Here is a 72,089-nt window from a genome sequence, read left to right as displayed (position 1 = left end):
ACAAAAACATTTCGCACATTGTAGCAGACAAAAGAAGAAAGTGATTTGGAGGGGCTTTAAACTCGCCCCAAAACATCAATGATGTTTTTATATTTTGGAATAACATCATTGATGTTTTGCTTGATGTTTTCCAATTGTAAATTACACCCCATGATCTCCCCGATCAGGATCTGGGCACTTTCTGATGTGAAAGGATCTTCATCCACAACCTCACGATCACCTAAAAAGAGAGGAAACCCAAAATAAATTAGGTCTAAAAAAAATGCCGCCATCCATCTCTTATCTGAGCCTGTGGTCGCAGACACTCACCTGTTGTGGTGACTAGTTCCACCACGTCTTCTTCCTCCTGCTCATCTTGTGTTGGGTGGATTTCCCCTTCTTCCAGAGGGGGGGGGTCTCTGGTCTCCTCAGATGAGGGGTGTCCTCCGAGTCTTTTCTCCCCTATGTAAAACAAAAATGGTATAATTAGCACACAGATATTTGATGGCAGAACTCTAAAGATGAAACATTGCTTGGAAGTGGGGTACAATTGTCTATTTTAGCAGAGTTCCAACATGTAGCTTTTTTAGTGCCCTTTGTCAAGCTGCAATACTTTACCTGTTTGGTACAAGCTTCACAGATGGAGACCCCCCTATAGTATACACTGGAGCACCTGTGTGGCCCCCTAATAAAAATGGTGTTCTTGTGTCCCACACTAGTGCTCCAGTGTTCAGATGTGAAAACAGCTGCTCAGTGTCCTCTCCTTACACACAATCTAGTTTGCATTTCATTCTAGTAACAAAGCCATCTACACAACCCAATTCTTTGAAGACAAGTATAGGGTCTCAAAATGGTGACCAAATGCATATGGGCTAAACAATGGTATTTTATAGTCCGAAAAAAAAATGTGTGATCCGAACGAATAATGTGCCCATGAACATGAAAGTTGCCATTTTAAACTGTACAACAGTTCCTAAAAGCACATGGAGCAGCACGAACGTAATAAACACAAGAACAATAGGAACACAGCACAACTACTTACTTTTTTGCAGCACTCTCCGGATCTTTCTGTACTGCTCATGTTCTCGTAATTTCAGGTCCGACCACCGCTTCCTGAGCTGATCTTTCGATCGTCGTACCCCGAATTTCCGGTGCAGACTCCTGACCACTTTCGCCATGATCTTGGCCTTTCGGACATTGGGGTTGGGGTAAGGCCCATACTTTCCATCATAGTCGGCCTTCTTCAGGATGTCCACCATCTCCAACATCTCCCCAAAGGACATATTTGAGTCCTTTAATCTCCTTCTGGATCGGGACGTTTCAGGCTCCGGGCCTTTCCTCCCCCTCCTCCTCGTTGCTGTACTTAGCACGATCCTGCTGTCTATCCGCCATGTGCTCTTCCTCCACTGCGCCGAACGAAAAGGGGCGGGGAATAGAATAGAAAGAACGTCAGGGGCGGGCGGAGTTATACGCATGCGCAGTGTGTATAAATCGTAACGCGCGCGTCTTACGTACGATCTGTGAGCGGAGGAAGGAGCATCGGAGACGCCGATCATGCTAACGAAGGTAGGATCTAAACTTGGGCCTATACTGCTTCGAAATTGAAGCCTATATTGTAACAAGATTAGGGGAGTTTGGCCTGACATTAGGGTTTGTCTTGTGTTGTGTCTTGCAGAGAAAATGGATGGTTTCAACGACCACAATTTCCTGCCCCTGTTTATTGACAAGTACAGAGAGCTGCCCTGTCTGTGGCAGGTCAGACACCCCCACTATAACCACAAACAGAAGAGGCAGACAGCGCTGGAGAAACTGCTGGAGTTGGTGAAGCCGGTGGTCCCCACAGCAACCATCCCCTATTTGAAAGCTAAAATTGGTGGCCTGAGGAGCACTTATCTTAGGGAGCGCAAGAAGGTCACAGATTCCCAGAGATCCGGAGCTGCAGCAGATGACGTTTATGTCCCCAGGCTGTGGTACTACGAGAGACTGTGATTTCTGTCAGACCACACTGAAGTCAGGGAATCCCTCTCTACTCTTCCTTCCACTCTTCCTTCCATACCAGCTGAGGCTTCCGATGTCCAACCTGGGCCTTCCAGCCAGGAAGAAGTGGAGGAGCCCAGCTTGAGTCAGGTATAGCATTCTTCTACAGATTTCTGGTCAATAAATAAATGATGTTTACTAGATGTTATTATTGATCACTAATTGCTAATTGAAAAAAGTGTTTTACATATCAATAGACAGTAGTGGGCACCCAAAATTGGGACAAGAATGCAAAATGCTGGGCTCAGAAGGATAGTCTGTTATATTTGTTAACATTGAATTTGCAGCAGTCAGGAGGTGAAAATTGTGTGTGATTGATGAAAACAATACTAAAACTATGTCCCTTTTTCATACACAGGAAGACCTCAGCCAGGAGGAGGCTGTGGAATGTGGCAGTCAGGAGGAGGCGGGGATTATTAGTGTCAGCCAGGAGGAGGCGGGGATTAGTGGCAGCCAGGAGGAGGCGGGGCTAAGTGTCAGCCAAGAGAAGCCAGGGACCAGTCGCAGCCTGACTGAGTCTCAGGTCCCTCCCCTCCGCCTGCCATATAAAAGGGCCAGGAAGGCCACTCCCAGTCCTGTGCAGGATTCAGCGTACAGGCTGATCCAGGAGGCTTCGGCGTCCCTCAGAGCCTTCCCCAGTCCTGAAGAGGCCTTTGCCTGCATGGCTGCCACCAAATTGCAGGGCATGCAGGAGGGCCAACGCATGATTTCTGAGGACCTGATTTATAAAGTCCTACGTAAGGGGGAGAGTGGGGAACTGACACACAAGACGGATGTCATGGAGAGGGACGATCCTCCTCCTCCTCCTCCTGCTGCCACTACTCCACCACCACAGCCAAAGGCTGGAAGGAAGCGTGGAAGGAAGACCAAAGAGTGATGACCCTGGGTTCAGTCTGGTCTGACAGAAGATGCAGTCTCTTGTATGACCACAGCCTGGGGACACAGATGTCATCTGCTGCTTTCCAGATCTCTGGAACTTCTGGACCAGACTGCACTCCCTTAGATATGGACTCCTCAGGCCACCAATTTTGCTTTTAAATAATTGATGTCTGCCCTTGGAGTCCAAGGCTTCGCCCACTTCTGCAGTTTCTCCAGCGTTGCCTCCCTCTTTGTTTATAGTTGTGACCCCTTAATAAAATATTTTTCGGTAAATTCTACTCTCCTGTGTGTGTTTTCATCCAAAAAGGACAGTTTGTTGGTGACGATTCAGGTACATTTCTAAAGTACAATGTGAAATTAACAAGGGACAACAACACCAAACAATCTCCTACAGATTAAATAGAACAACATATCAATGGTGTTGTGGGAACTTGTCACAAAAAACACACAAACATTTTCGGGAGTACAAATCAAAATCACCAAAAAAATAAAAATAAAAAGAGAAACACAAAAAAAGATTCTACATTAAAGTAAAAAAACAAAAAAAAAAAAATATGTTGTCAGATATGAGAAATCAAAATATATTGAGGGAATCCCGATAAATAGTAACGAAAAAACTTTGTGAGAAGTGTGTGTGAATATGAGCATCAAAACGACTTAATTCTTGTCACATTATAAAGAAGAAGAGAGTGCGCTGTATTAAACCATTTTGAACATTGCAGCGTGACGAAAGTGCTTTATCCATTACGAACGCTAAGTTTACCAGAACGAGCTGTCCCGTGTCGGAATTTCTTCTGAGCATACGTGGTACGTTGTGCGTCGGAACAGGCCACACACGGTTGGAATTGACGCGATCGGATTTTGTTGTCGGAAAATTTTATCTCCTGCTGTCCAACTTTGTGTGTCGGAAAATCCGATGGAAAATGTCCGATGGCGCCCACACACGGTCGGAATTTCCGACATTGTCCATCTGAAAATCCGACCGTGTGTACGGGGCATTAGAGAGTGGGCGGGGCAGACCCATTGAGAGCCGCAGCTCTCTTGTGACTGATTTTCCTTTCTCCTTTGGAGAGTACAAAACCAAGGTATTCAACAGTCTCCTGACACCATTGTAGCTTTTTCGTAGAAACTTTGTGACCATTATCTGTTAACCAATGTAACAGATATAAACCATTCTCCTTGCATGCAACCTGGCTTGGACTACACAACAACAAATCATAGTAGGACGGAACCATGACGGGGTGTCCAGGACTGCAGGGTTGCCTGGAGGACCACTGAGTAGACTACAAGGGAATCTACATAACCCTGGGGCATATTTAAAAACAAAAAGCAAGGATTGGCTGTGTCTCCTTATCCACGAGGACACTAAAAAAAATGCATTCATTAAATCAATCACAGAAAAATACTCTGCATCGGATGGTATGGAGATAAGGGGTAAACGGCACATCAGGCACTATAGGCGCAATGGGCACCACCAGGTTATTTACAGCTCAAAGGTCTTGAACAAACCTATAACTGCCATCTGGCTTTTTTTTTTTTCCAGTTGATGGGTGTGTTGTAGGGGGTTACAACTTCTTTTAGAATGCCTATCTTTAAGAACTGTTCTACCATAGGGGCAATGCCTTCCTCTTTTTCTTTTGACAATGGATACTGTTGTGATAAATGGGTTGTGCTCATTATTTGAGTGTGGCCTTGTTTGGGGTACAGAAGATGAGCCCTACATCTAGAGCGCTCTCTGACTATACTTTGTCAGAATCACTGGGGTGTCCTGTGTCTGTCTCTTGCACTTCAGTTTTCAGCATTATGGGCCATATGGGGATCTTTTTAGAATGAGCAATCACACCTCCCTGATTTGTTATCTCTATTCTAATCCCCAACTTACCCAGTAAGTCTCTCCCCAAGAGAATGACAGAGCAGTTTGGTATTATCCTGAAACTGTGGTACAACAACACTGATCCACGTTCTACATTTACTACTGAGAGGGGTTTTGAAAGTTTTGGTGAGTATCCCATTAATTCCCATTGAAGGCTCAGTCTCTCCTCTGTAGTAGTCCTCACTGAGGGTACTACGAGTAGTTCCTGAATCCAAGAGGAAAGGGGTTAACTTTCCCTGGACATGCAGAGTCACTATTGGTTGTTCGTCAAAGGAGCGAGAGATAAGGGGAAATGCTGGGATACTACCCCCTGGGCAGCTTCACTGTTGTGGCTTAGGCTGAATCCACTGAATGGGGTATTTCACTCCCTGATTTTGCTGAGGGTTCTGTATCTGGGCAGGGGCTTGACTATTTTGTTGTTTATTGAAAGGTTCATATGGGCATTGATTTTTCCAGCGGCCCTCCTGTCCGCAGTTGAAACAACTGGTTCTGGACTGCTGAGGACCCCTAGAAAATCCTCTTCCTTTTCCTCTTCCCCACTGCCCACCATTACCATGGGGAGGCATTTGCTGTGCCCTTCCATGGTAATGGGCACTTACCGGTTTTCCTTTGCTATATGGAAACATCCTGCAGCATCCTTTTCTGTTAATGTTTTCTGAAAAACATCCAAAGTACTTGTTGGCCACTCAGAAATCATTTGCCTGACCATTAAGGCCATCTTTGGTTTCAGGTTAGAGATGTAAGTCTGAATCATCAGACTAGTCATATCTGCCTGCAAGGATAACCCAGCCTTTTGAGTCCAGGTATCCATGAATCTCTTCCGAAAATCCAATACTGATACACTTAACTTTTGTTTGCACGCTATAGCAGTGGGGATGGAAGACTTATTTTTAAAAGCATTTGTCATTTCTTTCCCAATTTCTTCCCACATTTTCTTCCTACCATTTTCAGTCTTAAGCCCATAATCTGTTGCTTTGGTGTCACCGTATTGTGTTTCAGCTATGGTCGGGACATGAACCCAGTTCCATGCAGTTGTGTGTCCGATTATTCCACCAATAATCAGGTGCATGTCTTCTTGTGTGTAAGATCTATATCTTCTTTTGTGAGACTGGGATAGATTTTGTTTGTGTATGGTGGAGGGTTAAATGGAAGGAGGGGGGCAGTTGGGTCTGGTCTCTGCTTATCTGCCTCTTCCCTGTGCTTTCTCTCATAATCCTCCTTACGTAAACATTTGTTGGGTTTCTTTTGTTTCTTATTATCCCCTGGAACCAATACGGGGCATATTTCTAACCAGTTCTCCCCTCCCTGTCTCATATAAGCCATTGTGGGTCCCCGGAGTACCAGGGAAATGCCTTTTTTTATCTCCTAGACATAATCTTTTCACCATATCCATATGGAACCTATCATTATCACCATCCCGGGTGAAAGGATCGGAGCTATGCATAGTTTCAGTCCACCCTGAACTCACAATCCGTACCACAAACCCTAGCTACATAATCTTTACATGTTTCCCCAGGGTTGGGAGGAGGGGGAGGAACTTCTTTACCATATTTTTGACCTATATTGACAGTGGGAAACGATTGTCTTACCTTACAATCGTCTGATCCACACAACAAATGATCTTATACGTCTAAGTGACAGAAAGAATAAGCAGAAAAGTTTTTGTGTTGTGGTGGATTTACCTAATAGACTATTCTCCTTCCCACCAGGAGTAAACAGTACTGTTTAAATATTCGTGTCCTTCCCAAAAGGACTTAATTAGGTCTGCCAAAGACCTTTTTCTATATTAGTGTCCTTCCCAAAGGACTTAATTAGGTCTGCCAAAGACCTTTTTCTATATTAGTGTCCTTCCCAAAAGGACTTAATTAGGTCTGCCAAAGACCCTTTTCTATAGTAGTCTATGTAGGCATGGTCTGTCTCCTTTCTATACAATTTAAACGGTTTTAAAGCTTTATCAGAGCCACAGCAAGGAAACAATTCGTCAGATAAGACAAACAATTAACTTACCGTGGAATAACTGCTTTAACCGGGACGAGCCCCCATCTGATAGTATAGATTACTGGACAGCCGACCACCCTTGGTAATCCACAGCGACACCGTCAGAATTCTGGAGACCCCAATGACACACACAACAGGCAGCTTTCATGTGCAAAGTGAGTCTGAACTCTTTATTAAGAATGATATCTTTATATGTGAGTTACAACACAGAGGGGAGGGAGTAAACTAGCTCCTAAGTTTCTAAGGGTTAACCAGGCTTCTACAGAGAGATTTTTTCATCATTAATTTTAAGCAGCTGAAAGGAATTTACAAAGATAGCTTATCTGCAAGACTAACTACCTAGAGTCGGCCTAAACACATACAGTGCAAGTTCTTAATTAAAACTTGGCTCAAACAAAAAAGGTCTAAAACTCTAACGAGAAAGAAGTGTAAGATAAAGCACGTACCTTCTTTAAAAACAAGCTTTTAAAATGGAGGGTAGATTACAAAATGGAGTGACAGTTGATCATATGCTCTATTACACTTCTCGTTCAACTTGATTGTGTGGCTACATGTCTTGTTTAGAGACCTTAGATTAAAGCGGCGTTTTACTGATTTCAATGGGGAGCAGCGGTGGAGGAGCAGTAAACACAACGCTCCTTCACCGCTCCAAAGAAGCTGCTGGCAGGACTTTTCCTGCTGCAGCTGTTTGAGGGCGGATTGCAGGTGCTATTTTTAACGCTATAGCGCCTGCAAAACGCCCTCAGTGTGAAAGGGGTCTTAAAGATTTGTCTATTGCAATCATATCCCCTCTTCAGTCAGTTTTGAAAAAATGTAGCTGCTGACTTTTAATAAACAGGCACTCACCTGTCCAAGGGTCCAGCCTTTTCCTCACCTGGGTTGGTTCTTCACTGGTCTTCGGGTCCCCGGCGCCAGCATCTCAATGTGGGCAGAACTGATGGCTTCCTGCTGCTTGTGCGCAAGCTGCTTGGCGCTTTGTGAATGGTCCCGCAGCCTTCTGTGACCTGTGGCATGTCCCAGAAGGCTGCAGCCTAGGCGATCAGCATGGAAGTGGGAGCGGGTACCTGTCAAAACTAGGTACCCACTCCCTTCCACCCCCCCCCCCTCAAAAAAAAAACATGTACCAAATATGGCAGAGAAGAGGGGAAAAGGATGAAGAGCAGAATTCCCCCTTTTGGGTGAAGTTCTGCTTTAAGCGTTGCTTCTCCAGTAAGAATAAGTTGTAACTGAGGTCTTCCAGCTTAGCTTTGTTACCATATCTGGACTTCCTCTAGTTTAAGCACAAGCATGTTAATATTGACGCTGAACTCTAGGCATATATAAAAGACACAAATTAATGTTAACAAGTGAGTGATTGGTTGCTAGAACCACCTCACATCCTAGCAATCTATCACACGTTTGTTAATGTGAAAAGTTGGAAACAAATAAGGGATAAGTACAGCGCTGCTAAGAAATACTAAAAAATATATAATACAGTAAGCAGCTAACACACCTCTAAGACAAAGAAGTAAAAAATTCAACAGATATATATAAAGTGTAGCGCTATGTGTATGGATAGATCAGGATGAGATGTTAAGATCGAGCCATCTAGCAATGGCCAGAAAACAAACAGATATTACTTTAAAAAGGTGAATTAAAAAAGTTATAGTTGCACAAATACAAAATCATATATAGAGCATAATAGAATACACCTGTGAAAGAGTGAAAACACAAACACAATATAAATCAACCGTAAATAAAGTCCATGTAAATAAAATGTGTCCTTGATGAAAAGCCACCACCCACGGTCTCTGAGGGTAAGTTGATGAAGGCAGCAACAAGGTGTTACTGGTGGGTGAGACGGAGGAACACCAAATCCAATGTGACGTCTATATATGTGTCAGAACCACCACCATAACATCTAAGGAGGCTTACCGGACATAGAAGACTTGTAAAGACATACGTCTTGCAAGTCACAAAAAGCTTGTTTAGCCGCCGGGGCTAGCAGGGTGAAAACATCAGAAATCCAAAACTTCAAGTATCCAAAACTTCAATAGATGAAAAGGGAAGATCTGTAGGCAGCTTCAACCGTCCAGAGGTATCAGCAAACCATCCGGATGTATAATTGGAACCATGAGAGAAAGAAGACTCACATGGCGTGATATCGTTTTAAAAGGCATGCATTTATTAAAACATTAAAAGAAAAGCACTCACATGGTATACGATCATAAACAGCTTAAATGATATCGGACGCGGTGATCATAGGAGGTCCACCCAACATGTTTCGGTTACTCAACCTTCATCTGGGGTGTGGACCCCCCTATTTCACCGCTATTTAAAGTAAAGATGACCCCCACTGGGAGTGTTGCAACCCAGGAAGTGACCTAATGATGTCACTTCCGGTACTCGAATTTGTGTATGCAGACTGTGTGTGACGTGTTTTTAAACCAAAAATCATAATCTATATAACAATGATCTCAGCATCAGGGTCACAAGTGAGTGTAGACTTAAAGTTTGAAATTTAAAAAATCTAAAAATCAGCTGAGATTGTGGCCGGGCGACCCGGAAGCGTTTAACATGGAGATCCAAGCCTCCTTTTCAACGCAGCCAGATCCGATAGGACGGAGCGTCATCTCGCTCTGCCCCCAATGTTCGGCTGGATATTGGGGATATGCGCAGTAGCGGAAGAGGAAGTCCACCACCACACTAGAGTCCGCCCACCGCCGCCGCACCCAAGCCTCCTTTTCAACACAGCCAGATTCAATAGGACGGAGCGTCATCCCGCTCCTCCCCCACTGATCGGCTGGATATTGGGGATATGCGCAGTAGCGGAAGAGGAAGTCCGCCACCACACTAAAGTCCGCCCACCGTCACCGCACCCACGGTCCGCCCACATCTATGCTCATATTACTGAAACCAAGCCTCTCATTCACAACATATGAACTTCCTGTATAGGGAGCCATATTGGACGGAGAGAAACCGGAAATAAATCCCAGCGATCTGACGGTAAAAGGCAGTGTCAGCAAAGGTGGTAAAAAAGAAACCTATGCCATAAATCAAAAAATATGTTTGACGGAAGTCCGAAAAAGGGCTAGTGCAGTGTCGAGTGGAGACAAAATTTAGTCGGGGCTGGTTAATAAGATAGCAACACTACCAATGAAGGGCATCTCATACAAATTAACCATACATATGAAGAGACCGACAGATTAAAAATAAGTAGCATTTGTCATATGAGAACAAAAACCACCAATAATGAGATTAGGTGTTAGAGTCACAGTAACGAGTAACTATAAAAAATCTCCGAAAAAATACAATATAGAAAGTAAAATAAATAAATGGGTGAAAACACCTAAAAATGGAATATAAAGGCATATTAGAAAAAAGAGTCACGATTATATAGTGGTTATGCCTGATTAATAAATGAATTGACGTCCCACTCCACGTTAATCCCTTGCGGGAAGTGGGAACCCAACTCGTAGATCCAGTAGGTCTCCAACCTAGAAAGCCCCCTAAGTGTTGACCCCCCCCGCCAGGGGGCCACATATTTGTCAATAATAAGGAACTGTGTGCCCTTGGGGTTTCGATCGTGGAACTCCCTATAATGACGGGGCACGGTGTGTTTCGTACTACCTGCCTTTATTAAATTAATATGTTCAGAAACACGCGTGGTAAAGGACCTGATTGTCCGTCCCACATACTGCTTGCCGCAGGGGCAAGTCAGAAGGTAGACTACCCCCGTCGTGGCGCATGTACAGAACTGTTTTATTTTGTGAGTACGACCGTTTACTCTAGAAGAAAAAGTGTAACTAGTGCGTCTCCCACTAATATTAAACTGACAAACTAAGCATTTTTTACAAGGGTGGAAACCAATCAGGTTGTGAAAAAACAAAAAAAGGGGTCCAGAAACAAGAGAGGGTCCAGAGGAGGGAGGAGGGTTCAGAAACGAAAAGAGGCAAAGGACCTAGTGTGTCAAGGGGTTTTTAACCTCAGTGACACGACCCTTACCAATGAAGAAAAGATTATCCTAAACAAAGGTCTTAAGTTTGCCCCTCCACGTAAATTGAACAAGTTCGATACTTTTATTGACGTTCAAAAGTTTATTAGGAAGATACATGTCCAGAGATATATTATTTCTAACCCTTCCAGGAATTTGGCCAGAGCGGCAACGTCTGGTACAGTCCATTCGAGTCTATCTAATCCCTCTTTGTTTAGTCCCCCAACACAGCTTCCACCTGCCATTAATTTGTTCAAGGAACTTGTGTTGAAGGACCTTAACAATGTTCCCCTGAAACGTAAAATCTATAATCCTTTACCCTCAGCAGGCCTCACTACCCTATGTGACAACAAAAATTTAGTCATCCGCCCCGCCGATAAGGGCGGAGGCATAGTTCTGTTGAACAAAACAGATTACGTCCAAGAAATGCACCGTATTCTGGGCGATCATGAAACATATGTTGAACTTCCCAGTAATCCTACACATAAATACAAAAAAGAGTTACAGGTTTTGGTTTCTAAAGGTTATTATTGATATATTATTATTGACAAATATGTGGCCCCCTGGCGGGGGGGGTCAACACTTAGGGGGCTTTCTAGGTTGGAGACCTACTGGATCTACGAGTTGGGTTCCCACTTCCCGCAAGGGATTAACGTGGAGTGGGACGTCAATTCATTTATTAATCAGGCATAACCACTATATAATCGTGACTCTTTTTTCTAATATGCCTTTATATTCCATTTTTAGGTGTTTTCACCCATTTATTTATTTTACTTTCTATATTGTATTTTTTCGGAGATTTTTTATAGTTACTCGTTACTGTGACTCTAACACCTAATCTCATTATTGGTGGTTTTTGTTCTCATATGACAAATGCTACTTATTTTTAATCTGTCGGTCTCTTCATATGTATGGTTAATTTGTATGAGATGCCCTTCATTGGTAGTGTTGCTATCTTATTAACCAGCCCCGACTAAATTTTGTCTCCACTCGACACTGCACTAGCCCTTTTTCGGACTTCCGTCAAACATATTTTTTGATTTATGGCATAGGTTTCTTTTTTACCACCTTTGCTGACACTGCCTTTTACCGTCAGATCGCTGGGATTTATTTCCGGTTTCTCTCCGTCCAATATGGCTCCCTATACAGGAAGTTCATATGTTGTGAATGAGAGGCTTGGTTTCAGTAATATGAGCATAGATGTGGGCGGACCGTGGGTGCGGTGACGGTGGGCGGACTTTAGTGTGGTGGCGGACTTCCTCTTCCGCTACTGCGCACATCCCCAATATCCAGCCGATCAGTGGGGGAGGAGCGGGATGACGCTCCGTCCTATTGAATCTGGCTGTGTTGAAAAGGAGGCTTGGGTGCGGCGGCGGTGGGCGGACTCTAGTGTGGTGGTGGACTTCCTCTTCCGCTACTGCGCATATCCCCAATATCCAGCCGAACATTGGGGGCGGAGCGAGATGACGCTCCGTCCTATCGGATCTGGCTGCGTTGAAAAGGAGGCTTGGATCTCCATGTTAAACGCTTCCGGGTCGCCCGGCCACAATCTCAGCTGATTTTTAGATTTTTTAAATTTCAAACTTTAAGTCTACACTCACTTGTGACCCTGATGCTGAGATCATTGTTATATAGATTATGATTTTTGGTTTAAAAACACGTCACACACAGTCTGCATACACAAATTCGAGTACCGGAAGTGACATCATTAGGTCACTTCCTGGGTTGCAACACTCCCAGTGGGGGTCATCTTTACTTTAAATAGCGGTGAAATAGGGGGGTCCACACCCCAGATGAAGGTTGAGTAACCGAAACATGTTGGGTGGACCTCCTATGATCACCGCGTCCGATATCATTTAAGCTGTTTATGATCGTATACCATGTGAGTGCTTTTCTTTTAATGTTTTAATAAATGCATGCCTTTTAAAACGATATCACGCCATGTGAGTCTTCTTTCTCTCATGGTTCCAATTATACATCCGGATGGTTTGCTGATACCTCTGGACGGTTGAAGCTGCCTACAGATCTTCCCTCTTCATCTATTGAAGTTTTGGATACTTGAAGTTTTGGATTTCTGATGTTTTCACCCTGCTAGCCCCGGCGGCTAAACAAGCTTTTTGTGACTTGCAAGACGTATGTCTTTACAAGTCTTCTATGTCCGGTAAGCCTCCTTAGATGTTATGGTGGTGGTTCTGACACATATATAGACGTCACATTGGATTTGGTGTTCCTCCGTCTCACCCACCAGTAACACCTTGTTGCTGCCTTCATCAACTTACCCTCAGAGACCGTGGGTGGTGGCTTTTCATCAAGGACACATTTTATTTACATGGACTTTATTTACGGTTGATTTATATTGTGTTTGTGTTTTCACTCTTTCACAGGTGTATTCTATTATGCTCTATATATGATTTTGTATTTGTGCAACTATACCTTTTTTAATTCACCTTTTTAAAGTAATATCTGTTTGTTTTCTGGCCATTGCTAGATGGCTCGATCTTAACATCTCATCCTGATCTATCCATACACATAGCGCTACACTTTATATATATCTAATGTGAAAAGTTGGGCAGCTCCTACCCTCCTTTCAGACCTGCCACATCTCTCTCCACCCAGCATGCTGTGAGAATGGCAGCAGCGGCTGGCAGAGTCACCCTGGAAAGAATGTCCACCCAGTGCTAAGTGGCGCAGCCTGTCCTTGACCATTGTATAACAGTTGTTCCATCCTTCCCCATAACTGCCTGACCAACTCCATACTCCAACCACCCGTACTATTACCCATTAATGGAGACCACACCAAGTTGGAGTAAATTTTGGCTGTAGCAGTCTCTTTATTAACAAATTCAACCTAAATTAACATAACTGTAAAAAACATCTGTTACCAAAACCATCAGTCAATACTTGTGTTGGTCTTTGCAGGAACCCCAAACTAACATATGTTTAATAATGCACTGCAGTACCTTTTATATATGATAATAGGCCTCTAGCTGACATGCTGGCTCGGGGACAACCCACTGACCGCAGTGCACCCGTTAACCAAATTCCAGCTAACCCACCGTTAACTGGAATACTACACACGGGACCCATACCTCCAATGGGTCCAGAACTCTACCTTATCCAAGGTTTCTTCATTCACCCGCAAAGACCACAGCACCCAAGGGAAAAACCTTACCCTTGAGTGTCCCTCCACACCCTCAACACTGTCTGGATGCCATCCTGCAACCCCAGGGCCCACATATCAATCCCCACCGCACTGAGGTGTACGCCGTCATCCCGAAGGTTACATAGTCACATAGTAGGTGAGGTTGAAAAAAGACACAAGTCCATCAAGTCCAACCTATGTGTGTGATTATATGTCAGTATTACATTGTATATGCCTGTATGTTGTAGTCGTTCAGGTGCTTATCTAATAGTATTTTGAAACTATCAATGTACCCGATGAGACCACTGCCTGTGGAAGAGAATTTCACATCCTTGCCACTCTTACAGTAAAGAACCCTCTACGTAGTTTAAGATTAAACCTCTTTTCTTTTCATTTCAATGAGTGACCACGCGTCTTGTTAAACTCCCTTCCGTGAAAAAGTTTTATCCCTGTTGTAGGGTCACCAGTATGGTATTTTTAAATTGAAATCATATCCCCTCTCAAGCGTCTCTTCTCCAGAGAGAATAAGTTCAGTGCTCACAAACTTTCCTCATAACTAATATCCTCCAGACCCTTTATTAGCTTTGCTTTCCTTCTTTGTACTCGCTCCTTTTCCAGTACATCCTTCCTGAGGACTAGTGCCCAGTCCAAGATATCGCCAAGTATCCACTTCCAGCTCTAAATGCCTGATAACCAGCCCCCAGTTCCTAACCACAAACCTGCTAACATCCCTGTTAACCTTTTTACGGGCCTTATTGAGCCGCTCTACCGATCTAGCCAATCGCCAAGTCATCCAAGCAATGATGTCGGACCACACAATAAGCATCTTCGAGAAGGCCATACGGAGCCGCAGGAAATCAAATTTAATCCTGAATCATTACCGCCGATGTGTAACTCCAAAACGTCCAGTGGCCTGTCCAGTCGTGCAAAGTGATGCACTTCCAGCACCATCCTGCTCCACAGCATGCCCGATACTCCCAACCAACGGACACAGGCTTCCTTCCTAGAAATGCCCAGTTGTCTCCCATCAGGCTTAACGTCTGCTCTTTTGGCCCCCCAAAACACACACGAGCGGCCCAATATCCAGACCAGGCCCTGCGCACCACCTGAAAGAGAAGAAAAGCACACCACAAATAAAAACAAGCAAGCAGAAACATGCATATTCACCCAAAACATGCCCAATAAGCTCCCCCTCCCCTTTAATCAGTCAACATGTGAGGATAAAAGTATGACTGGAACCTACGCAATTCCCACCTACTAAGGCTTGACTGCCACTTCAATGTCCGCTGAGCCAATCACGGCGAGCGATGTATTCTATTAATGAATACAAAGCCTGCTCGGATTGGCTTTGAGAGTCAGAGAGGCGCGGGCTGATGATGTTCCAACCTCTGCCAATCACAGCGAGCGATGTATTCTATTAATGAATACAAAGCCTGCTCGGATTGGCAGAGGTTGTAATATCATCAGCCCGCGCTTCTCTGAATCTCAAAGCCAATCCAAGCAGGCTTTGTATTCATTAATAGAATACATCGCTTGCTGTGATTGGCTCAGCGTGGTATACTGTAATACTGTATACAGTATGTTACTGAATGCGGCTACCCCTCGGCTCCTCTTCCTTCCATGGCTACCTCACCATCCACCCCAGGAGCTTTGGTTTGAAGCACCTGACCCTCTATCTGGCACCTGACCCTCCATATGGCACCTGACCCTTCATCTGGCACCTGACCCTCCATCTGGCATCTGACCCTCCATTTGGCACCTGACCCTTCATCTGGCATCTGACCCTCCATCTGAAGCACCTGAAGGGGGTCGTCTTATACGGTGAGTATATCTCAAAACCAACGTTTTAGCTGTAAAATTAGGGGGTCGCCTTATACGCCCAGTCGCCTTATATGCCGGCAAAGACGGTAAGATCGTATGCATAATAGGGACTCTGATTAGATCCAGGAAAAATGGCTGAAAAAATTTGACCATGCAATCTTTGTACAATCTCCTAGATCTACCACAATTATGTAATAGGAGGACCGCCTATTCACTCAGCACAAATGTTTGATTGAAGCTGAACAATTCCAGTGATATGGAAATTGAGCAAGCTGTAAGTAGACTTCCAATTTTAGAAGTAAAAAATGAAAGTGAAATTGTTTTATCACTCTAGTTCTACAATGTTACAAAGTCACACCCAAAGTCACTATATATTAGACAGAACACGCAGCTTAAGCTCTCTTAGCACTGGACTGCACAAGTGGCACCATGAGGATGAAAATGTATTTATCTTTAGCACTGGGTCTGCTAAGCATAATTCTCTGTATTAATGCAAAGGTAAGGCACAGCATGGGAATGGATTTAGGTATCAAAGTTCTATTATAATCAAAATATATTTTTTTTTTGTCCAGTTAAATATAATTGGTTTGCTGTTCAACTCTGGTATTTTTCCAACAAACATGTATTATATTAGTATATAGTATGATAATTACTGTATTTTCTCTTTTTTTATTCTATGTCTTGCACAGTGTGACCTGACTGGTCAGTGGCAGAATGACCTTGGCTCCAATATGACTGTATATGTTGATAAGAATGGGCTTATAGTAGGGAAATACTTAACAGCTGTATCTACCACTAATAAAACCATTCTGGAATCACCTCTGTTTGGATACCAACAGTCATCAGGTCTCCCAACATTTGGATTTACCGTCATGTGGCAGTTTACAAGTAACGTACTTCTTCTCCAACTTTATCATTGTTAGCTTTAATTATGTAGACTATATACTGTAATGTCAATAATTTACTAAAGCCACATCATTTTTTAACTTTACCGGTGTTATTGCCAGTTCACACCACAAAAATGTCCTCCAGATCCATTCCGAATGCGTTTCTGCATGTGCATTTTTTATGTGTTCCAGTGCGTTGTTGCATTTTTGATGCGTTTCCAGATAGATTTCAGATGATTTTTTTTTCTTCTTTTTTTTTTTTTAACAGTATTGGGGTCCGGTGCTTTTTTTTTCTGTAACCGGAGCGTACTGGTACTGCAAGCACTGGTGTCAACGATGCAGTTGAAAATCATGTAGCCTGTTTTGGATGCAGAAAAAAAGCACTGGAACACATGTGGTGTGAACTAGCCCCTCTTAAAGTATATGTTTAAGAAAAAAAAGTAAAAAAAATCAGCACAAGGGATGTTACTTACATTTAATCTAAAGTGTCCTTTGTGCTGGTGCCAGTTGTAATAGTGGAAATCTTAAATCCTTTTGTACCTTTGTCATACCCCGCAGTGGATATCTTCTGGTGCTAGAGGGGTTAATTAAGACTGCCAACTGTGCCTGCCCTTTCTACTCCCCATTCATAGAAGCCGTATTACACCTTCCATGAATGAAAAGCGTTCAAAGAATGGAGGACAGGCTGATGAATGAAAAGTCCACCTCCTCCATTCATAGAGCGATTTTCATGGAAAATATAGTACACCTTCTATGAATGGAGAAGGGGGATGGAAAGGGCGGGCATAGTCAGCACTCTTGATGAGTGAATGTCACAGGTCTGGTAGTGGTGTAAACCCATGCAGCACTGGAAGATTATGGCTGCTGGGTATGGGAGGGGGGTAGAGGATTTTGAATTTCCATTACTACAGCCGGCACCAGCACAGGAAACACGTAAAAATGGAAGAAATGTCCCTTGTGTTGATTTTTTAAAACTTATTTTTCCTAAACTTAGGCTTTAACTTGAACATTGTCATTGCCAACAGTCCCGATTTTCCCGGGACAATCCCGATTTTTGGACCGTCATGGCGATTTCAGCTTGTCCCGATTATTTTCCCGGGATTTTGTTTTTGTCCCAGGAAAATCAGGAATGTTTTGGGCTAAAAACAGCAGCGGGCTACACAAAGATGGCCGCTGCCTTTGCCAGGAGTTTTGTTTCCCCTTGTGTTCAGTGGAGAGGAGAGGGCAGCCAATCTGCTTCTCTCTTCAGTGCTGCAGGGATTGGAGACCCCTCCGCCTCTCCACTGAACACAGCAGGAAGAGATCAGCCGCCGCCAACCACCGTGTGACCGCTCCCCTTCAGATTAGTGATGGCTCAGATCCTCCTTCCAGTATGTGAGAAAGCAAAGTGAGTGAGGAAAACATGTCATGCTGATTAACCTGCCTAGATACTTGTTTTTTTATTGTTAATGCCAATGTGGCTTTCCTGGAAGAGCAATGTAATTCCAAGGTGATTTATTAAGGGGTTACTCTGAGATGTTTGCCTAAGATTGTTATATTTATGTCCATGGCTTTATAAGTTGTGCCTGCCCTGGGTGTAAACCAATTTAGGAACTACAAGAGCCAGCATGCCTGGCTTGTTTTTATACTAAAATGGCATTTCATCCAGCATAGACACCATTAGATACAGTAAGTGGTTTGTAGTACTACAAGAACCAGAAAGACTTGTTTGCTATATAATGACATTGCATCACCCAGCATGGTCTAGGGTCCCGGATACTAGTGACACCAGGAGATAAGTGGTCTCTAGAACTACAAGAGCCAGCATGCATTGGGGGACTTGGTATGATTACAGCATTTACAGATAACTAGGCTGAGTAACTACAAGAGCCAAGATGCCTTGTTTGCTATATAATGACATTGCATCATCCAGCATGGTCTGGGGTCCCTGATACTAGTAACACCAGGAGATACGTTGTCTGTAGAACTACAAAGCCAGCATTCACAGGGGTACTTGGTAAACGTTGCCACATTTACAGATATCTAGTCTATAGAACTACAAGAGCCAGTATTCACCGGGGTACTTGGTATGTTGGTATGATTGCAGCATTCACAGATAACAAGGCTGAAGAACTACAAGAGCCAGGATGGGTTGTTTGCTATATAAAGACATTGCACCATTCAGCATATGTGATCTGTAGAACTACAAGAGCCAGCATGCCTCCTTTGCTACATAATGGCATTGCATCATCCAGCATGGTAGTACCCCACAGCATGCTGCCTCTTGTAGTTCTACAGACCACTTATCTTCTCCTGTCACTTACCAAGGACCCTAGACCACGTTGTATGATGCAATGTTAATGTATAGCAAGCAGGGTAGGCTGGCTCTTGTAGTTCTATAGCCAATGTATCTGTAAATGCTGTAACTTACATTAGGTACCCCAGTGATTGCTGGTTCTTCTTATCCTGTTGATTGTTTATCACATGCCACCACTTCTCTCCCCCCCCCCCCAGTGCATGCTGGCTCTTGCAGTTCTTTATCCCATTTATCTCCTGCTGTCGCCTGTACCAGGGACCATAGACCATGCTGGGTAATGCAATGTCATTATATAGCAAACAAGCCATGCTGGGTCTTGTAGTTCTGCACCCTAGTTTGTACCAAGTACTCCAGTGCATGCCGGATCTTGTAGTTCTACAGACCACTAATCTCCTGGTGTCACTAGTATCAGGGACCCCAGACCATGCTGAGTGATGCAATGTCATTATATAGCAAACAAGGTGTGCTGGCTCTTGTAGTTCTTCAGCCTAGTTATCTGTAAATGCTCTAATTATACCAAGTACCCTAATGCATTCTGGCTCTTGTAGTTGTATAGACTAGTTTTCTTTGGATGCTGCCTCTTATACCAAGAACCCTAGATCATGTTGGTTCTTGTAGTTCTATAGACTAGATATCTGTAAATGTGGCAACGTTTACCAAGTACCCCGGTGAATGCTGGCTCTTGTAGTTCTACAGACAACGTGTCTCCTGGTGTTACTAGTATCAGGGACCTCAGACCATGCTGGATGATGCAATGCCATTATGTAGCAAACAAGGCATGCTGGCTCTTGTAGTTCTACAGATCAGTCCTATGCCTACATACGTTTGCTAGTAGGTGTCCTTCCTTCCCATTGCAAAATGTTGGGAGGTATGCTATGAAGCTTAAAGAGGAACTGCAGTCTGCTAACATAATTTGTAATAAAAATATCTTTGCCATTCTGAAGCTTCTCTCCAACTACTTTGCATATTATTTTATATATACTGTGATTCTGTACTTGCCAAATATACTGCAAAAATCTCCCACCACTGAGTCTGGCCGCAACCGTTTTCATACTTGCCAACAGTTCTGATTTTCCCGGGACAATCCAGATTTTTGGACCCTCGTCCCGATTTAAGCTTGTCCCGATTATTTACCCGGGATTTTGCTTTTTTTCCCGGGAAGATCTTCTGGACACGGCTGCTACACGTGACCTCCAGACTGGGTTTCCATCCTCCCCAGCATGTTGTTGGTGCCCTTCCATGTTCCACCAGGCAGTGGTTAGTGTAGTGGGTATTGTAGTAAGTAGTGTAGTGTAGTGGGTTTTGCAGTAATCAGTGTAGTGGGTGTTGTAGTAATCAGCGTAGTGTAGTGGGTGTTGTAGTAATCAGTGTAGTGTAGTGGGTGTTGTTGTAGTGGGTGTTGTAGTAATCAGTGTAGTGTAGTGGGTGTTGTAGTAATCAGTGTAGTGTAGTGTAGTGGGTGTTGTAGTAATCAGCGTAGTGTAGTGGGTGTTCATGTTGTAGTGTAGTGGGTGTTGTAGTGTAGTGGGTGTTGTAGTAATCCGTGTAGTGGGTGGTGTAGTGTAGTGGGTGTTGTAGTAATCAGTGTAGTGTAGTGGGTGGTGTAGTCGGTGTTCGTAGTGTAGTGGGCGTTGTAGTAATTAGCATAGTGTAGTGGGTGTTGTAGTGTAGTGGAGTAGGGAGTTGTAGTAATCAGTGTAGTGTAGTGGGTGTTGTAGTGTAGTGGGTGTTGTAGTAATCAGCGTAGTGTAGTGGGTGTTCATGTTGTAGTGTAGTGGGTGTTGTAGTGTAGTGGGTGTTGTAGTAATCAGTGTAGTGGTTGGTGTAGTGTAGTGGGTTTTGTAGTAATCAGTGTAGTGTAGTGGGTGGTGTAGTGGGTGTTCGTAGTGTAGTGGGTGTTGTAGTAGTTAGCATAGTGTAGTGGGTGTTGTAGTGTAGTGGAGTAGGGTGTTGTAGTAATCAGTGTAGTGTAGTGGGTGTTGTAGTAATCAGTGTAGTGTAGTGTAGTGGGTGTTGTAGTAATCAGCGTAGTGTAGTGGGTGTTCATGTTGTAGTGTAGTGGGTGTTGTAGTGTAGTGGGTGTTGTAGTAATCCGTGTAGTGGGTGGTGTAGTGTAGTGGGTGTTGTAGTAATCAGTGTAGTGTAGTGGGTGGTGTAGTCGGTGTTCGTAGTGTAGTGGGCGTTGTAGTAATTAGCATAGTGTAGTGGGTGTTGTAGTGTAGTGGAGTAGGGAGTTGTAGTAATCAGTGTAGTGTAGTGGGTGTTGTAGTGTAGTGGGTGTTGTAGTAATCAGCGTAGTGTAGTGGGTGTTCATGTTGTAGTGTAGTGGGTGTTGTAGTGTAGTGGGTGTTGTAGTAATCAGTGTAGTGGTTGGTGTAGTGTAGTGGGTTTTGTAGTAATCAGTGTAGTGTAGTGGGTGGTGTAGTGGGTGTTCGTAGTGTAGTGGGTGTTGTAGTAGTTAGCATAGTGTAGTGGGTGTTGTAGTGTAGTGGAGTAGGGTGTTGTAGTAATCAGTGTAGTGTAGTGGGTGTTGTAGTGTAGTGGGTGTTGTAGTAATCAGTATAGTGTAGTGGGTGTTGTAGTGTAGTGGGTGGTGTAGTGGTAATCAGTGTAGTGTAGTATAGTGGGTATTGTAGTGTAGTGGACAGGTAGGTCAATATACTGGTCAGTATAGGAATCAGGTAGGTCAGTGTAGTGGACAGATAGGTGGGTGTAATGGTCAGTCTAGGAATCATGTAGGTCAGTGTAGAGGTCAGTATAGGAATCAGGTAGGTCAGTGTAGGAATCAGGCTAGTAAGCACTATTGTAGGAAGGGAAGGTACTCAGGGAGTGCTAAAAGTCTGTAGGTTGGGGGAGCAAATTTCTTGCCTTGCACCGGGCGCTGACAACCCACGCTACGCCACTGCTGCTGGGGGCACCTAATGCAAGGAGAGACTCTGCTGGGGGCACCTGATGCAAGGAGGGACTCTGCTAGGGGCACCTAATGCAAGGAGGGAAAATGCTGGGGGCACCTGATGCAAGGAGGGACTCTGCTGGGGGCACCTGATGCAAGGACGGACTATGCTGGGGGCACCTGATGGCATCTGGTGGCAGGCGACGGTGACAGGCAGGTGACACGCTCAGGGGTCCCACTGATTCTGCATTAGACATGTGCATTCGTTTTCGTCCGAATGCATTTTCGTCCGAATTTCAGGTATTTTCGTTATCGTTTTAACAAACGATAGCGTAAGTGCAGAATCCAAAAAACGAAAGATCCGACATAAACAAATGCTTTATTTTCGTTTTCGTTGCTACAACAGTTCGATATAGATAGGAGATTCGACATGAGGATGACAATAACAATCTGTGTCCATCAAACCTGTGGTCGAATGTGCCTAACCTTAACTCTATTAGTCCAAGATTATTCTACATAGAGAGAAAAGATTCGACATAGAGAGAAAAGATTCGACGTAGGGGGGAAAAGATTCGACGTTGGGGGGAAAAGATTCGACGTAGGGGAGAAAAGATAAATAAAAATAATGATGATGATGAATGTTATTGGCTGATTGTAACCAAAGAGGAGGAGCAGTAAAATAGCTAGAACTAAGTACACACATACTTTGGCTTATGGTGTCTGTTGAAAGTTCTAAGAAGATTCGACGGAGCAGGTAAACTATACGGCGTTGTACAGTTTAGCTGCTCCGTCGAATCTTCTTTGAACATTTGACAGACACCATAAGCCTTCAATGACAGATTCAAGCTTAATTTGGATTTTCGGACGAATGCAATTTTTAACGAAAAACAAAATAAATAAAAACGAATTTCGGGAGTAACTAAATAAATTTATTTTTCGGACGAAAACAAAATTCCGAAACAAAATATTTCAGTGTTCACATGTCTATTCTGCATTATGGTGAGTTGAATGATTTAATTTTATATTACAATGTAATAATAGAAATAATGCGCTTCAATCATCCTGACACCATAACAACCATGGTGCCGGGTTGATTGAAGCGCTAGCACCAGGTGTTTGGAGTATATTTATCTGCTGATTGTTAAACTCTGGAATACACATATTTCTATTGTGGTGTAGGATCTGAGGCTGCTGTTCCTCCATCCCTCCCCCCCCCCTTTCCCCCTTTCCCCCTTTCCCTCTCCATCCCTCATTCATCTCAGACTCTAACCACACCCCCTTTGAGCCACGCCCATTTAAGCCACGCCTGCTATTTTGCATAAACCACACCCGCCGCAGTTTTACTTTTTCCCCTGTGCCACAACTACAAACGCATGCCCCGCCCCCTAATTATAATGCGACTCCGCCTACAGCCAAAAAAGTGTCCCTAAAATTTTTGTTTACACTGTTGGCAACTATGCATTGTGTAGCCTATATAAGTAACCGAAATGTCATTACTGAACACAACATAATTCTTCTCTAACTTCATCATTTTAGCTTACAAGTTTAGGCTATGTAAGTGACTACATTCGAGATCAAATATGTCTCTACTAAACACAGGGTTAGAACAATCCCTAAAAATCTCTTTTGATGTTAAACTTAAAACAAAAATGTTAGAAAGATAAAAAAGTTAATAACAAAGGGGGTGTGGCCAGCATCGGAAGTGGATGGTCACACTATAGGAGAGCTCTGAGAACCGAGTCTCCCTGAAGCAGCCCAACGCTATTTATAGCCTACCTGATAACACAGCATAGCCCTGTAAATTAAGCACATTTAACAGCCTGGACTCCAGAGAAACTGCATGGTGCCGGCCCCTCCCACTCACAGCATAGCATAGGAATGCAGGCTGATCAGTGTGAAGGAGGAGGGAGGGGGTAGAGAGCACACTCTTAAGCCCTGTTGGAATTTAACGTGAATTAATGTCACATTTCTGGATGGTCTACATATATTTCCTGTTGCCAAGCTCAGAAGGTAAACTCAGTTTGAATGAAACACATCAAAGCTTTGTAATCAGAACAATGATTTGGCTTAAGCCCACCTGCTGTGACATGTGTGATTACAGGCTTCAAAGAGAATAAGAGCTAGCTGAGAAGGCACAGGGCTAATGGAGCTGCCCTTGTGGACAATATAGCATGCTTCCTAGAGAATGGGCAGACATTTGAAGGAATACCTCTCGGCAATATCTATTGGATGAAAGGCAAATGGGGGTGGCTACGAGTAGGCGTGTATGTTTGACTGAAAGGAGCATACACACAGGCAATTCGGTCTCTCTGCCCCTTTCTCTCTCTGCTGATGCAGGTCTGTGCAAGCCTCATGGCTCGGCCATCTTGAGGCCTTGCTCTGGGTGCTGGTTTGGGCCTAAACTCCATGCAGCACAGAGCTCCCTCTTTGCAACACCTGGAGACCAGCCGATAGGATGTGTTAAGTATAAGTCTTGTATTGTGTTCTGATTGTAAGCTTTGTAACAGTGCAATTTCTTGTAATACCTTTATGTTAGTTTTTTTCCAATTCTGCTGTTTTAGTACATTCCTACTTTATTGGGAAATAAATGCATCTTGTTTACTAAGCAGAGGTGTTTGTTAAATCATTGTGCTTATCAGACTCTAACAGAGAAGCAACTATTATTATTATACAGGATATATATAGCGCCGACAGTTTACGCAGCGCTTTACAACATTAGGGCAGACAGTACAAGTACAATACAATTCAATACAGGAGGAATCAGAGGACCCTGCTCGTTAGAGCTTACAATCTAGGAGGGAGGGTCAAGTTATACAAAAGGGTAATAGCTGTGGGGGATGAGCTAATGGAGAAAATAGTGCAGTTGTTAGATGGAGGCAGGATAGGCTTCTCTGAAGAGGAAAGTTTTCAGGGATCGCCTAAAAGTGGATAAATTTGGAGACAGTCTGACAGATTGGGGTAGGGAATTCCAGAGGATGGGTGAGGCTCGGGAGAAGTCCTGGAGGCAGATATGGGAGGAGGTGATGAGGGAGCTAGAGAGCAGGAGATCTTGGGAGGAACGGAGGTGGCGATTAGGTTGGTATTTTGAGACTAGGTTAGTGATGTAGCTGGGGGAAAAGTTGTGGATGGCTTTGTAACTTATTGTTAGTATTTTGAATTTAATTCGTTGGGCGAGTGGTAGCCAATGGAAGGATTGGCAGAGAGGGGTAGCAGACACTGAGCGGTTTGTAAGGTGGATGAGTCTGGCAGCCGCATTCATGATGGACTGAAGGGGGGATAGTCTATTTAAAGGTAAGCCAATGAGGAGTGAGTTGCAGTAGTCAAGGCGAGAGATAACCAGGGAGTGAATCAGGAGCTTTGTGGTTTCACTGGTTAGAAAGGGACGTAGTTTAGAGATGTTGTGGTGGTTGAGGCAGCAAGCTTTGGAAAGTGATTGGATGTGGGGCTGAAAGGAGAGTTCAGAGTCCAGGATAACACCTAGCACCCTGACATGTGGGGACGGGTGGATGGTTTTGCCATTGCACTTCACAGAGAAGTCAGGGGAAGAGGCACGTGGGGGAGGAAATATTATAAGCTCGGTTTTGGACAAGTTGAGTTTGAAGAAGTGGTGTGACATCCATACAGATATGTCGGTTAGTAAGTTAGTGATGCGTGAGGAGACTGATGGAGTGAGTTGGGGGGTGGAGAGATAGATTTGTGTGTCATCAGCATAGAAATGATATTGAAAGTCGTGAGAGGCTATCAGCTGACCCAGGGAAGAGGTGTAGATTGAAAATAAAAGAGGTCCAAGAACAGAACCTTGGGGGACCCCGACAGAGAAGGGAAGAGGAGTGGAGGAAGTAGAATTGTAAGTGACACTGAAGGTGCGTTGGGATAGGTAGAATGAGAGCCACTGAAGAGCACAGTCACGGAGACCGAGGGAGTAAAGTTTTTTGAGGAGGAGGGGGTGGTCAACAGTGTCAAAGGCAGCTGAAAGATCCAGAAGTAGGAGTACAGAATAGTGTCCGTTGGTTTTTGCAGTTAGTAGGTCATTTGTGAGTTTTAAAAGAGCAGTTTCTGTGGAGTGTTGAGGGCGAAATCCAGATTGGAGGGGATCAAGAAGGTTGTTTTTAATGAGGTGGTCACTCAGTTGGTTGTAAACCAGGCGTTCAAGGAGTTTAGAGGAAAAGGGGAGCAAGGAGATAGGGCGTAGGTTGTTAAGATTGGTAGGGTCCAAGGACGGCTTTTGGAGTATGGGAGTGACCAGTGCATGTTTTAGAGCATCGGGGAAGATGCCAGAGGTGAGGGAGAGATTGAAGATGTGGGTTCGAGAGTGTAGGATGAGGTCAGAGGGTGACCGTAGCATTTGAGAGGGAATAGGGTCCAGAGGACAGGTGGTTAGGTGGGCGATAGAAAGGAGTTTAGCAACTTCGTCTGGAGTAGCAGATTTGAATAGGGGGAGTGTCAGTTGTACCTGTTGACCTGGGGTCTTAGCTGGGGGAGATACCTGTAGAGTGGAAATTTCATCACGGATTGTATCAATCTTGTTTTTGAAGTGATTAGCGATTTCCTGGGCAGTGAGTAAGTCAGTGGGGGGAGGCGGTGGAGGACAGAGTAGAGAGTTGAAGGTAGAGAAGAGTTTACGGGGATTGGATGAGAAGGTGTTAATAAGAGTTGTAAAATAGGTTTGCTTGGCAGTGTGGAGGAAAGAATAGTATTTTTGGAGGGCAGATTTGTATTGGTTGAAGTCTTTGAGAGACTTAGTCTTGTGCCACAGACGCTCAAGAGCGCGACTACGTTTTTTGAGAATTTTAGTGTCATCTGTTTGCTAGGGTTGTAGGGGTCGAGGCCTGATTCTGCGTGTAGTGAGGGGAGCGAGCTTGTCCAGGGTGGAGGACAGAGATTTATTGTAGATGGACATGGTTTGGTTGGGGCAGGACAGGGGAGAGATTTTGTCATAGACGTGGTCAGTAGCAGGAGAGAGGAGAGAGGAGTTGAAGTTGCGAAAATTTCTACGGGTGATGGTTAGGCGATTGGAGGGAAAGGTGGTGGAAGACAGGGGGAGAGAGAAACTAATAAGGTGGTGGTCGGAGAGAGGAAAAGGATTGTTTGAGAAGTTGCATGGAGTGCATAGGTAAGAGAATACAAGGTCAAGGGTGTTGCCATCAGAGTGAGTAGAAGCCTGTACCCATTGCTTCAGGTCAAATGAAGAGGTTAGACTAAGAAGTTTAGAAGTAGCAGGAGTGTTTGTATTAGCAGCGATGTTGAAATCACCTGAGAAGGATTGTGGGAATATCCGAAGAGAGAAAGTAGGGTAGCCAGGCAGAAAACTCATCAAGGAAAGTTTATAATGGTCCAGGGGGCCGGTAGATCACAGCAATTCTTAGGGAAGTAGGAGAGAATAGACGTATACAGTGGGCTTCGAATGATGAGAGTGAAAAAGAGGGAGGAGGGTGAATAACCTGGAAGGTGCTCTGGGGGGATAGGAGGAATCCCACTCCACCTCCCTTGCGTCCATTAGGCCTGGGGGAGTGAGTCCAGTGAAGGCCACCCTGGGAGAGGGAAGCAGGAGAAGGGGTGTCATATTCGTGGAGCCAGGTTTCTGTGAGAGCAAGTAGATTAAAGGAATTAGTGACAAAGAGGTCATGAACAGCAGTGAGTTTGTTGCAGACAGAGCGGGTGTTCCAGAGGGCGCAGGAGAGAGGGAGGCTGGTGTTGGCAAGAAGAGGAATGGACACTAAATTGTGTAGATTGCGACTACTGCCAGAGGGTGTAGGGTGATGGGTGTGTTGGGCACAGTTAAATAAGGGGGGCCCAGGGTTTGGGGAAATATCCCTAGCGATTAGGAGAAGAAGAAGAGTGAGGGAGGTAATATGAGAATATTATTTGTATGAGGGGACATGCTTCAGTATCCTGGGGGGTATGTTAGCAAGTGGGCTTAGAGTTAGAAAGAGGTGATGAGTGCAGTAATAGGGGGAGGGGAGAAGTGAGGGTGATATGTACAGTTTGTGGGGTGGAGCAGAGGGATGAAGAAAAGAGAGTTTGAGGAGAGAGGCAGCAATTGTGAAAAGGAGGAGAGGTAAAGAGTGCGTATTTCAGAGAGGAAGATGATAAAATTTGGAAATGGGGTCACCTGCAGTCTGTTATAGTTAGCTTTGTGCAAATCGCTGAAGTGCAAGAGCAGAAGTGCCACTTATTTAAAGAACCCCACTTCTTTGGAAGAACCCCCTGTATGTGCAGCCCCCTGTATGTGTTCCCCCGTAAGGAAGGCCTTGTTTTTATACTGTGTGTTGGGTGTGGGTTGAATCTGGCAATTAATCAATTAGGAGGGCATATTAGCAACACAGCTAGCAGGGCATAACTTTCACACCACAATCAAACTGCAAGGGGACTAAAAGGCCAAAATTGTAAAGATAAGGGAACCCATAATTTAGGTAAGACTTAATGGCTAAATAAACATTGAAATAATGTGAGCATGGCTACAGATGGAGTTGAAACAGTGGTGACAAACAGATTTACCAAATAAGCATTTGTGCAGTCAGGCAATATTCAGTTTTAAGGTATGTGGAGGTATAAACGCAGGTTTACCAAATAAGCATTTGTGCAGTCAGGCAATATTCAGTTTTAAAGGGGTTGTAAAGTTATTTATTTTTTTTTTTAAATAACAAACATGTTATACTTACCTTCACTGTGCAGCTCGTTCTGCACAGAGTGGCCCCGAACCTGGTCTTCTGGGGTCCCTCGGCGGCTGTTTCAGCTCCTCCCCGCAAGCATTTACCACCTTCATGCGAGCTCCCTCGCACGGTGGTGAGTGCTTGCGGGCGCGCTTCCGTGATACAGCCGGCGGCTATAGCCGCTCGCTGTATCACTCGGCCCCGCCCCCCGGCGCGCCGCGTCATCGGATGTGATTGACAGCAGCGCGAGCCAATGGCTGCGCTGCTTTCAATCCATCCACTGCAGCCAATCAGCGACCAGGCTGAGCTGCAATGAAGATGACGAGCACGAGCAGCGAAGATTTGAGGCGTCAGGTAAGTAAAACGGGGGGGCTGGGGGCGGCGGTACTGTCAAAAGTTTTTTCACCTTAATGCATAGAATGCATTAAGGTGAAAAAATTTTTACCTTTACAACCCCTTTAAGGTATGTGGAGGTATAAACGCAGGTTTACCTGTGAAGAGAGAAGAAGATGTTCAGATGGATGGTGCAAGAGCAGAAGTGCCACTTATTTAAAGAACCCCACTTCTTTGGAAGAACCCCCTGTATGTGCAGCCCCCTGTATGTGCAACTATAGGGATTAGACAAATTAATACATGTATGCAATAGTTATATAGGATATATTAGATTGTATAATATTGCACCGATTACTTCAAGCCCCATACACACTATCAGATTTTCTGCTGATGTTTTATCCCACAATAGGGATAAAACTTTTTCGCAGAAGAGAGTTTAATAAGACTCGTGGCCACTCATTACAATTAGAAGAAAAGAGGTTTAACCTTAAACTACGTAGAGGGTTCTTTACTGTAAGAGCGGCAAGGATGTGGAATTCCCTTCCACAGACGGTGGTCTCAGCGGGGAGCATTGATAGCTTCAAGAAACTATTAGATAATCATCTGAATGACCGCAACATACAGGGATATACAATGTAATACTGACACATAATCACACACATAGGTTGGACTTGATGGACTTGTGTCTTTTTTCAACCTCACCTACTATGTAACTATGTAACTATGTTTTCATCAGATTTACCAAAACCATATAATATGAGGTCAAACCTTAGGAGTTTCAATTTGTATGCAATCAGGCAGGCCCTTGCACTACAAAGTTTTGGTAAATCTGAAGACAAAAATCAGCAGAAAATCTGATAGTGTGTATGGGGTTTAACGTGCAGCATAACAGCTCTGACCCAGCTAATGCAGATATCAACAGCCCACTGAGGTAAAAAAGAAGAATTTCTGATGCTGAAAGTTATGTAAGTGACTCTCACCCTAATGTAAATGCTACATTCACAAACAACCCTTATAATGAAAAGCTTAATGCATTCCCCACTTCTGGCCAGCCCATAGTTGACACAGATCTTAAGGAAATGCTACTATCCTTAAGGGGAGCTCTCCAGCAAGATATTATTATTATTATTATACAGGATTTATATAGCGCCAACAGTTTACGCAGCGCTTTACAATATAAAAGGGACACAATACAGTTATAATACAATAAGATACAGGAGGATTAAGAGGGCCCTGCTCAGAAAAGCTTACAATCTAATAAGATATGCTATCCTTTATGCAAAAATCCAAGATGGAAATGGATGCTTTGGGAGAAAGGGTAGACTATATTGAGCACAAAATGAATGATTTTACTGAAGCCCACAATGACTTAGTGGATTCACACGTAGATCTGGAGGATGAAATTAAACATCTAAAGTTGAAGGTTTCCGATTTAGAGGACAGATCCAGACGGAACAATATAAAATTTAGAGGAATCCCTGAAAATATAAAAAATTCAGATTTGAAACAATTTTTATGCCGAATGATGTCTGATCTGATACCTACAATATCTCCTTAAGAGCTGGTAATAGATAGAGGGCACGGGCTGCCTAAGCCCTCTCACATACCAGAAAAGTTGCCCAGGGATGTAATTGTGAAAATACATTTTTACCATGTGAAAGATCATTTGATGCAACTTGCAGACAACGTTCTCCACTGCAAGATCCTTATGCGGGCAATTTAGCTATACTCGGATTTGTCACAAGCAACCATTTTGGCGCGAAAAAATTTGAATCCAATAACCAAAATCCTCCGCAACCATAACATTGTGTATGAATGGGGGTTTCCCACTAAATTGCTAATAGAGAGGGATAGCATCTCCTACTCTATTTACACGCTAAAAGAAGGGCTGAAGTACCTCAAATCATGGGGATTATTACCAGAAGAAGGTGATCTTAATTTGGAGAAACCTCCTCTGGGGAAAATAGCACCACAATGGCAAACTAGCCATGGATAAAGGGCACCTATACTGGCATTCTCTCCTGTTCCTAACCTGACTAACTTCATAGACAATATGGAGTACTATACCGTTATGTCCTCAGGTATATCATTTCTTCAGGGAACTCGTTATAATTGTATCCCAAAGATTTACTTTTCCCCCAACTGCAAGTACTAACATAATAGTACACAGGAGTTGTTCACAACTCCTCCTTGTTTTTACAGTTTTTTGTTTTTTACAGTTTTTCTTCAGTTGTGTTAAGAAGTTGGTTTTGCTTTACCTTCATGGACTTAGCTATATGGCTCTCTCCAACATTCCGCTATATAATGCATAACCTCACTGGAATTATCTGGTTTATCTGGTTTAAGAATAGCAACGCGACACTTCGCTATCTATTAGTTTCACATTAATAGGACCTAAACTACTATCATTAAAGGCAAAAGGACTGAACAGTCCCCACAAACAGAAAGCTCTATGGACTGACGCCTTAAAGTTTGGAAGAGTCATAGTATGCGTCCAGGAATCACATTTTGCTAAAAACAATTCACCGAAGTTCACTCACAACAAATATCCACATATTTTCCTCTCAGACAATCTGTCACGACTAATACTCACCGAGGCCAAGATGCAGAGAGCGGCTCGCCCTTACGACCATGTGCACCTGGGGCCCTGGAAATGATACAGGGAGCCGGGGGCACGCGGAGGCACGGGCTTCCGGTAGATGGGATATCCGAAGGTAGGACTGAAGAACTGGTATAAGTCTTCGGTTGCTGACTGGAGGTGCACCGGAAGGTGTCGTGCAGAATCAGGGAACTGAGTAGCAGGACATCCGTTAAGCCAGGGATCAGCAGAGGTCAGAACCGGGTTATCAGGCAGAGCAAAGTCCGTTTAGCAAGCAGAGGTCAGAACCGGGTTATCAGGCAGAGCAAAGTCCGTTTAGCAAGCAGAGGTCAGAACCGGGTTATCAGGCAGAGCAAAGTCCGTTTAGCAAGCAGAGGTCAGAACCGGGTTATCAGGCAGAGCAAAGTCCGTTTAGCAAGCAGAGGTCAGAACCGGGTTATCAGGCAGAGCAAAGTCCGTTTAGCAAGCAGAGGTCAGTGGGTATTAGGCAAGGAGCGGTATCCGATATAACTAGCCAGGGGTTCAGCACAGATCAAGCAGCAGACAGGGATCACAGAGGAACAGGGAACCAGGGACAGCTGACGACAAACCAGCAACCCGACTGGGCGCTGGAGTCGTCAGAAGTAGCCTCCCACGGTGCGCGCGTCAGCGTGACGCGCTACCGAGCACCCGCACGGGCGACGGCGCGCGCACGGGGACCATTGTGCACCCGCACGCACCGCACCATCGGGCCGTGAACGGGTGTACGCCGAAGCGCCAGTCCACCGCGCATGCGCCCCGGAGCCCGGCGGACCGAAGTCCCCTGACACAATCACAAAAAGAAACAAGGAGTAAATATTGCAGTAAGAGACACCGTAACATTTAAGATGCTGGATTTACAAACAGACGCCCACGGAAGATTTATTATATTTGTGGCTACCATAGACAACATAACATATACAATTGCCAATGTCTATGCACCCAACACACATCCTCACCGATTATTGTGGAAAATATTGAAAAAAATAGGTATAAACCAAAAAGATAACATTATCATTTGTGGTGACTTTAATGCCCCTATGGAACCAAATATTGATATGACCAAGAAGAACCACACCATCAGATTGGGACTAAGTGATCTTTTTTTTCAAGAACACCTGTATGACCCCTGGAGGTGTCTTTACTCCACCGAAAGGGATTATACATTCTTTTCCAATGCACATAAAACCTACTCAAGAATAGATTTTTTCATCACAGACAAAACTCTCTTACAAAAAACAATAGACGCCAAAATTCATAACATTACCTGGTCAGATCATGCACCAATTACGTTAGAAATACAGGTGGACCAGCAATGCAACAACACATTTCTATGGAGAAATAATACTTATATTTTATCACAAGAGAAGCACATGTCTGTGATGAAAGAAAAGCTACAGGAGTTCTTTATGGTAAATGATGATGATTCTGTGTCGAACACTACTCTTTGGTGTGCCCACAAAGCCTACATTAAAGGTTTGCTAATTCAACTAGCCTCTAGGGAGAAAAAGAGGAAATCTACCACTATAGATAAACTAATGAGGGATATTAAAACCCTAGAAAAAGATCATAAAAAGCGACCTAATGACCTGCAGTTGTTACACCAACTTAATAACTGTAGAAACGAATTAAGAGCTACTCTAGTAACTAACCACGATAAATATTTTAAGAAACTAAAACTTAACTTTTATTCACAAGGTAACAGAACAGGGAAGTTGTTAGCCTCCCAACTTCGAAAACAACAAATCAAAGGTAGAATTCACAAAATGGTCCATCATGACAATGGAAGGGTCATTTACAATCCCCAAGATATAGCGGACAACTTCTCAGATTATTATGGACTCCTCTATAATCTAAAGGAGGATAAGAATACTCCCCAACCTTCACCGGAGGACATAACAAAATTTCTAGATAATATCAAGCCTCCAAAGATTGATGCTGCTACCCTTGATAATCTAAATAAGCCGAATACAGAACAGGAAATATCAAAGGCCATTAAAGACATCCCAATTAATAAGGCACCAGGTGTTGACGGCCTCTCTGGTGAATATTATAAAACATTTGCCACTACTTTAGTACCCCACCTGACTAAATTGTACAATTTTACAGCCTCCAGTAGTAATAATTTCCCCAAAAAAACGTTGAAAGCTATTATAATAACAGTACAGAAACCTGGGAAAGATACTACTTCACCGGCCAATTATAGGCCAATATCATTGTTAAACTCCGACATTAAAATTTATGCTAAAATACTAGCTAGTAGACTGTTGGAAATTACTCCCTATCTTATCAGATTGGATCAAGTGGGCTTTGTTAAAGGTCAGCAGGCCCCTGATGGAACAAGGCGTATGATTAATTTGATTCAACAAGTGGAGAATAGTGGAGTGCCTTCTCTGCTTCTTGCTTTAGATGCAGAGAAGGCATTCGATAGAGTTCATTGGGGCTATCTATCGGCAACATTTATGAAATTCGGATTTACAGATTTCATTCAATCAGCCATAATGTCCCTCTATACGAAGCCCTCTGCTAAAGTATTCACTTCAGGAAATTTGTCCAAAAGCTTTGACCTTTTAATGGCACAAGACAGGGTTGCCCTCTTTCGCCTATAATATTTTCATTGGCAATAGAACCTTTGGCAGAAATAATCCATTCTAATGAATCAATTACAGGTATTAAAGTGGGCAATATTGAACACAAATTAGGATTATTCGCCGATGATATAATACTTTCCTTATCCAATCCTGAAACCTCTCTCACCAATGTGCAAAATATATTAGAATCCTTTGGGAAAATCTCATACTACAAAATTCATAGAAAATATGGGGAACAACACTGCGCTAACTAAAGTAAAAAGATGAGCAGCTACATACAGTATGACAAAAACAATAGAAAGGGTGATGGAAAAATGTAGCGCTTAATAAACATACAAAAATATCGTGATATCAGTGTAAAGCAAAAAGTCCATAAAACTACAAGACCTTAAACAAGGTTCAATGGGCTAAATAAGTGGCGAACAAAAGTTCTGATTGCCTAGAGCGAAAATATATGTGATAAATGTCCAACGGTGTGTAAACACAGGAACAGCAACCCGAAATGGTGAGTTTCCAAGTGTAGACAGTAGATGTATAGATCCATCCGTAGGAACAACATCAGAAGAAAACAACATCAATGGATGAGAGGTAAGTGTATGCTCTTACTGGATCTGGTGGACTCTACTGTCAGCGACATAGAGTCTTTACGAGCAATGTGCCACACAAGGCAGATGTAAAGATGTCCAGGTGGTTGGGAACTCTGGAATGGACTCCACGGGAACTTCAAGAACCATACGAGTCAACCGTTACTGCTGGAACTCGAGACTGCAATCTTGTGAGGAGGGTATATCAGGTGTGCCAGGGCGGAACACACACTCACATCAGGGTAATATGTGGAGAAAAGAATATTGCTTCCACATAGTGCAGATAAAAAAGGGCGTTTTATTTCTAAAAAAACAATTATAATAAAAGGGATCACAATTAAAAAAGGAGCAACATGGAAAGTGAAATAGCAGCCCGACACGTTTCGACCTACGGGTCTTCTACTGGGGCATAAATCACCTCTTGCCTATATTTATAAATACAATGAGTAATACAGGACCAATAAAACATGAAGGAAAAAATTACTTCATCCCATTGGAGTAACATGGTCATCTGACTAACAAACCCACAATTTTATCAGACGAACCAATGGTATGCAAGGGTTAGAAGACATGCAGGCCAAGCAGCCAATCGGCAGCCCGACCAGAAGGTCCAGTCACCACGGGCGCAGGTCTGCGTGTCAAACAAAAGGAAATGACGTTGTGACCAAAAGACCGCGAAAAACGCAGATCTCAAGTCACGTGACACGTGCAGAATGCCCCACATGACCAAGGAAGCGAATAATCTCAATATATGCAGAAAGGATCGCCATGGCCACACATCACATCACGTGACAAAACTTCACCCACATGACCGAGATCATAGATCACAGGGAAAAGTATTAAAAAAGAGATGTCACTGCAATGTCTGTAATAGTCATAGTGATCTCTAAGGATGGATGGGTGAAACCAAATCACAATCTATAAAGAACATTTGGTTATGCAACGGGAAAAAAAATTCCATAGTCTGGGGACACGACCGGAAATGGGGGACAATGAAATGACCCAACCGGAAGTGACCCCCAAACAGGGAAACAAATTATTGGGACTCTGGAATGGAATAAAAAGATGATAGGAATATCCCTGGGTCCCAACATAGAATGGGAAGTAGCCCACGGATCAAGTATGTAAGCCCCCATACCAGAAGTAATCCCCAATGAGGGATAAACATGGAGCTAAAACAAAAAAAATCTCTAAAATTGGTTAATAAACAAGTTGAGGTCCAACTCCACGTTCAACCCGAACGGGAAGTAGGACCTCAACTTGTGTATCCAATACGTTTTGAGACGGGAAACGCCACGAAGGCGGGACTCACCCCTCCAATGAGGGACGAATGTCATGTCCTGCCTATGAATATATCCCAAAAAAGCTACATAACTCTTAAAAATAAAACAACTTACAATTGGGACCAGCCCTCCATTCCTTATTTGGGGATCCAACTTACCTATCCAACAGCTAAATTATATGAAGTAAATTTCCCTAAACTACTAGAAAATATAAATAAGGATCTCCAATCTTTCCATAAAATACAACTCTCCTGGGTAGGGAAAATAGTGTTTTTTACAATGCAGACCCTTCCTAAAATTCTTTATTATTTCCGCTCGCTCCCCATCCAGGTGAACAATAAATTTTTCAACCAGGTGAATCTAAAGCTTAAAAAAATTATTTGGAATGATAAAAAACCTAGAGTAGCCTTCTCAATTCTTACCACTACTAAGAATAAAGGTGGATAAAATAATAAAAATAATAATAATAAAAATATATAAGAAAATAAAAATGGGTCTCCCAGATATTTGACAATATTATTATGCGTCACTCCTTGATCAAATGAGGAGGAATTAAGTCCACATTGATAGCTTGGAAACACATATTATCTAAATCAAAAGAACTAGGTGAACTAATTAAAATCCCTGTGCCCTTAAGAATTCTGGACTACTGTAGAGCCCGTATCTCAGTGAATAATTGGATTTCACAGAGGTTTAATTACTATGTCAACCTACCCCTAGCCTATAAAGAGTTGGTGTTAAAAAAACTTAGACATTTTGAAAGATTAAAGAAACTTGACCCAGAATCAAGCATGAATATCCCATCAATAATCTGGAAGTTCCTACTGAACAAATATGCTTGTGATAAGAAAGGAATATCCTTATTTTACAAACTTTTCTCAGAATTCCCTAAATCTGTTAAAACCAATAACATGCTGAAATGGGAAAAGGATCTTTCCTTATCTATTTCTTGGCAACAATGGAATAAGGCCATAATTCTGAGCACTAAGGCATCATCCTGCGTTGAACATTGGGATAATGCCCAAAAGATATTAAACAGATGGTACCTTACACCATATAAACTTTCCAAAATCTACCCATCACTCTCCCCAACTTGCTGGCGATGCAATGAACAAACTGGTTCCCTTTATCATATTTTATGGAATTGCAAAAATGTTAGTAGTTTTTGGAAATCAGTTTCGACATTTATTGCTAACCTCACTAGTAATTTACTTCCCCTTACTCCCGCAATGGCCCTTTTAGGAATAAATCTGGATCTTTACTCTGTAGAATATAGAACAGTAGTAGCAAATGTATAAATAGCAGCAAGGCTGACTATAACAAAACTATGGAAATCTAACGAAGCACCGAATTTATCTGATGTTGTTATAAGGTTGAATACACAAGCTCAATATGAGTTAATGTTGGTGTATAAAAATTACAACACGGTCAAGTTTGAGAAATTGTGGCAAATATGGACTAGTCACTCTAGAGCTTCTACCTCACTCAAAAACATGAGCTGCAGTCCTTAAACCATATTTCAATATTATTCCAAGAGTAATATCAAGGCTTCACAGTTCTCTCTTTTTCTAATTTCTTGAATTGTCCATGATAATGTTGTCATTATATTAGTTAGCGCCTGTTTACAGTTAGAACCCAATGGGGTAAACAGGGATGTTACTATACTGTTTATGTATGCTTTATTTGATCATTTGTATGACTATTGTCCATTACTTTGATTGAGATTAGTATGTAAATGTTTTACTGCTATACCTGATTGTTATATACCAAAACCAGCTGCCTCTAATTTTTCTGTTAGTTGTATGGAAATTTCAATAAAAATTCTATAATGATAAAAAAAAAAAAAAAAAAAGTTAATAACACTGTCAGGAGTTTAGGTGAAAATTTCCCAGTCTTTACAGCAAGATGGGATATTTTCTGTTCTGATAATCAGAAATTAGGTGATAATCTCTGCATGTTACTTAAAGAGGAGTTCCCACTGTTATTTTTATTTTTTTAGGATCCATATCTTTTGTTAATCAGGCTGAATTAGAGTACTCACGTTTCTGAGCTGAATCTGCCCTCGATTGCCGATTTCGTAGAGGAATATAATTTATATTCCTCTTTCCAAGCAGTTTCCATAGTGCTTGTGGGCATGTGAAGCCCACAAGCACTATCTTCTGGGCTCTGGTGCAGCTGAGCGACCAGCATGCACCGCACGTTCTCGCGCATGCGCTGCATGTACGGCACTTCAGGCGTTGCCATCACAATGGGCGTTGGCGTTAGAAGTGCCTGCCCCCGTTGTGATGGCAACTAAGCCCTCGGCGCAGCCCAGTGACTCCTGGGAAATGTTGACAAGCATCTCCCAGGAGCACTAGCGAGCGGAGGCACCGAGGGAAGGAGCCGAGGTGAGGAAGGAGGCAGATTACGAGGTACCCTCTAGCAACAGCATTAAGAGGTGAGTTAAAAAAAAAATTTTTTTCCAAATGTTATTACTCGTTTTTAATGCAGCTGATTTATGCAAAAATAATTTTAGGAGTGGAACTCCACTTTAACACTTTTTATTTAAACTTATAAAAAATTAAGCAATGTAAAGTGGATCTTCTACTTATCTGATTCCTCCCCTTCTCCGGACCCGACCGTGAAGGCGAAAGGCTACACTGCTGGGTTCCCTTACCAGCAATGGCAACAGCAGCACCCGACAGCTAATGGAAACATCAGATTTTTCTATATGCAGCTGCTCCTCCTATCCAGCTTCTTTTTGCCGCCCCCTAGTGCTCTCGGACCCCCCCTCATGTGCTCTCCAGCCCCCTCAATGCTCTCCAACCCCCCTCGAAGGCTTTCCAACATCCTCCTGTGCTCTCGGCCCCCCTGTGCTCTCCGCCATTCGCCTGTGCTCTCCAGCCCACCATGCTCTCCTGCCCACCTCCTGTGCCCTCCAGCTCCCCCAGTGCTCTCTGCCCCCCCGTGCTCTCCTCCTCCCCCTGTGTTCTCCTCCTCCCAGCCTGTGCTATCTGCCTCCCAGCCTGTGCTCTCTGGCCCCCAAGTGCTTTTCCAATCCTCCAGTGCTCTCTGACATCTCCCTATGCTCTCCAGCCCCTGTGCTCTCCAAGCCTCCTCCTCTGTTCTCTCGCTCTCCACCTGTTCTCTCTGCCCCACCTAGTGTTACCTGCTTCCCCCGTGTTCTCTGCCTCTCCCCTGTGCTCTCCACCTTCCTAGTACTCTCCAGCCCCCCCCAGTGCTCTCTGCTTTACCCCGTGTTCTCTGCTTTTTCCCTTGTGCTCTCCACCCCCCAAGTGCTCTCCGCCTCTCCCGCGTCCCTGCCCTTGGCCCTCCCAGTGCTCTCCACTACACCCCATGTTCTCCACTTCCCCATGTTCTCCGCTTCCCCTATGTTCTCTGCCTCCCCCCCGTGCTGTCTGCCCCCCCCTTTAGTGCTCTCCACCCTACCCCGTGTTCTCCTCTTTCCCATGTTCTCCACCTCTCCCCTGTGCTCTCTCGCCCCATGCTCTCCGCTTTCCCCCCTGTGCTGTCCACCTCCCCTTCTGTGCTCTCCGATCCCCCTTCCAGTGCTCTCCCGCTCCCTGTTGCTCTCCAAACCACTCCATGCTCTCTGACTTCCTCCCTGTGCTCTCTGGCCCCCCATGCTCTTACCCAGCCCCCCCCCCCACCGCCCCACAGCTTTGCCAGGTTCCCCCCTCCCCTCTCCCATCAGGATGGAGAGTGGGGAAGGGGCCGGTTAATATGTTATGGGCTGCTCAGTCTAAAATGCCCAGGCCTGTTTTTTGTCCCAGTCTGGGCCTAACCAAGAGTCAGACTTTTTGGCCATAACAGGTGGGCAAAGTCAATAATTTGGGTCCCTGAAGGATATAAGAAATCAGTGTGGCAATCAAATGGCTCCACTCAAAGCCAGAATGTTTTGGACAAACTGGAAATTTGAAGCCTCTGTAAAATAATTATAACTATCAAAACAAGATGCACATATTTGCTGTCATGTGGGTATAAAAAAAAAAAAAACAAAAAAAAAACATGGGTATACATCCAGTTCAGCTGAACCAACTTCGGTATTTTAAGTTTTCCTTTTTTCCTACACAGGCATTTTCATGTGTAAAAATTCATGCCTCTTGCTAGAATAAGGTTACAAAGTAATTCATAGATCACTGGTATTAACCCCTACAAGGTCATAGAATAATTCATAGACTTCTGATAATAACTCCCAATAGATAAAAGAATAATAGGGAATGGTAATAATAGGGCCCTACCAGGGCATATGATGTGTAGGCCACTGATATTAACCAGATGGCTTTTTTTACAGATGTTATCACAGTATTCACAGGCCAATGTTTCAGAAATGAAACAGGACAGGTTCTACAAACTACCTGGTTACTTAGAGAAGAGAGCTCAGATGCTAAACATAACTGGATGCAAACAAGGTACTGTATACACCTAGTAGACTCACTGTTGAGAATTAGAGACCATTTTAAAGGGATTTTGCTTTTGTATCAAATCTTTACCTTTGACCAACTGTTTGAGAGGAGATCTTGGATGTCAACAACACTCAGTGTTGTATAAAAGCCTAAGTTTAGGTAAAATTTAGCTGATTTTTTATGGGTAAAAATCAACACAAGGGACATCTATGCCTGCCCTTTCCATAGCTCTCATCCATTCATAGAAGCTGTACTATAGCTTTCAGGAATGAAAATCACTCTATAAATGGAGCACAGGCACATAAAATGAAAGGTCCACTTTCTCCATTCATAGAGCGCTTTTCACTCATACTGTTTTGCCCCCCCCCAAAAAAAATTCCACTAGCTGACATTGTTTTAAGCTGAACTCTAGGATTAAAAAAATTTAGGCCACAGCAGCCGATTAACATCAGAAAGAAATGAGTGGACAATTGGACTGTAAAGCTACATGGATACATGGATCAAAATGTGTCCAGTTCAGCAGGGACAAGCTGAATTTTTATCCATGTACGGGCAGACTGGTTGTACACAATACAATCTATCGCTCGACTTGTGTACAACTAGCCTATCAGGTTTCTCTTGAAAGATGAGTGCCGCTGGCAATAATGATATAATACTACAGCAACCTGCTGGTTGATCAAACAAATGCATAATGTATGGGCTGCCTAAGGTTATGTCTCAACCGGCTGATTACTACCCAGACATTCATGTTTGTAGCACACACATGTACTGTATACTCTCTGCAGACACCCATGATGCCAGCTGAAGGTGATCAATAGCTATCTAATAGGAAAATTCAACATATAGACTCATGAACAGTGAAAGAGCCCATAGACATGTATGATCTGACCTCCCTCAAGCATTGCTCTTGGCACACAAATGTGACAGCTTGACTCAGCTTAGCTTCATGTTTGTTGCTATGTTAAACGTGTAGGGAAAGAGAGTGGAGGTGCAAAAGAACACACAGGGGGCGCAAATGCATAGTGTATTACCCAAGGTTTATTAAAGGAAACCAAACAGTCAAATAAATACTCACAAACAGATGCAATGCGCATGACACGCTCTGATGGTAAATCAATGTGGCAACGAATGACCGAGCAATTGGCGATGTTGACAGGCATTTCAGGGACGCATCCCTCTGAGCTCTGGGGAAGGGGATGTGTGCCCGAAACACGTAAATCTGTTCTTTGTGAGTATTTATTTGGCTGTTTGGTTTCCTTTATTAAACCTTGGGTAATGCACTAGGCATTTGCAACCCCTGTGTGTTGTTTTGCAATTCTTATTTGGATTCCCTGTCTGATGAGGGGTTCACCGCTGAAGCATTGTCCTTGAGATTACATAGACCGTGCACTTATCCATGACTAGTGACTGACCTTTTGAAGGCTGGAGAAATCAACTGTTCTAAGGAGAGTGGAGGGGTAGCAGCACTGGAAGCCATCAGACATGCTTATAATTGGGAAATAAATGCACATTTAGTAGGTAAACTATTGATTGTTCCTTCCAAAAGTCATCATACGTGGGTTCCAAGGACATGAGACCATTGCCTTATCTGGTCAAATAACAGGTGGCTTGAGCGACTGTATCTAGGTCTACCTTTAAAAAGTCAAGACTGTAACATGCATAGCATATGTAGCATTCAACGAGTGCAATGGCCCAGAGTGTATACAGTACTACTTAGCAACCAGCATCTATTGAGTCAATGAACACTTCGGTTAGCGATAACAGCACAGCTTACAGTGCAGGGGTCAGGAATATGTAGCATACAACATAGCACTTAGAATGCAGGGGTAGATACATACATCTCCCACTGCCCATGAACACTGTTCCACTACAGGACACAGTAGTGACCTGGGGTCCTAAAAAATAACTAGTAAGTGCAGGGGGGGGGGGGGGGGGGGAGAGATACTACTGGTAGTGATGGTTTCTGCAGAGACTTTAGGGGACAATGGGGGTTATTTACGAAAGGCAAATCTACTTTGCACTACAAGTGCACCTGAAAGTGCAGTTACTGTAAATCTGAGGGGTAGATCTGAAATGAGGGGAAGCTCTGATGATTTTATCATCCAATCATGTGCAAGCTAAAATGCTGTTTTTTTATTTTCCTTGCATGTCCCCTCGGATCTACAGCGACTGCACTTCCAAGTGTACTTTCAGTGCAATTTCAAGTGCACTTTGCACTTGTAGTTTGCACTTATAGTGCAAAGTGGATTTGCCTTTTGTAAATAACCCCCAATGTATTTTCATCAGAATAGTGTTTAGTAGCGTGGGCAGCAAGAGAAGTATTTTCCCCCTGCTTTGCAGGGATTTCTGGTTTAGAAACAGAGTTGCTTAATACAGAAAAAAGGACAGTGCAACAATCAAAATCATTGAACTTTTTTGTCCCATCCATGGTAAACCAAATTTGTGGATGTGTGCTTAAAGGTTCACATAAATGCACATGTTTTTGCAGGTAAAAAAAAGTGCATTTATTTTTTTTTCCCCAAGGAGCCTGCAGGGCAATACACTCACAGACTGGGGGTTATTTACGAAAGGCAAATCCACTTTGCACTACAAGTGCAAACTACAAGTGCAGTGCAGTCGCTGTAAATCTGAGGGGAATATCTGAAATGAGGGGAAGCTCTGCTGATTTTATCATCCAATCATGTGCAAGCTAAAATGCTGTTTTTTATCTTCCTTGCATGCCCCCCCTCAGATCTACAGTGACTGCACTTCTAAATGCACTTTTAGTGCAATTTCAAGTGCACTTTGCACTTGTAGTTTGCACTTGTAGTGCAAAGTGGATTTGCCTTTCATAAATAACCCCCTCTGTCTTCCTCCAGCTTTGTATCTGTATATCCATACAGGCACAAAGCTAGAGGAAAAATGAATCAACTACACGTTCGCTGATCAGTGCGATTGCAGTACGTTGAAACTACAAGTCCATCTGCCACAGTGGCAGATGGGACTAGTAGTTTTTCTCATTCATAGATCCTTGTGAATGAATGACACAGCCTTGGGAACGAAGCCCTGCAAAGTTGCACCGTTTTTAAAAGTGACAGCGGTTACGGGCAGAGGAACCCCCGCTGCTGTCACGAGTGGGGGTGAGGTGGGCTGCTTAATAGTAACACATTACACCCTAAATACGTGTGTAACATGCAACAAGGTACCAGAGGTGTATTTATCCTTCGATTTTTCCCTGTTTTACAAGTTTATTTAATGAGGAGAAGCTGAAAGTGCAGTAATCCTTGGCAAGCAATTGACAATATTTTGAAACAGCAACCAATTGGCATTCATCTTATGCAGCGTACACACGGTCAGACTTTTCGTCCGGACTGGTCCGATGGACTGAGTCCGGCGGACAATCCGATCGTGTGTGGGCTTCATCGGACCTTCAGCGGACTTTTCCAGTCAAAAATCTGACGGACTTTAGATTTGGAACATGCTTCAAATTTTTACGTCATAACTCCGCCGGACCCAGAAATCCGCTCGTCTGTATGCTAGTCCGACGGACAAAAACCGACACTAGGGCAGCTATTGGCTACTGACTATCAACTTCCTTATTTTAGTCCGGTGTACGTCATAACGCACGAATCCGTCTGACTTTGGTGTGATCGTGTATATGCAAGTTCGTTCGTTAAAAAGTCAGTCGGAAGTCCGTCAAAAGTCCATTGAAAGTCCGTCGGACCAGTACGGTCGAAAAGTCCGCCCGTGTGTACGCGGCTTTACACTGAGGTAAAGTGGAAAGTTTTTTTTTTTTTTTTTAAACAATAAGCTTTTATTGATGTTTAAAGATAACATTTGTACAATCATACTAACATTTGTACATGAGTATCTTATAGAAATATAACTTTATATAATTGAATTTAATGATAGAGTATTTTACTAGCGAAACCAACAAGATGGCTTTGTAATCAGCCTATCTTTACATCAATTGTTTATTTGAAATAGAAAAGTGGAAAGTTGACCACTTTGCACATCAACACCATTCTTCTAAAATAGGTTCTACAATATGTTGGTGTTAGTTGCTTAGTAAATAGCTGCATGTAACCAAAACATTTTCTTTTTATTCTCTTTTAGAGTTGGCTTTAATGTCTTTTACCAGATACCATAATACCTGCCTTGGATCAAATGGCATTAGTGAAGATGAACAAACCATTTACTGCTTTTGACTTCAAAATAATTATTGAAATTAAATCAAAATCTTTTTCCAGACAAAGTGACAGCACAGAGGAAAATACACGTATACATACGCAGACATTATCTGTATGGTAATTATAAATAAATTATAAACAGTAACACAACCAGTGTCTCATTTGTTGTCATTCAAATACTATTAATGTGGAACTAAAGTTCCACACATTACTTTTACCTATAGGTAAGCCGATAATAAGGCTTACCTATAGGCAGGGCCGCTGATAGAAATCATAGGGCCCCATACAGCCTACCTGACGGGGCCCCCTTCAGCCCCACCCCTGGTCCCGCCCCTGGTCCCTCATTCAGCCCCACCCATGGCCCCGCTCCCTGGTCCCTCCCCAGACCCACCTTGAAAAAAATGCAGGTTTGTCTTCAAGTGTTATTTATCTTCCTCCAGCTAGTTATAAGTTTGTTTATCCAAAAGAAATACTGTTTTCAGATGAGAACAGACCTCCTGTCAATGCCATAATGCATGCGATGCCTGCAGAGGGATTGCAGACATCCTACAGGAGATGATCAGAGACTGCAGACATACTGCAAGAGACAGTCAGAGACTGCAGACATGCTACAAGAGACGGTCAGAGACTGCAGACATTCTACAGGAGATGGTTAGAGACTGCATATATAGTACAGGAGATGGTCAGAGACTGCATACATAGTACAGGAGATGGTCAGAGACTGCAAACATACTACAAGAGATGGTCAGAGACTGCATATATAGTACAGGAGATGGTCAGAGACTGCATACATAGTACAGGAGATGGTCAGAGACTGCATATATAGTACAGGAGATGGTCAGAGACTGCATATATAGTACAGAAGATGGTCAGAGACTGCAGACATACTACAGGAGATGGTCAGAGACTAAATACATGGTACAGGAGATATCAGAAACTGCATACATAGTACAAGAGATGGTCAGAGACTGCAGACATACTACAGGAAATGGTCAGAGACTGCATATTTAGTACAAGAGATGTCAGAGACTGCATACATAGTACAGGAGATGGTCAGAGACTGCAGACATACTACAGGAGATGGTCAGAGACTGCATATATAGTATAAGAGATGTAAGAGACTGCATACATAGTACAGGAGATGGTCAGAGACTGCATATATAGTACAGGAGATGTCAGAGACTGCATACATAGTACAGGAGATGGTCATAGACTGCATACCTAGTACAGGAGATGGTCAGAGACTGCATATAGAGTACAGGAGATGGTCAGAGACTGCATATAGAGTACAAGAGATGGTCAGAGACTGCAGACATAGTACAGGAGATGGTCAGAGACTGCATATATAGCACAGGAGATGGTCAGAGACTGCATATATAGTACAGGAGATGGTCAGAGACTGCAGACATAGTACAGGAGATGGTCAGAGACTGCAGACATAGTACAGGAGATGGTCAGAGACTGCAGACATAGTACAGGAGATGGTCAGAGACTGCATATATAGTACAGGAGATTGTCAGAGACTGCATATATAGTACAGGAGATGGTCAGAGACTGCAGACATAGTACAGGAGATGGTCAGAGACTGCATACATAGTACAGGAGATGGTCAAAGACTGCATATATAGTAAAGGAGATGGTCAGAGACTGCATATATAGTACAAGAGATGGTCAGAGACTGCATACATAGTACAGGAGATGGGCAGAGACTGCATATATAGTACAGGAGATGGTCAGAGACTGCATATATTGTACAGGAGATATCAGAGACTGCATACACAGTACAAGAGATGGTCAGAGACTGCAGACATACTACAGGAGATGGTCAGAGACTGCATATTTAGTACAAGAGATGTCAGAGACTGCATACATAGTACAGGAGATGGTCAGAGACTGCAGACATACTACAGGAGATGGTCAGAGACTGCATATATAGTATAAGAGATGTAAGAGACTGCATACATAGTACAGGAGATGTCAGAGACTGCAAACATAGTACAGGAGATGGTCAGAGACTGCAGACATGATACAAGAGATGGTCAGAGACTGCATACATAGTATAGGAGATGGTCAGAGACTGCAGACATGATACAAGAGATGGTCAGAGACTGCATACATAGTACAGGAGATGGTCAGAGACTGCAGACATACTACAGGAGATGGTCAGAGACTGCATATAGAGTACAGGAGATGGTCAGAGACTGCATATATAGTACAGGAGATGGTCAGAGACTGCAGACATAGTACAGGAGATGTCAGAGACTGCATATATAGCACAGGAGATGGTCAGAGACTGCATATATAGTACAGGAGATGGTCAGAGACTGCAGACATAGTACAGGAGATGGTCAGTGACGGCATATATAGTACAGGAGATGGTCAGAGACTGCATATATAGTACAGGAGATGGTCAGAGACTGCATACATAGTACAGGAGATGGTCAGAGACTGCATATATAGTACAGGAGATGTCAGAGACTGCATACATAGTACAGGAGATGGTCAGAGACTGCATATATAGTACAGGAGATGGTCAAAGACTGCATACATAGTACAGCAGATGGTCAGAGACGGCATATATAGTACAGGAGATGGTCAGAGACTGCATATATAGTACAGGAGATGGTCAGAGACTGCAGACATACTACAGGAGATGGTCAGAGACTGCATATATGGTACAGGAGATATCAGAGACTGCATATATAGTACAAGAGATGTCAGAGACTGCATACATAGTACAGGAGATGGTCAGAGACTGCAGACATGATACAAGAGATGGTCAGAGACTGCATACCTAGTACAGGAGATGGTCAGAGACTGCATACATAGTACAGGAGATGGTCAGAGACTGCAGACATACTACAGGAGATGGTCAGAGACTGCATATAGAGTACAGGAGATGGTCAGAGACTGCATATATAGTACAGGAGATGTTCAGAGACTGCAGACATAGTACAGGAGATGTCAGAGACTGCATATATAGCACAGGAGATGGTCAGAGACTGCATATATAGTACAGGAGATGGTCAGAGACTGCAGACATAGTACAGGAGATGGTCAGAGACTGCATATATAGTACAGGAGATGGTCAGAGACTGCATATATAGTACAGGAGATGGTCAGAGACTGCATACATAGTACAGGAGATGGTCAGAGACTGCATATATAGTACAGGAGATGTCAGACACTGCATACATAGTACAGGAGATGGTCAGAGACTGCATATATAGTACAGGAGATGGTCAGAGACTGCATATATAGTACAGGAGATGGTCAGAGACTGCATACATAGTACAGCAGATGGTCAGAGACTGCATATATAGTACAGGAGATGGTCAGAGACTGCATATATAGTACAGGAGATGGTCAGAGACTGCAGACATACTACAGGAGATGGTCAGAGACTGCATATATGGTACATGCGATATCAGAGACTGCATATATAGTACAAGAGATGTCAGAGACTGCATACATAGTACAGGAGATGGTCAGAGACTGCAGACATGATACAAGAGATGGTCAGAGACTGCATACCTAGTACAGGAGATGGTCAGAGACTGCATATATAGTACAGGAGATGTCAGAGACTGCATACATAGTACAGGAGATGGTCAGAGACTGCATACATAGTACAGGAGATGGTCAGAGACTGCAGACATAGCACAGGAGATGGTCAGAGACTGCATATATAGTACAGGAGATGGTCAGAGACCACAGACATAGTACAGGAGATGGTCAGAGACTGCATATATAGTACAGGAGATGGTCAGAAACTGCAGACATAGTACAGGAGATGGTCAGAGACTGCATATATAGTACAGGAGATGGTCAGAGACTGCAGACATAGTACAGGAGATGGTCAGAGACTGCATACATAGTACAGGAGATGGTCACCTGGCTCATTGCCAAAACACTGGGGAAATAAAAAGAGAATAGCATCCAATCAGCAATCAGAAAGGAGTATACTGATAAGTGAACATCTCATGAGGGACAAGTTTCCTACATAAGGATAAGAAGAAACTAGACAGAACACAAGTGTGCAGCACCCCCCTGTGTGATAGACACAAACTGGATAGGAGGGTGCAGCAGAGGTGGGGGATGTGCGGCTTCTATACACTCAGCACGTGATATACTTTAAGGATGACAAGCTGGTCGGCTATCTGACTTCATGTTGGAAATGAACCCCCTCCTCCCCCGTGCAAGCAGGTCAACACCTGAAAGACGTCTTCCTGTGCTTCATTCTGGGAATGTAGTGACTGTTACGTCTGTTCTCTTATCACCAAAGGGTAATGACAGGTGATTGGACTGCCCGGTCCAGACAGCAGCCTGTTGTATTCTGTCGGAGCCTCCATGCATCGGTTTTCACACACTGCACACAGGTGGGACGTGAGAGACTCCTAAACTACAGTGGGATATTTACATTACATGCAGCCAGTGACGTCACTGGCGCATGCGCTCTGAAGAAAAGGCCAGCTGTGCTGTTCCTTCCGAGCCCTGTGCCGTAATCTGCATCTCCTGCGCGCATGTGCAGGAGTGACACCATCGCGGCTCCGGCCAGTCACAGAGACGGAGTCCGCGAACCTGGAAGCAAGACGGGCGAAGATGGGAGCCTGCTGCAGCTCTGAGATCTCAGCGCAGGAGGGCTTAGTTTTAAGGTAAGTTTAACATAATGTGCTGGTATGCAATGCATACTAGCACATTACGCCTTTTCCTTGCAGGGTGTAAAAAAAGAACTAAAGTCCAGCGGTTTACAACCGCTTTAATATACACAGTATGTGCAAAGAGGAAGCATTGTCCAAAGGAGTCAGGTCTGAGCCCCTCCAAAAATTCCACACTTTTTAAAATTTGTCCAAACAGTTTCTATTAGTATGGATGAAATTTTTCATATGGAATTATTTGGTCAACCAAAAGGATACATTGATGTAGATTAGGGGGAAGCTGGTTGCATCCATCTTAAAGCTCTCACTTTATAGGTCATAAAAAGCTCCTAACCTAGGACACCAAACAGGCAAATCTCAGAGGAGCAGGGGACGGACATGGTGATCAGGGAGGATATTAAGTCTGTCACTTGGGACCAAAAATTGATTACAGGGCATGACCATATCCAATGGACAAAGTCTACTTGGGGTTGTTGACAGCATGTACAGTTTGTATAACCAATCCTTTCTGTGTAGGTGAGTTGGTTTTAGATATGCTTGGTGGATAATTTACAGTTGAATGAGCTTGTTTTTGACAGCTGAAGATACTGACAAATTTAATTTCAAAATATCCCAATCACCAGATGACAAGGATAACATTAGTGTTTGCCACTATAGTAAACTTGTTTTTGCGAAAGCCCGATTATTAAACAGGCTAACATTATATATATATATATATATATATATATATATATATATATATATATATATATATATATATATATATATATATATATATATATATATATATATATACATATATATATATACACACAGTGGGGACGGAAAGTATTCAGACCCCCTTAAAGTTTTCACTCTTTGTTATATTGCAGCCATTTGCTAAAATCATTTAAGTTCATTTTTTTCCTCATTAATGTACACACAGCACCCCATATTGACAGAATAACACAGAATTGTTGACATTTTTGCAGATTTATTAAAAAAGAAAAACTGAAATATCACATGGTCCTAAGTATTCAGACCCTTTGCTGTGACGCTCATATATTTAACTCAGGTGCTGTCCATTTTTTCTGATCATCCTTGAGATGGTTCTACACCTTCATTTGAGTCCAGCTGTGTTTGGTTATACTGATTGGACTTGATTAGGAAAGCCACACACATGTCTATATAAGACCTTACAGTGCATGTCAGAGCAAATGAGAATCATGAGGTCAAAGGAACTGCCTGAAGAACTCAGAGACAGAATTGTGGCAAGGCACAGATCTGGCCAATTTTACAAAAACATTTCTGCTGCACTTAAGGTTCCTAAGAGCACAGTGGCCTCCATAATCCTTAAATGGAAGACGTTTGGGATGACCAGAACCCTTCCTAGAGCTGGATGTCTGGCCAAACTGAGCTATCAGGGGAGAAGAGCCTTGGTGAGAGAGGTAAAGAAAAACCCAAAGATCACTGTGGCTGAGCTCCAAAGATGCAGTCAGGAGATGGGAGAAGTTGTAGAAAGTCAACCATCACCGCAGCCCTCCACCAGTCGGGGATTTATGGCAGAGTGGTCGGACGGAAGCCTCTCCTCATTGCAAGACACATGAAGGCCCGCATGGAGTTTGCTAAAAAAGACCTGAAGGATTCCAAGATGGTGAGAAATAAGATTCTTTGGTCTGATGAGACCAAGATAGAACTTTTTGGCCTTAATTCTAAGCTATATGTGTGGAGAAAACCAGGCACTGCTCATCACCTGTCCAATACAGTCCCAACAGTGAAGCATGGTGGTAGCAGCACATGCTGTGGGGGTGTTTTTCAGCTGCAGAGACAGGACAACTGGTTGCAATCGAGGGGAAGATGAATGTGGCCAAGTACAGGGATATCCTGGACGAAAACCTTCTCCAGAGTGCTCAGGACCTCAGACTGGGCCAAAGGTTTACCTTCCAACAAGACAATGACCCTAAGCACACAGCTAAAATAACGAAGGGGTGGCCTCACAACAAGTCCGTGACTGTTCTTGAATGGCCCAGCCAGAGCCCTGACTTAAACCCAATTGAGCACCTCTGGAGAGACCTAAAAATGGCTGTCCACCAACGTTTACCATCCAACCTGACAGAACTGGAGAGGATCTGCAAGGAGGAATGGCAGAGGATCCCCAAATCCAGGTGTGAAAAACTTGTTGCATCTTTCCCAAAAAGACTCATGGCTGTATTAGATCAAAAGGGTGCTTCTACTAAATACTGAGCAAAGGGTCTGAATACTTAGGACCATGTGATATTTCAGTTTTTCTTTTTTAACAAATCTGCAAAAATGTCAACAATTTTCTGTTTTTCTGTCAATATGGAGTGCTGTGTGCACATTAATGAGGAAAAAAAATGAACTTAAATGATTTTAGCAAATGGCTGCATTATAACAAAGAGTGAAAAATGTAAGGGGGTCTGAATACTTTCCGTCCCCACTGTGTATATACACATACACATCCATACATACACACACACACACACACAGTTGTGCTCAAAAGTTTGCATACCCTGGCAGAAATTGTGAAATTTTGGCATTTATATTGAAAATGTGACGACTGATCATGCCAAAAAACTGTCTTTTATTTAACCACTTCAATACTGGGCACTTCCCCCCCTTCCTGCCCAAGAAAACTTTCAGCTTTCAGCGCTGTCACTCTTTACATGACAATTGTGCGGTCATGCTACACTGTACCCAAACACAGTTTTTAGAATTTTCTTCCCACGAATAGAGCTTTCTTTTGGTGGTATTTGATCACCTCTGCGGTTTTTATTTTTTGCTAAACAAATAAAAAAAGACCGAAAATTTTGTAAAAAAAAGTTTTTCTTTGTTTCTGTTTTTTGTAAATAAGTACATTTTCTCCTTCACTGATGGGCACTGATGAGGCTGCACTGCCGTGCACTGATAAGGTGGCACTGATGAGCACTAAAGAGGTGGCACCAATGAGGTGGCACTGATGGCGACTGGTGATGGGCACTGACAGGTGGCACTGATATGCAGCACTGATGGGCACTCATAGGCGGCACGGATGGGCACTCATAGATGGCACAGATGGGCAGTCATAGGTGGCACAGATGGGCACTAAAAGGTGGCACTGATGGGTACTTATGGGTGGCACTGATGGGCACTGATAGGTGGCACTGATGGGCACTAAAAGGTGGGCACTGATGGGCATGGATGGGCACTGATAGGTGGCACTGATGGGCACTAAAAGGTGGGCACTGATGGGCATGGATGGGCACTGATAGGTGGCACTGATGGATACTGATGAGTGGCACTGATTGACACTGATAGATGGCACTGATTGGCATCACTGATTAGTAGGTACTGGCAGGTATTGCTGGTGGGCACTGATTGGCATCATGTGTGGGCACACATTGGCATCATGTGTGGGCACACGTTGCCACTCATGGCCACCAGGGATGCCATCCCTGGGGGTCATCAGTGGTGGCCATCCCTGGTGTTTCTGGTGGCATCCCTGGTGGTCCAGGGTGGGCATTCGAGAGGGGGCTGCGCTGATAAACAATCAGCTTAGACCCCCCCTGTCAGGAAAGCCATTGATCGCTCTCCTCTGCTCATGTCTGTCAGGCGCGAAAGGCCAATAAATCGTGATCAGCTGTGATTGGATAGGGCTGATCGCTCTGACGGAGACTCTTTACCTAGATCGATGATGATCGCCGCGATGCGCATCAGCTTGTTATCTTGACCACGTCTTATGACGTCCGGTCAGGATATCGCAAACACTTTGTCATTTTGCTATATGGCGGGCGGCAAGTGGTTAAGGATAGTGATTACATGAAGCCATTTATTATCACATTTTGGATCCTTTTTAAATCATAATGATGACAGAAATCACCCAAATGGCCCTGATAAAAAGTTTACATACCCTGGAATGTTTAGCTTTGGTACAGACACAGAAGGTGGAAGGTGGCACACACGGGTTAAAATGGCAATTAAAGGTTAATTTCTCACATTTGTGGCTTTTTAAATCACAATTAGTGTCTGTGTATAAATAGTCAATGGGGGTTATTTATGAAAGACAAATCCACTGAAAGTGCACTTGGAAGTGCAGTCGCTGTAAATCTAATGGGTGGATCTGAAATGAGGGGAAGCTCTGCTGATTTTATCATCCAATCATGTGCAAGCTAAAATGCTGTTTTTTATTTTCCTTGCGTGTCCCCCTTGGATCTACAGTGACTGCACTTCCAAGTGCATTTTTAGTGCACTTTCAAGTGCACTTTGCACTTGTAGTTTGCACTTGTAGAAATAACCCCCAATGAGTTTGTTAGCTCTCACATGGATGCACTAAGCAGGCTAGACACTGAGCCATGAGGAGGTAGAAAAGAACTGTACCAAGGCCAAACATTCCAGGGTATGTAAACTTTTAATCATTGCCATTTGCGTGATTTCTGTTATCATTATGATTTAAAAAAAATCCAAAAAACTATATGATAATAAATGGCTTCATGTGATCACTATCCTTAAATAAAAGAGTTTTATGGCATGATCAATCATACTTTTAATATTAATGCCAAAATGTCACAATTTCTGCCAGGGTATGCAAACTTTTGAACTCAATGGTGTGTTCAAAAGTATATACATAATGTCTAAACTGCTGGCACCAAAAAACAAAAGTGAGTAGACCCCTAAGTGAAAATGTCCAAATTGGGCCCAAAGTGTCAATATTTTGTGTAGCCACCATTATTTTTCAGTACTGCAAGAGGGTTACTCTTGGGCATGGAGTTCACCAGATCTTCACAGGTTGCCACTGGAGTCCTCTTCCACTCCTCCATGACGACATCACAGAGCTGGTGGATGTTAGAGACCTTGTGCTCCTCCACCTTCTGTTTGAGGATGCCCCACAGATGCTCAACAGGGTTTAGGTCTGGAGACATGCTTGGCCAGTCCATCACCTTTACCCTCAGCTTCTTTAGCAAGGCAGTGGTCATCTTTGAGGTGTGTTTGGGGTCGTTATCATAATGGAATACCGCCCTGCAGCCCACCGAAGGGAAGGAATCATGCTCTGCTTCAGTATGTCACAGTACATGTTGGCATTCATGGTTCCCCCAATGAACTGTAGCTCCCCAACACTCATGTAGCCCCAGACCATGACACTCCCACCACCATGCTTGACTGTAGGCAAGACACACTTGTCTTTGTACTCCTCACCTGGTTGCAGCCACACACGCTTGACACCATCTGAACCAAATAAGTTTATCTTGGTCTAATCAGACCACAGGACATGGTCCCAGTAATCCACGTCTTTAGTAGGGATGAGCCGAACTCCCCCCGGTTCGGTTCGCACCAGAACCTGCGAACGGACGGAAAGTTTGCGCGAACTTTAGAACCCCATTAAAGTCTATGGGACTCGAACTTTCAAAATCAAAAGTGCTAATTTTAAAGGCTAATATGCAAGTTATTGTCCTAAAAAGGGTTTGGGGACCTGGGTCCTGCCCCAGGGGACATGTATCAATGCAAAAAAAAGTTTTAAAAACGGCCGTTTTTTCGGGAGCAGTGATTTTAATGATGCTTAAAGTGAAATATTCCTTTAAATATCGTACCTGGGGGTTGTCTATAGTATCCCTGTAAACTGGCACGTGCTTAGAACAGTCCCTGGACAAAATGACATTTTAAAGGAATAAAAGTCATTTAAAACTGCTTGCGGCTTTAATGTAATGTTGGGTTCCGGCAATCGGCAATATGGATGAAAATCAGTGAGACAAATGGCATAGGTACCCCCCCCCCAGTCCATTACCAGGCCCTTTGGGTCTTGTATGGATATTAAGGGGAACCCCGCACCCAAATGAAAAAAAGGAAAGGCGTGGGGCCCCCAGGCCCTATATACTCTGAACAGCAGTATACAGGCGGTGCAAACAAGACAGGGACTGTAGGTTTGTTGTTAAGTAGAATCTGTTTGTAATTTTGAACTGGTACATTTTTAAAGTGTAGCTCCAGGCAAAAAAAATCTATTTTTAAGCTTTTTGGAAAACATAGGGAAGGGTTATCACCCCTGTAACATTTGTTTTGCTGTCTGTGCACCTCTTCAGAAGATTTCACCTCACTTTCTGTCCCAATGACAAATGTTTTTTGAAAATTTGGGGTTTTTAGTGAAACAAGGATTGGTGATAAAGCATCAGTGAAGAGGAGACGCGTTTTTCCCATATTAACTCTTACAGGAGAGAATTTCCCTGTTGTCTCCTTCTTTTTGCAAGTAGGAGTCGTTTGTAAGTTGGATGTTTGAAAGTAGGGGCCTGCCCTATATACTCTGCAGAAATTGGGGCCTTAGGTGTTGGTGTTGCCACAACACTGTAAGCTCTCACAGTTACTCTTGGTGGGCGCAGGAACGGGCCCTGCTGTGAAATATTAGATCAAGAATTGTAATTACATGCCATTGTTGAACAGTGGTAGAAAAATTGGGCCTTTGGTGGTGGTGGTGGTGGTGCTGGTGCCATAACACTGTAAGTCCTCACAGTTACTCTTGGTGGGCGCTGGAACGGGCCCTGCTGTGAAATATTATATCAAGAATTGTAACTACATGCACCTGTTGAACAGGGGCAGAAAAATTGGGCCTTTGGTGGTGGTGGTGCTGGTGGTGTTGCCACAACACTGTAAGCCCTCACAGTTACTCTTGGTGGGCGCAGGAATGGGCCCTGCTGTGAAATATTAGAGCAAGAATTGTAATTACATGTCCCTGTTGAACAGGGGCAGAAAAATTGGGCCTTAGGCACTGGTGCCACAACACTGCAACCCCTCACAGATGCTATAGTTGGAGAGCAGGAATGAGCCCTGCTGCAAAGTATTGCATCAAAAATTGTAATTACACGCCCTTGTTAAACAGGGGCAGAAAAATTGGGCCTTAGCCACTGCTGCCACAACACTGCAACCCCTCACAGATGCTATAGTTGGAGCGCAGGAATGAGCCCTGCTGCAAAGTATTGCATCAAAAATTGTAATTACACGCTCCTGTTAAACAGGGGCAGAAAAATTGAGCCTTGACCACTGGTGGCGGTGTCCAGAACCAAAAATTTTCTTACAAGCTATCAGCATGAAACATCACTCAACATCAGCATAGGCAGTCTTGAAGGGATCTCACATTAAAAAAAAAATCAATCGGTTACATCACCATCAGGTGCTTGGTAGCTGGTGGTGATCCAAGACTGATTCATTTTTATGAAGGTCAGCCGATCGACCGATTCGGTGTGATCAGTGATCAGTTACAAAGTGATCACTGTGATCAGTTACAAAGCCTCAGCAGCACTGAATGTGCATTCCGAAAGAACACTGGATGCAGGACAGGCCAGTAGCTCAATTGCATACTGTGCAAGCTCTGGCCAGTGATCCATCCTCAAGACCCAGTAACCCAGAGGATTTTCGGTAGGAAAGGTGTCCAAGTCTGATCTTGCCCCTAGTTAATCCTGCACCATGTGAATCAGACGCTGGCGATGGTTGCTGGAACCGATCAGACCTTGGGGCTGCGAACTAAAAAATTGTCTGAATGCATCGGTCTGACGGCCCCCTTCTCCACCGCTCCTTCTGTGACTGACCGAAGCCTCAGCAACACGTTTTCCAGGAGGATCAGGAAATTGTAACCTCCCAGGCTCTGGAAACGCATTGCACAAACCTTTCTGCAAGGCCTCCCAAAGATGTTTCATCCTCTGCTCCCTCTGCGACGGCAAGATAAGGTCCGCAACCTTACCCTTGTAACGTGGATCAAGGAGGGTTGCTAGCCAGTAATCATCCCTCCCCTTGATACCACGAATACGGGATCCTTTTGCAGGCTTTGCAGGATCAGGGAGGCCATGCAGCATAGGTTTGCTGAGGCATTCGGTCCAGAGTCCTCTGGGTCACTAAGGATGACATGATCCGCAGCCACCTCCTCCCAGCCACGTGCAAGTCCATGGGTTTCTTCGGACTGTAAATGATCCCTTGAAGACTGCTGCTGATGCTGAGTGCCAGGCTCCACCTCTATGCTGACACAATCCTCCTCCTCCTTGTCCTCTTCCTGTGTGATCGGCGGGCACGCAGGAACACTGTCTAGATAAAGAGGGCCTTGAGAGGTAAGGAAGTCCTCCTCTTCCTCCCTCTGTGCTGCCTCAAGTGCCCTGTCCATTATTCCACGCAGCGTGTGCTCCAAAAGGTGGACAAGAGGGACAGTGTCACTCAGTGGCGTAGCGTGGGTTGTCAGCACCCGGGGCAAGGCAAGTAATTTGCGCCCCCCCCCCCAACCTGCGGACTTTTATCACTCCCCGAGTCCCTTCAAATACAATAGTACTGACCTACCTGATTCCTATACTGACCATTATACACTACACTGACCACTATAATATACTGTCCACTACACTAAGAACTACACTGACCACTACACTATACTGTCCACTACACTGACCACTACAGTATACTGACCACTATACTGTCCACTATACTGACAACTACACTGTCCACTACACTATACTATACTGACCACTATACTACACTGAGAACTACAACTACAGTGACTATTAAACTGTCCACTACACTACACTGACCACTATACTACAATGACCACTACACTGACCACTACACTATACTGTCCACTATACTGACCACTACACTACACTGACCACTACACTATACTGTCCACTATACTGACCACTACACTGAGAACTACACTACACTGACCACTATACTGTCCACTACACTACACTGACCACTATACTGTCCACTACACTGAGAACTACATTACACTGACCACTATACTGTCCACTACACTACACTGACCACTATACTACACTGTCTACTAAACTACACTGACCACTACACTGACCACTATACTGACCACTATACTACACTGTCCACTACATTATACTGACCACTACACTATACTGACCACAATACTACACTGACCACTACACTATACTGACTACAATACTACACTGACCACTACACTGTCCACTATACTACACTGACCACTACACTATACTGACTACAATACTACATTGACCACTACACTGTCCACTATACTACACTGACCACTACACTACACTGTCCACTACACTATACAGACTACAATACTACACTGTCCACTACACTACATTGACCACTACACTATACAGACTACAATATAACACTGTCCACTACACTACACTGACCACTACACTACACTGTCCACTACACTACACTGTCCACTACACTGTCCACTACACTGTCCACTACACTACACTGACCACTACACTGACCACTATACTGTCCACTACACTACACTGACCACTATACTACACTGTCTACTACACTACACTGACCACTACACTACACTGACCACTACACTACACTGACCACTATACTGACCACTACACTATACAGACCACAATACTACACTGTCCACTACACTACACTGACCACTACACTACACTGACCACTACACTGACCACTACACTATACAGACCACAATACTACACTGACCACTACACTACACTGACCAGACCACAATACTACACTGACCACTACACTACACTGACCACTACACTACACTGACCCCTACATTATACTGACCACTACACTGTCCACTACACTACACTGACCACTACACTATACTGACCACTACACTATACTGACCACTACACTATACAGACCACAATACTACACTGACCACTACACTATACAGACTACAATACTACACTGTCCACTACACTACACTGTCCACTACACTACACTGACCACTATACTACACTGTCCACTACACTGTACTGACCACAATACTACACTGTCCACTACACTGTACTGACCACTATACTACATTACACTGTCCACTACACTACACTGACCGACCACTACACTACACTGACCACTACACTGTACTGACCACTATACTACACTGTCCACTACACTGTACTGACCACTACACTACACTGTCCACTACACTGTACTGACCACTATACTACACTGTCCACTACACTACACTGTCCACTACACTACACTGTCCACTACACTATACTGACCACTATACTACACTGTCCACTACACTACACTGTCCACTATACTACACTGTCCACTACACTACACTGTCCACTACACTACACTGACCATAATACTACACTGTCCACTACACTACACTGTCCACTACACTGTCCACTACACTATACTGACCACAATACTACACTGACCACTACACTGTCCACTACACTGTACTGACCACTATACTGTACTGACCACAATACTACACTGTCCACTATACTGACCACAATACTACACTGACCACTACACTACACTGCCCACTACACTGTACTGACCACTATACTACACTGTCCACTACACTATACTGACCACTACACTGTACTGACCACTATACTGACCACAATACTACACTGTCCACTACACTATACTGACCACAATACTACACTGTCCACTACGCTACACTGTACACTTTACTGTCCTGCCTAGTCTTCCTATACTGACACTACATATACGGCGCCTGTCTCTTCTCTTCTCCCCCCCCCCCGTGTTTATCTATTTCTCACCTTATTGTCTTGCATCGGTCTGGAGGATAGGAGGAGGAGATGACAGCTGCCCCGGCGGCTCACACTCTCCAGTGCTCGTCTCCCCTGCGCTCCGGCTGCCATATTCATTTTTCCCGGCGCACTGTGATTGGGCGTATGGGGGTCATGTGCGGAGGCGGGACTTCAGGAGCAACTGTGATCGCGGATAGGCCAGCCCCACGCCGCACATGACCCCCATACGCCCAATCACAGGGCGCCAAACACTAGACATGGCGCGGAGCGCGGGGGACACAGGAAAATAAATTAGGAGGAGGCAGCCAGTAGTGACACTACTGGCACGAAATTGCGCCCCCCTAAATGTCGCGCCCGGGGCCATGGCACCCCCCGCACCCCCCACGCTACGCCACTGAATACTACACTGTCCACTACACTATACTGACCACAATACTGTACTGACCACTATACCGTACTGACCACAATACTACACTGTCCACTATACTGACCACAATACTACACTGACCACTACACTACACTGTCCACTACACTACACTGTCCACTACACTATACTGACCACAATACTACACTGACCACTACACTACACTGACCACTACACTACACTGACCCCTACATTATACTGACCACTACACTGTCCACTACACTACACTGACCACTACACTATACTGACCACTACACTATACAGACCACAATACTACACTGACCACTACACTATACAGACTATAATACTACACTGTCCACTACACTACACTGTCCACTACACTACACTATCCACTACACTACACTGACCACTATACTACACTATCCACTACACTGTACTGACCACAATACTACACTGTCCACTACACTGTACTGACCACTATACTACACTACACTGTCCACTACACTACACTGACCACTACACTACACTGACCACTACACTGTACTGACCACTATACTACACTGTCCACTACACTGTACTGACCACTACACTACACTGTCCACTACACTGTACTGACCACTATACTACACTGTCCACTACACTACACTGTCCACTACACTATACTGACCACTATACTACACTGTCCACTACACTACACTGTCCACTATACTACACTGTCCACTACACTACACTGACCATAATACTACACTGTCCACTACACTACACTGTCCACTACACTATACTGACCACAATACTACACTGACCACTACACTGTCCACTACACTGTACTGACCACTATACTGTACTGACCACAATACTACACTGTCCACTATACTGACCACAATACTACACTGACCACTACACTACACTGTCCACTACACTGTACTGACCACTATACTACACTGTTCACTACACTATACTGACCACTACACTGTACTGACCACTATACTGACCACAATACTACACTGTCCACTACACTATACTGACCACAATACTACACTGTCCACTACGCTACACTGTACACTTTACTGTCCTGCCTAGTCTTCCTATACTGACACTACATATACGGCGCCTGTCTCTTCTCTTCTCCCCCCCCCCCCCCTGTGTTTATCTATTTTTCACCTTATTGTCTTGCTGGAGGATAGGAGGAGGAGATGACAGCTGCCCCGGCGGCTCACACTCTCCAGTGCTCGTCTCCCCTGCGCTCCGGCCGCCATTTTCATTTTTCCCAGGGCACTGTGATTGGGCGTATGGGGGTCATGTGCCGAGGCGGGACTTCAGGAGCAACTGTGATCGCGGATAGGCCAGCCCCACGCCGCACATTACCCCATACGCCCAATCACAGGGCGCCAAACACTAGACATGGCGGCGGAGTGCGGGGGACACAGGAAAATAAATTAGGAGGAGGCAGCCAGTAGTGACACTACTGGCACGAAATTGCGCCCCCCTAAATGTCGCGCCCGGGGCCATGGCACCCCCCGCACCCCCCACGCTACGCCACTGAATACTACACTGTCCACTACACTATACAGACCACAATACTGTACTGACCACTATACTGTACTGACCACAATACTACACTGTCCACTATACTGACCACAATACTACATTGACCACTACGCTACACTGTCCACTACACTATACTGACCACAATACTACACTGACCGCTACACTACACTGTCCACTACACTGTACTGACCACTATACTGTACTGACCACAATACTACACTGTCCACTATACTGACCACAATATTACACTGACCACTACACTACACTGTCCACTACACTGTACTGACCAGTGACCACTATACTACACTGTCCACTATACTGACCACAATACTACACTGTCCACTACACTATACTGACCACAATACTACACTGTCCACTACGCTACACTGTACACTTTACTGTCCTGCCTAGTCTTCCTATACTGACACTACATATACGGCACCTGTCTCTTCTCTCCCCCCCCCCCCCCCCCGTGTTTATCTATTTCTCACCTTATTGTCTTGCATCGGTCTGGAGGATAGGAGGAGGAGATGACAGCTGCCCCGGCGGCTCACACTCTCCAGTGCTCGTCTCCCCTGCGCTCCGGCCGCCATATTAATTTTTCACTGCGCACTGTTATTGGGCGTATGGGGGTCATGTGCGGAGGCGGGACTTCAGGAGCAACTGTGATCGCGGATAGGCCAGCCCCACGCCGCACATGACCCCCATACGCCCAATCACAGGGCGCCAAACACTAGACATGGCGGCGGAGCGGGGGGGACACAGGAAAATAAATTAAGAGGAGGCAGCCAGTAGTGACACTACTGGCACGAAATTGTGCCCCCCTAAATGTCGCGCCCGGGGCCACGGCACCCCCCTCACCCCCCACGCTACGCCACTGGTGTCACTGATGCATGCAATGTCACTGCTCACCATCCTTGTGGCTCCTCAAATGGTGACAGGACAGTGCATGCATCCCTGATCATAGCTCACTGGCGTGGGGAAAAAAACCAAGCTCCCCTGACCCTGTCCTGGTGCCATAGTCTCATAGGTACTCATTGATGGCCCTCTGCTGCATGTGCAGCCGCTGCAGCATGGCCAACATTGAGTTCCACCTGGTGGGCATGTCACAGATTAGGTTTCTTAGGCAGGTTAAATTCCTTTTGGAGGTCAGCCAGCCGAGCACTGGCATTATATGACCTGCGGAAATGCACACAGACTTTCCTAGCCTGCCTCAAGACATCTTGTAAGCCCGGGTACCTGCCCAAGAACCACTGCACCACCAAGTTAAGGACGTGAGCCAAACAGGGCACATGGGTCAGCTGTCCCTGTCGGAGGGCGGAGAGGCGGTTGGTGCCATTGTTGCAAACCACCATACCTGGCTTAAGCTGGCGTGCCATCAACCACCTCTGAACCTGCCCCTGCAGAGCTGACAGAATCTCTACCCCAGTGTGGCTCCTGTCCCCCAAGCACACCAGCTCAAGTACTACATGGCATCTTTTTGCCTGCGTGCCCCTTGAACGCCTACGGAGCACTGCTGGTTCCGACGACAAATCAGCACAAGAAGAGGCCATGGAGGAAGAGGAAGAGGAGGGGGTGGAGGAGAGAGGTGTGGCAGAATCGCCACTAGTAGAATTTTGGAGGCGTGGTAGCGGAACAACCTCCAACACTATTGCACCCTGTCCTGCATCTTTCCCAGCTGCCAGAAGAGTCACCCAGTGCGCGGTGAAAGATAGGTAACGTCCCTGTCCATGCCTGCTGGACCATGAGTCAGCAGTAATATGCACCTTACTGCTGACCGCCCTGTCCAGCGAGGCCAAGACATTGCCTTCCACATGCCGGTAGAGAGCGGGAATGGCCTTCCTTGAGAAAAAGTGGGGTTTGGGAACCTGCCACCGAGGAACCGCACATTCCACAAACTCACGGAAGGGGACAGAGTCTACCAACTGAAAAGGCAGCAGTTGAAGTGCTAGTAATTTAGCCAAGCTATCATTCAACCGCTGGGCATGTGGATGGCTGGGAGCGAACTTCTTTCGGCGGGTGCAGCAGCTGGGGCAGGGAAATTTGCCTGGTACAATCTGACATCAGTGTACCAATAGCAGATTGCCCACAAGTACTTGGCTGTGACACACCAAATTCTACACCTTCATTACTCTCAGTGCAGGTTTCAGAGAGGACTGAAGGTATAGTGGGGTTGGAGATACCAGCTGATGAGGAGCAAGGCGAGGTCCGCTTTGTTCTTTGGTGTGGGTCTTTTAGGTACGCTTGCCAACTAACTGCATGGCAGGTCGACATATGTCTGGTCAAGCATGTGGTGCCCAAGCAGGTGATGTTTTGGCCACGCGAGATACGCTTAAGACATGTTGCAAATAGCAGCGGTGGGATCTGATGCACTCGTCTCAAAAAAAGGCCCACACCAAAGAACTTTTGGAATAAGGCGCAGAGACAGCAGCGCCCTGCACATGCGGAGCTCTGCGGTGTGATGCAGTCGGTGTGCTGCCCTTAAGCTGCCCCCTGTAGGGCATCCTGCCTCGTTGGAGATGTGCCTCCTCCTCCTCCTCTCTCCTATCAGGCACCCACGTGGAGTCAGTTACCTCATCATCCCCTCCCTCCTCATCACTGGAGCAAACCTGGCAGTATGCTGCAGCTGGGGGAACATAATTACCAGATTGCTGTCCTTCTTATGTGGTGTGCCTCCATCCCTGGTACATATGTATGCAAAAAAAGGGAAAAAGTGGGACTTTGAATGAGGTGACTGACATGTGGCTGACATGTGCACACTCGGGACACAATTACACTGTGTCCATGAGATTTTGCAGCACTTTGCGTCAAGTATATGGGGGGTATCCTGCGGCCATGACGATCTGGGATTCCTTCCCAGTCTGCACCTGGGAGCTGCGATGCGCTCTACGCTCCCCCCTCCCCGCCCATCATGGGCGGAGAGCTGTTTGGGGTAGTGGGCGGCGAATTACAGCGCATCGGCGCCACGCATCCTGCCCAGCGTGTGGCGTCGCTTTTGGCGCCAACACGCTGAGCAGTGATTTTCCATCTAGCTGCCCTGGCGGGAAATATGGGCTTCTGTCGGGGGCGGTGATTACCACCGCTGCCTGAGCCCTTCCCAGCCTATGCCATGCTTGCGTGACGCTGGTGATTATCCGGCGTGCACCTGTGCGAGACTCACATATATACTGCCTCCCCTGACACAACCTTGCTGCTACACATTTAAGACACCACACCACATTGTAGCACTCAATCCCCTTTTTAGTTTGTTCCACCGTTTTTCATCCTTCACTCCTCTTCATGCCATTGGCTCTTGTTCACACAATCCACACATTCATTATATTTTTTCACATTACACTTACATACCCTTTTTTTCCCCACATAGCTACCAGCAGCATGTCTTTGTGTCATCGGGGGATTTGGTTGTATGCATCCTGCCGCACACGGCTTCAATTACCTCAGCTCCCGGGAAAGACCATGTTTGGAGTCTTGGTTGCATGGTCACAGTATTTTACCATATTGGACCCTCTCTAAGCATTCAGAATGGGCCAATCTGCCTTTCCTCTATATTATTTACAACTAGACTAATGTTACCATTTTTCATACCTTATAGATTAATTGAGCATCTGCCCCTGAAGAGTGTTCTTAAACGAAACATGTCGGGAATATGCGATGCTGACCCATATCTACAATGAATCATGATGTTGATTTTTGTATTAACCACTTGAGCCCCGGACCATTATGCTGCCTAAGGACCAGAGGTCTTTTTCCAATTTGGCACTGCATCACTTTAACTTTTAATTGCGCGGTCATGCAATGCTGTACCCAAACGAAATTTGCGTCCTTTTCTTCCCACAAATAGAGCTTTCTTTTGATGGCATTTGATCACCTCTGCCGTTTTTATTTTTTGCGCTATAAACGGAAAAAGACCGAAAATTTTGAAAAAAAATGATATTTTCTACTTTTTGTTATAAAAAAAATCCAATAAACTCAATTTTAGTCATACATTTAGGCCAAAATTTATTCGGCCACATGTCTTTGGTAAAAAAAAAGTTAATAAGCGTATATTCATTGGTTTGCGCAAAAGTTATAGCGTCTACAAACTAGGGTACATTTTCTGGAATTTACACAGCTTTTAGTTTATGACTGCCTATGTCATTTCATGAGGTGCTAAAATGGCAGGGCAGTACAAAACCCCCCCAAATGACCCCATTTTGGAAAGTAGACACCCCAAGGAAATTGCTGAGAGGCATGTTGAACCCATTGAATATTTATTTTTTTTGTCCCAAGTGATTGAATAATGACAAAAAAAAAAAAAAAAAAAAATATTTACAAAAAGTTGTCACTAAATGATATATTGCTCACACAGGCCATGGGCCTATGTGGAATTGCACCCCAAAATACATTCAGCTGCTTCTCCTGAGTATGGGGATACCACATGTGTGGGACTTTTTGGGAGCCTAGCCGCGTACGGGGCCCCGAAAACCAATCACCGCCTTCAGGATTTCTAAGGGCATAAATTTTTGATTTCATTCCTCACTACCTATCACAGTTTTGAAGGCCATAAAATGCCCAGATGGCACAAAACCCCCCCAAATGACCCCATTTTGGAAAGTAGACACCCCAAGCTATTTGCTGAGAGGCATGTTGAGTCCATGGAATACTTTCTTTTTTGACACAAGTTGCGGGAAAGTGACAATTTTTTTTTTTTTTGCACAAAGTTGTCACTAAATGATATATTTCTCACACAGGACATGGGCATATGTGGAATTGCACCCCAAAATACATTTAGCTGCTTCTCCTGAGTATGGGGATACCACATGTGTGGGACTTTTTGGGAGCCTAGCCGCATACGGGGCCCCGAAAACCAAGCACCGCCTTCAGGATTTCTAAGGGCGTAATGTTGTGATTTGACTCCTCACTACCTATCACAGTTTTGAAGGCCATAAAATGCCAAGATGGCACAAAACCCCCCCAAATGACCCCATTTTGGAAAGTAGACACCCCAAACTATTTGCTGAGAGGCATGTTGAGTCCATGGAATATTTTATATTTTGACACAAGTTGCGGGAAAGTAACACTTTTTTTTTTTTTTTTTTTTTTTTGCACAAAGTTGTCACTAAATGATATATTGCTCAAACATGCCATGGGCATATGTGGAATTACACCCCAAAATACATTCTGCTGCTTCTCCTGAGTATGGGGATACCACATGTTTAGGACTTTTTGGGAGCCTATCCGCCTACGGGGCCCCGAAAACCAAGCACCGCCTTCAGGATTTCTAAGGGCATAAATTTTTGATTTCACTCCTCACTTCCTATCACAGTTTTGAAGGCCATAAAATGCCAAGATGGCACAAAACCCCCCCAAATGACCCCATTTTGGAAAGTAGACACCCCAAGGTAATTGCTGAGAGGCATGTTGAGTCCATGGAATATTTTATTTTTTGACACAAGTTGCGGGAAAGTGACAATTTTTTTTTTTTTTGCACAAAGTTGTCACTAAATGATATATTTCTCACACAGGCCATGGGCATATGTGGAATTGCACCCCAAAATACATTTAGCTGCTTCTCCTGAGTATGGGGATACCACATGTGTGGGACTTTTTGGGAGCCTAGCCGCATACGGGGCCCCGAAAACCAAGCACCGCCTTCAGGATTTCTAAGGGCGTAATGTTGTGATTTGACTCCTCACTACCTATCACAGTTTTGAAGGCCATAAAATGCCAAGATGGCACAAACCCCCCCCAAATGACCCCATTTTGGAAAGTAGACACCCCAAACTATTTGCTGAGAGGCATGTTGAGTCCATGGAATATTTTATATTTTGACACAAGTTGCGGGAAAGTAACACTTTTTTTTTTTTTTTTTTTTTTTTTGCACAAAGTTGTCACTAAATGATATATTGCTCAAACATGCCATGGGCATATGTGGAATTACACCCCAAAATACATTCTGCTGCTTCTCCTGAGTATGGGGATACCACATGTGTGGGACTTTTTGGGAGCCTAGCCGCGTACGGGGCCCCGAAAACCAAGCACCGCCTTCAGGATTTCTAAGGGCATAAATTTTTGATTTCACTCCTCACTTCCTATAACAGTTTTGAAGGCCATAAAATGCCAAGATGGCACAAAACCCCCCCAAATGACCCCATTTTGGAAAGTAGACACCCCAAGCTATTTGCTGAGAGGCATGGTGAGTATTTTGCAGCTCTCATTTGTTTTTGAAAATGAAGAAAGACAAAAAAAATGTATTTTTTTTTTCTTTTTTCAATTTTCGAAAGTTTGTGACAAAAAGTGAGGTCTGCAAAATACTCACTATACCTCTCAGCAAATAGCTTGGGGTGTCTATTTTCCAAAATGGGGTCATTTGGGGGGGGGGTTGTGCTATCTGGGCATTCCATGGCCTCCGAAACTGTGCTAGGCAGTGAAGAGTGAAATCAAAAATTTACGCCCTTAGAAAGCCTGAAGGCGGGGCTTGTTTTTCGGGGTCCCGTGCGCGGCTAGGCTCCCAAAAAGTCCCACACATGTGGTATCCCCATACTCAGGAGAAGCAACAGAATGTATTTTGGGGTGTAATTTCACATATTCCCATGGCATGTTTGAGCAATATATCATTTAGTGACATCTTTGTGCAAAAAAAAAAAAAAAAAAAAAAATATTTGTCTCTTTCCCGCAGCTTGTGTCACAATATAAAATATTCCATGGACTCGACATGCCTCTCAGCAAATAGCTTGGGGTGTCTACTTTCCAAAATGGGGTCATTTGGGGGGGGTTTGAACTGTCCTGGCAATTTATGCACAACATTTAGAAGCTTATGTCACACATCACCCACTCTTCTAACCACTTGAAGACAAAGCCCTTTCTGACACTTTTTGATTACATGAAACAATAATTTTTTTTTGCAAGAAAATTACTTTGAACCCCCAAACATTATATATTTTTTTTAAAGCAAATGCCCTACAGATTAAAATGGTGGGTGTTTCATATTTTTTTTTCACACAGTATTTGCGCAGCGATTTTTCAAACGCATTTTTTGGGGAAAAAACACACTTTTTTAAATTTTAATGCACTAAAACACACTATATTGCCCAAATGTTTGATGAAATAAAAAAGATGATCTTAGGCCGAGTACATGGATACCAAACATGACATGCTTTAAAATTGCGCACAAACGCGCAGCGGCGACAAAATAAATACATTTTTAAAAGCCTTTAAAAGCCTTTACAGGTTACCACTTTAGATTTACAGAGGAGGTCTACTGCTAAAATTACTGCCCTTGTTCTGTCCTTCGCGGTGATACCTCACATGCATGGTGCAATTGCTGTTTACATTTGACGCCAGACCGACGCTTGCGTTCGCCTTTGCGCGAGAGCAGGGGGGGACAGGGGTGCTTTTTTTTTTTTTTTTTTTTTTCTTTATTATTTTTTTGCTTTTTTATCTTATTTTTAAACTGTTCCTTTCATTTTTATTTTTTTAAAATTAATTTTATTGTTATCTCAGGGAATGTAAATATCCCCTATGATAGCAATAGGTAGTGACAGGTACTCTTTTTTAAAAAAATTGGGCTCTATTAGACCCTAGATCTCTCCTCTGCCCTCAAAGCATCTGATCACACCAAGATCGGTGTGATAAAATGCTTTCCCAATTTCCCAATGGCGCTGTTTACATTCGGCGAAATCTAAGTCATAAAATGCTCGTAGCTTCCGGTTTCTTAGGCCATAGAGATGTTTGGAGCCATTCTGGTCTCTGATCAGCTCTATGGTCAGCTGGCTGAATGACCGGCTGCATTTTCAGGTTCCCTGTTGGGACAGGAAAGCCAGAGAAAAACATGGAAGACGGTGGGGGAGGGGGGGGCATTCCCTCCCACTGCTTGCAAAAGCAGTCTAGAGGCTAATTAGCCACTAGGATTGCTTTTACATGAAAGCCGACCGCTGGCTGAAAAGAATGATACCAAGATGATACCTAAACCTGCAGGCATCATTCTGGTATAACCACTCAAAGTCCAGCAACATACCAGTACGTTGCTGGTCCTTGTTAGGCATATATTGTAAACTTTTTTTTCATGCAGCCTGTGGGCTGAACGAAAAAAAGATATTGATCGGTGGGTATGCCCACCATTAGAATACCTCCCTTCATCCACCCACTTCTAATGATGGGCATACATGCACCATTTATATATGCCGAAGCATGGGGGCATCCTCCCGCAAAAGGCAGGAGCAAATTGCTCCTCCACCCACTGCTGCCCCCACGCTTCGGCATATATGCTGAAGTATGTAACTGTGGTGGTGAAATCACCTCCGACAGCGCTGGAGTCACGGCTTTATATATCGTGGGAGCAAACGCTGTTGCTGTCAAGATAAATAAATCCGCGCTGCAACTGAATGGCGTACCTGCTAAGCAAATGATGGTTAACAATAAAACAAAGTAACATTACAGTATAACAGTAAGACTTACCATACCTGCAAAGCAAATACAAAAAAAAAACATAGTAAAAAATAAAACATTTAACGCAACCTGTGCCTAAAATATATATATGCCGAAGCATGGGGGCATCCTCCCGCAAAAGGCAGGAGCAAATTGCTCCTCCACCCACTGCTGCCCCCACGCTTCGGCATATATGCTGAAGTATGTAACTGTGGTGGTGAAATCACCTCCGACAGCGCTGGAGTCACGGCTTTATATATCGTGGGAGCAAACGCTGTTGCTGTCAAGATAAATAAATCCGCGCTGCAACTGAATGGCGTACCTGCTAAGCAAATGATGGTTAACAATAAAACAAAGTAACATTACAGTATAACAGTAAGACTTACCATACCTGCAAAGCAAATACAAAAAAAAACCATAGTAAAAAATAAAACATTTAACGCAACCTGTGCCTAAAATATATATATATGCCGAAGCATGGGGGCATCCTCCCGCAAAAGGCAGGAGCAAATTGCTCCTCCACCCACTGCTGCCCCCACGCTTCGGCATATATGCTGAAGTATGTAACTGTGGTGGTGAAATCACCTCCGACAGCGCTGGAGTCACGGCTTTAGATATCGTGGGAGCAAACGCTGTTGCTGTCAAGATAAATAAATCCGCGCTGCAACTGAATGGTGTACCTGAAAACAATAAAATGGTTACCAACAAAACAAAGTAAACGGTAAAGTATGAAAAATCTGAAAAGGAAACATGGTAAAACATAATAACAATAAAACATTGCAGAATAGAATAGAGTAAAAAAGAGAAGAACAATAGAGAGAGAATAGAGAGAGAGAGAACAATAAAACAACAACTATTTTTGGTTTTTTTATTTTATATTTTTTTTTGTTTTTATTTTTTTTAATTTTTTTTTAATTTTTTTTTTACACTTTTTTTTAGTAACTTTTAACTTTTGTAACTTGTTCCAGGTTTGGGTCTCTCAAAATGCAATGGCATCTTGGGAGACCCTGTGTTAGTGTGCCTAGTCTGTGCAGTGCTGAACCCTACGCTAATACTCAACTAATGTATGGTAGCGTTCAAAGCATTCACCCATGCAAAGACCAGGATTGCCAGGACAGGAGGGACAATAAGACCGGGTGTCACGCCTAAATCCACGCTTGCTACAGACACGACATCTTTTTTGGGGGGCTCGTTGGGTAGGGGTACTCGGGATGGCATAAAGAAAATGCCGCTCATGCAGCCGGCTTACTGCATTTGGTTGGGGAAGGTGAGGTAGAGCACCGTCTGGAAACAGAAGGGCTCTGACGATCTCTTCCTGGAATTTAAGGAAGGATCCAGTCTGTCCTGAAGCTCTGTATAGCACATGAGCATTCAGCAAAGCCAATTGAAATAAGTATACAGACACTTTTTTGTACCAGCGTCTGGCCTTACGGGCAACTAAGTACGGCGCCAACAACTGGTCGTTGAGGTCCACCCCTCCCATATTAAGGTTGTATTCGTGGACACAGAGGGGTTTCTCCACAACACCAGTCGCCGTAGAAATTTGGGTCGTCGTGTCTGCATGAAGGGAGGTGAGAACGAAAACATTCTTCTTATCCCTCCACTTCATAGCGAGCAAATTATTATACTTCAAGCAGGCTCTCTCCCCCAGCCTAAGACGGGAATCTACAAGCCGCTGGGGAAAGCCCCGGCGATTAGGTCGCACGGTGCCACATGCTCCAATCTGCTGATCAAACAAGTGACTAAAAAGTGGCACGCTCGTATAATAATTGTCCACGTACAAGTGGTACCCCTTTCCGAATAAGGGTGACACCAAGTCCCACACTATCTTGCCAGCGCTTCCTATGTAGTCAGGGCAGTTGATCGGCTCTACGTGACTATCTTTGCCCTCGTAAACCATAAATCTACATGTATAGCCTGTGGCCCTGTCACAGAGCTTATACATCTTGACCCCGTATCTGGCACGCTTGCTGGGAAGGTACTGTTTGAATGACAAGCGGCCAGAAAACTTAATCAGGGACTCATCAACGCAGACAACTTGATGGGGGGTAAACAAGTCTGCAAAACGTTGGTTGAAGTGGTTTACGAGGGGCCGAATTTTGTAGAGCCGATCGTATGCAGGGTCTCCACGAGGACGACAGAGTTCATTGTCGTTGAAGTGCATGAACCGCAAAATCTGCTCGTATCGTGCCCT

At 44.1% G+C, this 72,089-nt stretch overlaps 1 protein-coding gene across 1 annotated transcript; it reads left to right on the top strand.

The window, feature by feature from the left end:
- Positions 1-16,048: 16,048 nt before the first annotated feature.
- On the top strand, positions 16,049-44,564 carry LOC141135205 (avidin-like). The gene is made up of 4 exons (XM_073624411.1): positions 16,049-16,200; positions 16,392-16,590; positions 40,134-40,251; positions 44,341-44,564. Exons 1-4 carry the CDS (start codon positions 16,132-16,134, stop codon positions 44,372-44,374), a joined length of 420 nt encoding a protein of 139 aa, XP_073480512.1. The 5' UTR covers positions 16,049-16,131; the 3' UTR covers positions 44,375-44,564.
- The last annotated feature ends 27,525 nt before the right edge of the window (positions 44,565-72,089 follow it).

Source organism: Aquarana catesbeiana, linkage group LG01 (assembly GCF_042186555.1).
Source record: "Aquarana catesbeiana isolate 2022-GZ linkage group LG01, ASM4218655v1, whole genome shotgun sequence".
Lineage (NCBI taxonomy): Eukaryota > Metazoa > Chordata > Amphibia > Anura > Ranidae > Aquarana > Aquarana catesbeiana.
The sequence above is the reverse complement of the archived record's forward strand: the minus strand, read 5'-3'. Positions and strand labels throughout refer to the sequence as shown.

Bases quoted from the DNA above. Each gene is read 5' to 3' on its own strand.
- LOC141135205 (XM_073624411.1), top strand. From the start codon at position 16,132: ATGAGGATGAAAATGTATTTATCTTTAGCACTGGGTCTGCTAAGCATA. The intron at 16,201-16,391 runs GTAAGGCACAGC...TGTCTTGCACAG, and splicing joins TTCTCTGTATTAATGCAAAG to TGTGACCTGACTGGTCAGTG. The intron at 40,252-44,340 runs GTACTGTATACA...ATTCTCTTTTAG, and splicing joins CATAACTGGATGCAAACAAG to AGTTGGCTTTAATGTCTTTT.